The following is a 58,867-nucleotide window of genomic DNA, read 5'->3' as shown; positions in this document are numbered from 1 at the left end:
TCAAATGGAAAACCATGTGGTTTTGTTTTACAGTGTTTTATAATACTGGCTCAGGGGTTGGTGGATGGATTGTAAGCTACCATAGGTTGTCTGGGACAAACAGTATAAAAACGTTTTAAATAAAGTGGTCGGTTCGATTAGTTACTCTTTGAATGTTCTGTCCAACTTGTGAGCAGGCCTCACAATTCATATCCATTTACAGGTGCTCTATGGATATACTGATTTTATAAACTTTGTCTCGACTGTGGGTCAAGACAGAAATGCACACTTGATGGAAACAATATTTCTATACTGGATACGCACAACCTAAAGAAGTGAAACAACTGAAACTGTGTTAGTGCTTCCTGTCTACACTGGATTTTTGCATGAAGGTTTCTTCTTGTTTCTTAGCAACATAATAAAAAAATTTAAATTCAAAACAGACAAAGAGTGCCTAAACTTCCAGAGCTTCCTTTCATTTTTCAAGGAGGGGAAAAAAGATAAAGTTAGTTCCATCACAGGCTTCAAATCTCTTAGAAGTTGCTGGTACAAAGTATCTCTGCAACAAAGGACAAATTTTTCCAATTCTCCAGTGATTAGGCAACCCAACACATGTGAGCTTGGCAAAGGTACCTTGTATTTCTGAGGTAGATGGATCATAAATGAACATGAGTCTGAAATCCCTAAAACATAACATTCTGCATGAAGATTAGGGTCACGGCACATCAGAAAGATAGAATTTTAAAAAAACTAATTATGAGGGCGTAGTGGAAGAAGTTGCATTCAAGGCTAGAATTAACTTCTCGACTGCAGATGCTACAGAGCAAGGCTTAAAATTCTAGACCACACCTTGTTTTGCTTCACTGGAGCATTAAGAAATTCACATAAGCTTATGAAGTCACCTTCTACCAAGTCAGACTGCCATAAAATTACAGGGTAAAAGGTTTTCCCGAACACCTGCTGCCTGCAAGATCCTGGAGAAGCCAGCTTCCTTGAATTGAGGACTGTGTGAGAAACTGTATTGCCTTGTGCTGAGGCCACAGGTACTTCTAGTGACCTATCACATTTTTTCCTTTTGTGTTTCAGAAATGCACAGAGGCGAGGAGCAACTCAAGCAGGAATATATTTTTAATTTCCATGTATAGATGGCATCCAATATACACCAGTAAAGAGTAGTTTGTTTTAGACATGAAGCTTCTTATAGTTTTGAAGCCCCTCCCCACCCAATTTTCTTTTTACCAGTTCCAGAAAAATAGCCGGCTGCCATACAAGGCAGGTTTCAGCTCGCCTTCAACCGGCGGGTTTGGTGGTGGTTTTGGTCTGGAATGATAGGGATTCTCAGGGAGAGGCCGGTCAGTCTTCACTTTGGTGACCTGGAATGGGGAGAATCACATCGGAAATGTCTTGCTAGGCAGCTCACACCTAATACAATTCAATTACTATAAGACAGAAAAGCAAAGCAAGACATGAAGCGAAAAATAAAAGCAACAGCAAAATACTATAAACAATATAAGTAGCAGGATAAAATACAAGTGTAGAAAGCAAACTTCACCAAAACTAAAAGGAGGGCGCTCTCCAGTTGAGGCACCACCATAGAAAAGGATCCCCTTCCTTGAATGTTACCACCCACCACATCTCTGAAGGTATGAGAACATGGAACATGGTGCCCATCTTAACAATCAACATGAGCTTTTGCTCATACCCTACTATCACAAATTTTGTTAGTCATATAAGTGCTACTGTTGCTTTTTTCGACTGCTACAGACAGACTAACACAGCTACCCATCTTGATTTATAACAGTAAGTAGTCCTTCAAATATCCTGCTCCTGAATCATTCAGGAATTTAAGACAGGAAACAACGCTTTCAAGTCTGCTTGAAAACAAAGACTGATAGGATGAGTGGTTTATTGTTTACACCTTTCAATGGACTTGATGACACATTCTGAACCACAGGAATAATATAAGCACACTGGGATCTGAATGCACAAAGAGTCAGACCACTGGTTCTATGTACCCTAGAATTGCCTACTCTGTCCAGTAGCAATCTTTCAAAAGTCTCAGCCAGAAAGCCTGCCCAGCCCTGCTATCCAGTATCATGTTAACCACGATGTTGGGGACTGATTCCTGCACGCTGTATGCCATTAAAGGTACTTGATTGATTGATTGATTGATTGATTCCTGCACGCAATGCATATGTTCTACCACTGAGCCATGACATTATAAACTGTTTTTTAGAAAGATCATGTGTGCTGTGTATTGTTTTTATGTGTTTAAATTTCACAGTACTTCCGCAATGACAAAAAGCTGAAATTGGGTCCCCAGTTAACAGTGTTAAAATTGTGTAATTTGAATCCAGTATCATCTCAAACACCAGCAAGATTTCCAGGGAATAAGCCTCCAAGGGTCAATGCACTCTTCATCAGATACAAGATACATTTGTATCTCATGAAGGCAGCTTCTACTCTTGAAAGATTATGCCCACAAAATCTTGTTGGTCTTTAAGATTCTAATGGTCTTGAATCTTGCTCTTCTACTGCAAACCAACATGGCAACTCTCCTGAAACTCTTGTTAAAATTGGAAGGGATTTTGGAGGCAATCTATTTCAATCCCATGTCTAATGCAAGAATATGTAGCTACTGTATTCCTGACAGATGGCCATGTGTTTGAGATCCCCATAGCACTAAAAAAAACCCTGAAAAGGGGAAGGTATACCTGTTCCCGCTCATTACTCAAGGCATGAAGTCTGTCCTACCTGTAGACAAAACTTCATTATATAAAAAACTAGGCAAGGTATTGGAAATCCGCCCCCCCCCCACATACACACAAAAAACATCCTCAGATTATAGAGTCCACAGTGACAGCCAGGAACATATTCATGCTTTCAGATTACATAAGTGATGCTGTTTCTTCTTAGTTGTTCACCAAGCAGACAGGTACATGCACAACAGAACTGCAGATTAAACCCAAATATGAAACCACATCATAAAATTAACGTGCCATTAACACAAGGTCACACAAATACTCCTGGGCCTGGAAATACAACCAAGAAAAGGGCCGAGCAGGATTTTAACACTAAAAATGAAGTAAATAGCAAGTCATCTGGTCCACTGGTGCTTGCTATTAAAAATAACACTGCCCCTCACTGGCAGTCTTCAAGGAGTGGCTGGATGAATGCTTGTTGGAGATGCTTAGGCCATTTCTGCACTGGGCACGGGGTTGGATTAGACAGTCTGTAAGGCCTCTTCGAACTCTATGATTTTATACTATAGTTATGGTTTTGAAAACCATCCCCATCACAAAGAAAATCGGTTAGTCTATCATCTTAAGATGTCCTCTGGGTAAGTAGAACCTGAGTTCAGTTATTGATGAGCGGCAGGTTCCAGGAAACTCTTTCACACACATACCTGCAGCAGTAAGTCCAAATCCAGCCCAAGTTCTCTGCCTACATGAGTACTTCAATGGTCAATGCAAAGGCAGGCAGAAGGAAGCTGGGCATGGATGAAGGCTTGCTTCGCTTTCTCTCTGTGTATATTCTGCACTAAACAGAACGTGTACACAGCAGGTAAGAAAGATTCAAGAAGAGCCAAATTTTGAGGGGCAAAGATACTTTATGCTCTATGGCAGTGGTGACCAAGATGTATGGCAAGTATGCCATGAGCTCCAAAGAATAAGAAAGTACCACACATGTAGCTTTCCGCTCCCCTTCCCCAGGGCTTGGTATGGCTCTTCTAGTTTGCTAACTTTGTACTTTATATTGCTTCAAACCAACTGAATTTTTACCTATGGTAAGCAACACTGAATGCTACCAGGAACAAAAAGGTGGCATACACATTGTTAAAAGAAATCAATACTAACAAACAACACAGCACAAGAACTTCAACTAGCTCTGGGCCATCCTACACTTATCCAGGTATACCACGATTTCCTACTGACAGAACCATTTGTGGCACCTGTGGCACAGACTAACCATCCATGTTCTGCAGAGATCTTAGATGGAAAGAACTAGGAAGAGGTGGCTGTTGAAATGGGAATGTGAGCCTGCAGCACAGGAACATGCAGCTGCCCCAGGATACAGACACACACACACACCCCTCAGGAACCATAAGCCATTCTCCATTGCTCATCTTCACCTTAGACAAGCCATTCACATACCTCAGATGACCCGGAGGTCATCTGGGGCTTCTTGTGTGTAGGTGCAACACTTGTCAACACAATCTAATACAAACCCATCTAATATTTTCACATTTTAGAAGCTACCTGGGTATTTTTGCCATTCCATGTCTTAGCCTTCCAAAAGGGTCAGTTGGCAACAATATTGTCCTCATCTTAGAAACAAGCATACCGGGGGGCGGGGGAGCGGGAAGGGAACAGAACTACATACTTTATGATACAAAGAGGAAAAATACAAAAGAAATCAGATGACAGGCCCTGCATGTTCAAGAGAGAAATATTCACTGTGTTCAGTTACCTTGGACAGTTGCCCCAAATCAGGTCTCACCCAGCCCAAGTTCTCCAGTACACAGTCATCAAAGACTTTCTGCTGATTTCGGCAATGACGAAGCTCCAACAGGCTGCTGTAATCGATGCAGGTCCAGTATTGGGTAAAGGGTTCTGCACAGTGCAACTTGATCTTCCTGTGAAAACAGTAAGAGGCTATATCAATCTTGTTTGAAGAAGAAAGAAGCACTCTGCATAACGAAAGCATCTCTTTGCTGTTCACAGGGGTTTAAAATCCAGTCTACAGCTGTGACTACCTAACCTGCAAGACAATTTGGAGAGAATACCTGAGTTCAAATTTTTTATCATGCGCAAGACAATTGCTCTTGATGCACTATGGTGCATCAGTTTTTCTAGAGTAGTGTTCATATTTACATTGGAAAAACCAAGTTCACAGTCCATTATTTTGCCATGAGACCTGCATATTTATATTCACCAGGTTCACCACAACTGCAACGGAAGCATCTAATGGCTAAATGAGACCTAAATTTTGTCAGTTCTGAAGTTATTAAATTGTCTTAACATCACTGATTACCAACTGAACTGTTTTAGTGTCATTTGATGCTGTTATTAATGCACCTTAATTCTACTGTTGTATTTGAATTTAGATAACATGTTTATCACTTTAGCAGTTTTAACGCATTCCCATGTTTGTGCCCTTGTTTTGTTGTAAGCCACGTTGGGAATTTTTGGAAACTTCTAACTTAAAAAAAAAAAAGCAAAAAAACGTCAATCCAGGGGAAAGGCAGATGAACAGTATTAACAACTAGGAACCTCCCACTACTATGAAGCATGATTTCCCCCTCTGCTTTATGACTCAAGTGTCTATGAATAGTTCTAAGTGTTTAAGTCTTATGCTCTGATGCTTTTACATTTCTATTTGCCTTTATTGTTGCTTTTTAAATTTACAGTCTACTTTTCTCACTGAGACTCAAAATAGATTATAGATTTTTATTGCACTTTAACACTGCTGGCATTATACTGTTTTGTTTGAATTGTTTTAATTAGAATTTTATAAGCTGCCTCAAGAATATTCAATTGAGAGAGCAGAACATTAAAAAGTTAAATTTGCACCTTCATTACAGCCTCATGAAGCTATGATCTTCATGCACATTTCTGTGACAGTAGCCCCAGTGGACATATTGGACTTGGTGTCCAAGCAAACAGGCAGAGGATTGCAGTAAAAGAGATATACCTGAAAAATTCCAGGGCGCACTTGTTGACCTCTTTGCCTTCCTTCAAGCATTTCCGTGGGTCTTTCTCCTCCCAGCGGCAAAGCATGAACTCCTTGTTGGGTTTGTCACATTGAGAACCATAATGGTGAGCAGCTGCTTTCAGTACTGCTGAGCTGACTTTCACCTGAGGAGTGAGGGTGAAACAATTAATAACAAGCCAGGGAGCAAAGAAGACTCTGGCACTTGCTCTATGAGCCTGCATCATACAGCAGAGCCAGGCTACAGGCATGCATGCCCCAGACTTGGTCCCTTCCTCAAATTCCCACCTGGATAACAGGAAAAGCAGAAGCCAGACACCTGACAAAACACAATAAAGGCTACATAGCACTTTGCAAATTACAAAACATCATATGAGCAAATAAGACACAAAGTAATAATACCTAAATAAGCATATCCATATTATACAGAAGTAATTACAAACATAACTATACAGTTAATGCAAATGTCTAACAGAAAACTGAAGCTCTTATAGAGCAGATACTCCCACTCCCTCAAATCCCTCTCTATACTAATATTAAGTATGCATCTTATTCGGAAAAAAACCCCTGAATTTGTACTTTTCCATGTCCTTGGGTTGCAGTAGTAGAAAGTAAGGGGGGAGTAGAAGCTAGCAAACTCCAGGGCATATGTTGTGAGCCTGACTGTTGCCATGATAATAATTCCAAAAGAATAGCCGTGATAATCTCTTGTAACAACAGGAGTTCAGTAGTACTTTAAAGATTAACAGCATAGGCTTTCATGAGCTGATTCACAAAAGATGGAATAAATTTGATTAATCATTAAGGTGCTAGAAGATTCTCATTTAATTATGGGCACCATGAAATTCTATAGGTGACCTTAGGCCAATTACTTTCTCCATGAAGTTACCTCACAAAGCTTTTGTGAATATAAAGGGAGGGGGATGTATGCTGCCCACACTCCTAAGTTAAAGAGCAGAATGATATTATTATAGCATGTAATTACCATCTTTGCTATTACTATTGCAAACCTTCCATATGCCCTGACATGGCTAGCCCAGGTGAGCCTGATCTCATCAGATCTCGGAGGCTAAGCAGGATCAGCCTTGGTTAACATTGGATGGGAGACCTCCAACAAAGACCAAGGTTGCAGAGGTAGGCAATGGCAAAAGACCTCTCAGTCTCTTGTCAGGAAAACCCCACCAGGGGTCGCCATATGTCAGCTATGACTTCAGGGCACTCTCCACCACCACAAACCTTCCACATAATATATAATCGATTTCACATTACCACATTAGCTATTATTAGTATTTATTTACGTTATTTATAGTTCACCTTTCTTTCCGAGACTCAAGACAAGTTACACAACGTAAGCCAACGCAATAAATATAATTTCTCCACGGGAGAGGAAAACAATAAACAAGCCCGATAACCAGAATAGGGTTTTTTAGGGGGGCGGGGGAATCTAACCATAGGCATTGAGGACTTTGACCCTGGAAGAGAAGAGACTCCAGAGCAACCAAGTGTGAGAGGAAACAAGAAGGGATTGCCCCGACCTGAAGAGGCCAAGGAGGAGGGAAGGGAGAAAGGGTAGCCCTGGCAGGATGAGGCTGAGCTGGGGGGAGGTCCTTAACCCCCAAGCGCTCTTCAAGGGCGGGGGAGTACACCTGCTCTCCTTCACCTGCGGCACTTCCAGTTCCTCCAGCGAAGGCACCTCCACTGTAACCGGCATGACGACAACCCTCCCAGCCTAGCGCAGCCCCTTTCGGGTGCTCTCCCCTTCACCTCTCCTTCGCCACCCTCCCTCACGGACTAGGCCACATCCCTACTGCGCATGTTCACTCTTTCGCCGGCAGGAAATGTGCGCATGCGCCCACTAGCTACGGCAATGAGGGGGCGGGCCTGACAGCGTAGACAGGAGCGCTGTCAAGCTTCGAGGCGACGCCCCCTCCCCTTCGCGTTCCTCCAGGCAGCGCAGAGTGTGGTTGTCATAGCGACCACCGCTGGCCTGCCGAGCCCTACCTGAGGCGGTCGCACCGTCGCGGGGTCGCTATGGACCACACGGGCAGCTACTACATAGGGCAGCGCGTCCACGGCAGGTGGGGCAGGAGGGAGAGGGTGGGAAGCCGAGCCGCGACAACGTTTCCCCAGATGCCTGCTGTATAATCTGTTGTGTGAGGGAGGCTTGTGTATGCCGTAATTGGTGTTAGTCTTTTGTAGCAAAATAAACATAGTAGTGGCACCTTAAAGACTAACCACATTTATTCCTGCATGAGTCTTCGTGAGTCAGTTCACTTCTCTGGATTCTATGACAAAATCATTATGGCGTTTGGGGGATTTTTACAGGGAAAATTACAAAAGGAGGAGGAAATGGAGGAGGTACGACAGAAAGAGACTTTGTGTGAATCACGTCATAAATTGTTCATTGCGTTTAAAGGGCTGGAACGGGTTTGAATGTAACACGTAATAGATTATGATATTCCTGCGTGGTTGAGTGACCCGGCACGCTGGGGAGAGCGCACAGCAGGATCTTTAAAAGCAACGAATTTTAATAACAAAGCATGAGGTCTACGTAAGCCAAACACAGATTAATGGGAATAAATTAAAGTACAGCTAGAGATATCGCAGATTACTAAAAAGAAATCAAACAGAGCATACCTTGCTAATTCTGACTTTGAGTTTACCTCTACATTCCTCCCCTGAGAAATGGACACAAGGCAGCAGAACCCCCCAACAATGGCTTGACACTGGCTGTGGCCTTGGTTCTTTCATCACCTATTATGTGTTACATCCAGGCCCGTTCCAGTCCTTTACACACACTAAAAGATCTATGACAAGATTCAAAGCAAGTCCTTGTCTGTCTCAACTCCCTTTCCCCTCTTTTGGTAATTTTTCCTATAAAAATTCCAAAAATAATTCCCTCTGCCTTAATTATTTCCTCTTCATATCATGTGAAGAAGTGAACTGTTGTTCATGAAAACTCATGCTGAACTACATACTGCAAGTCTTTACCACTAGACTTTTGTGCATGTCTTCCACATATGTGTGTGATCATATGTGAAAATGCAGGTGAAGCCCATTTCCACAGGGTGCAAAGTCACCTCTGGAATTAGTATCATTTAATAGTAGTATTTGTTATTAAATAATAGCCATTCATTAAAATATGTCTATCCCATCTTTCCACCATTATTATTAGTGTTATTTAATAGTAATTCTTTAATGCCTTCTTCTTCTCATTGTTAAAGGTGCATCTCTCCCACCTGTCATTATTATTATTACTAAATAATAATTCACAGGAATTTGTTTATACTTCCTTTTCAGTTCTGCAGTTTTCAAAAATTACAAAAACAACAAAACTATCAGCTCATTAAAAACAGTATGAAAGTTTTTAAATAATACCTGAAAAATGAATAAATCTGAATCCTCCACAGCAGCAAATATTATAATTGTTGTTGCATTCATTGTTGCACTTAACATCATCATTATCATCATTGTCGTCATTATAGGAATAATAACAGTAATAACAATAAATCTGCAAGAAGGGAAAAGCCCAGACCAAGGATCTCATCCCCATACCAGCAAAACCGTAAGGCTAACATTGCCCCATTCAAAATGGCACCTGGCTACATCATGTGCTGGAATGCAGCATTATGTTATGGTCTGAACGGGAGGATGGGGTAGTGGCTACTCCATCCAACGTATTTTCCATTGCCCATTTTGTGGTCCCAGCTTTCAGTCACAGTATGTTAAGGTCCTACAGTATGTATTAAAATATTGCTTCTTCTCTATAAACAGCTTTCCAGGATCTCAGATACAGAAAAGTCTTTCCCATTGCTTTAGATCCTGTTAACTGGAGATGCCAGGGATTTCTTGCTTCTCTAGAGCTCGCCAGGCACAATGGACCTGTGTCAAGTTACTACCTCTTCTACAAATTCTCTTTGTGGACTTTTGCAGATTGGAGGGGAAAGGCACTTACATCCTTCCAACAGAAACTAAATACATTGGTGAGATGAAAGATGGAATGTTTCATGGCAAGGGCACTTTGAACTTCCCCAGTGGAAGCAAATATGAAGGAACTTGGGACTGTGGAAAAGCCATAGAGGTACCGTCATGAAAGTCCTACCACATGTAAAAGATGAAAACAATCATGGTGATAGTATTTTAGGAGAAGGAGTGAAGGATTCACTTACTATTGGGAAGATCCTTGTTCAAGACTAGATTTAACTCAGTGCCAAGTAGGCTAGCATAGAACCCACATTTTGTTTTCAACTACTGTTTATTTTTTCATGGAGATCAGGTTGCCTTAATGAATGCATGCATGGATCCCATACACAGTTCATTGTAATTCCTACGCACACAACCACTCAACACATTCAGTGAACAAGTGGAGAGGGAAAATTGGGCGTGATCACACTGTACCCCCTAGCAGCTTGATAGCACTGGGTCTACACGTAGAGGAGGTGTGAGCATGTAGCCAGTCCTTGTGGTTGTTAACACTGCTTTCTTAATCATGGCAGAAGTGTACATACACATACTTCCTCCACACAAAGTTACAGTGCTGGTGACCATGTGGAGGTGGGGGGGGGGACCAGCAAGTTTGTTTCCATTGTCCCTTTCTGCACATTGAATGCAGTTGTTAGTACACTCAGCTATGAGCCAGGAAATTCCCAGTTCAAATTTTCTCTCTGCCAGGCACTTAGTAGATGGCTGAGAGTCACCACTCTCCTATCTGCACTAAAATAATTTTGGCTTACTTTGCAAGGTGATTAGAAGAATTATGTGAAATACTTTGGACACTCTTGATACTGGCGTTCAGTAATACAAGTTCTAGATGTATTATTTGGCCTTAAAGAGAAACCTCAGGCACCCGTACTGTTTCCTCCATTTAACAATAGATCCAAGTAGGGCTTAAAGCACACCAAGGTGGAAATGGCAAGAAGGGGAGGGAATTAAGTCCCTTCTCCTCAGCATCACAGCTCTTATCCATATTATGCCCCCCACAGCTGCCTTTTAGGGTCTAAAACTACATCTAAAGCTTCCAACTTGGAACACAAGTGCAACTGTATTCATCCTCCAAGCTGTCTATCTCACCATGTTTTCATGAAAATAAGGAAACCTCATTATCCTCAGTGATCCCTGGGTGGGAAATGGGGTTGGTCTTCAGACTGGAACATGGTTAATGAACTCCTGACTTGCCTTTCAGGGGAAATACACTTTTGCAGATGGCTTGGAATACAAAGATGACAAGTGGCATTACTGCGATGGTTATGACAGACGGTTTTATACAGAAATATGCAATGGCCTGAAGCCTGCAGGTACTGCTTTAGTGACAGAATAACTAGACTAACCTTGTGCATTAAGAGAGACTAATTTGTGGAAGCAGAATGCATACGTGTGTGTGCGCGCGCGTGCGTGTGTTTAAGCGGATTGCTATCAACTTACAACCCTGTAATATTAGTAACAACAATCAAAGCAGCAGTATAAACACAGCCACTAAAAGCACCAAAACACAGTATGACAACTAAACAGAGTTTATAAACCAGCAACAAAACAGTGGTGTATTCACAAGCAGCTGTCAAAGGCTCCTTGAAGCAAACGTGTTTTACTTCCTGGTAGAAGGCAAAATGAGATTGGGCTGCTCATTAGCCTCAAAAAGTGACCCACATGCCTCTTGGAACCCACTAGGTTGATGGGGACATCAGTCACCTAGCCAAATAAGCCTCTGCCTCTTCCTTCCTCCTCCATCACTCAGCCCTCTATCTCTTTTTTTTTTTTTTACTTTTCTGCGATGGTAGCTACTAGCATCTGATCCACAGTTCCTTAGGATGTTATGCATGCAGCTTGCAGGCCAATGTCATGATCAAGCTAGTCCAGAGCATATGTGAAGTGCTTCTCCTTAACACTGAAATTAATGAAGAAGTCTCTGTTTGTGAGGACACTTGCTCACTGGAGCTGCTCAAAGGCCAGGGCCCCATATATGGCCTGTTCTGTGTATTCATTTTGCACTGAGACCCTGGATATTTTTAATGTGGTTTTTTCATATTTCAAGGCATTTCTCAGCTTACAAATTTGGATCCTCCTCGGACCATTCCAGATGGCTGCTATGACTGTGGCAATGGTTTCTACAATCCTGAAACCAGGGTGGTGATCGATTATAAACACCGATTTCTAAGGAATGCAGGTACAGCTTTGTCAGTTGGATCAGCAGTACAATAAGGCACACTTACTTTGAAGTTAATAACCTTCTAGTTGCAGGGCAGCTTCTTCCATTGGCTTCGCCAGGACACAGACTTTGAAATTCCAGAAGAAACAAAGTGACTATATGTTATTGTTTATATATTTAGAAGGTTTTGTGAGCCAGTTTTACAATTCACATTGAAATTTTGCACATTTTGCATTTAAGCTCAAATAGCAATGTAATTTGGAATGGAGACCATGATCAAGTTCCTTGTTAGCAGACTATTGACTAAAATCCACATTCAGAATCAATTGAAAGGTTAGAATGCTCTCTCCCTTCCACCACCACCACCACCAGCACCCCGCCCCTCCACTGCAGTGAATTATAATTTCATGGCTGGAGGGGGAGAGCATGGGAAATGGAAAAAAATTATTTGTTTGATTAAAATCACAGAAGGGTCCATTCCTGTAACTTAGAGATAGTGAGAATTTATTAATTTCTGAGAATATGAACAAAATATGTGAGGCTTCATAAATTCATTGTTGTTATGTATGGGAAACCTACAACCAGGACTGGATCACTATGAACATCAGTAGGACAAGATGGGTGATATCCCCTGGGTCAGAGGGCTACCTCAGCCTGCTGCACAATTTAATCCACTTCTTTAGGGTTTTATTCATTACATTTGCACCTCAACATTCCTGCAGGAACTTGGGGAGGCATAAATGATGTTAGATCCAGAGGAGTTAGCCATGTTAGTCTGTAGTTGCAAAACAGTAAAGAATCCAGTAGCACCTTTACGACTAACCAACTTTATTGTAGCATAAGCTTTCGAGAACCACAGTTCTCTTTATTAGATGCAGCATCTGAGGAAGAGAACTGTGATTCTCGAAAGCTTATGCTACAATAAAGTTGGTTAGTCTTAAAGGTGCTACTGGACTCTTTACTATAAATGATGTTATCTCCTTTATCTTCACAAGAAGACTATGAGGCTTGTTTGTTTTGTTTAGGAAATGTACATGGTGCCTCTTTAGAGGCCTTCTAGAAGCAGCTTATAAAGTAAAAACAACACAACAGTAAAATAATAACAAACATAAACACACAAATATTAAAACAAGCCATAAAATGCCATACTACAAAGCTAGAGTCATAGGCATAAAAATAGCATAAAACAATATTCAGCAGCTTAAAGTATTATCCACAAATCAGCTTTCCGACTTGAAGCAGTTAATAAAAACAGCCACTAAAAAGATGGATCTCTTCCATTAAATTCTAGGTAAAAAGAAATATTTTGGCTTGGTGCCTAAAAGACAGTAAAGTAGGTGTCCATTCAGTCCTCAAGGGGAGGCATTCCCAAGGTTTGAAGAGCCAGTTTGGTGTAGAGGTTAAGAACATAGGACTCTAATCTGGAGAACTGGGTTTGATTCCCCACTCCTCCACTTGAAGCCAGCTGGGTGACCTTGGGGCAGTCACAGCACTCCAGAGCTCTCTCAGTCCCACCCATCTCACAGGGTGATTGTTGTTGTGGGGATAATAATAACATACTTTGTAAACCGCTCTGAGTGGGCATTAAGTTGTCCTGAAGGACAATATATAAATCAAATGTTGTTGTTGTTGTTAAGGTGAGGTGCCGCCAATGAAAAATTGATGCTGGTTGCTACCAGCTGCACCTCTGCAGGAGGGGGTAATCAAGAACAGCTTTGGAAAGAGGATTATAACAGGTAGGCTGGACAATATGGGAGAACATAGTTCTTCAATACCTTGGCCTCAAGCCATTCATGGTCTTAAAGGTAAAAACCAGCCCTTTGAATTGTCCCTAGAAACAAATGGGCAACAAATAGACATTTTTCAATATAGGGAAGATAAAATGCCCATATCAAGCCTAATAGCCTAGCATTTAGGACCAATTAAAATTTCCAGCCAGTTTTAAATAAATTATTTATTAACAACTATAAACATATACAAAAAACACCCACAAAAAATACAGGATACAAATAAAAACACTGGTATCTACTAACCATATCACTAATCCAAGATCTCCTATCCCATCTCCACAAATACGCAAAATCACTCATCATCAGCTGATAATATCAATACCAGTTACATAAACAGGCAGTTTTAAAGGCAGTCCTCTATAAAGCACATTACAGATAATCTGACCTGGGTGTCATCTGAGTACATGACGCTATCATATACTGAATCAGACCATTGGTCTATCAAGGTCAATATTGTCTCCTCTGACTGACCATGATTTTTGTGAGTCTCAGGCAGAGGTTTTCACATCACATACTATCTGATTCTTTTGAGTGGAGATACTGGAAACTGAACCTGGGACCATCTGTGTGCAAAACAGGTGTTCTTTCATTGACCTACAGCCTCTCTCATAGCATGGATCACTATGGCCAGATGATACTTTTTTAGGAATGCCCATAGCTGGCATGTCACAGAGCAGGCCAGAGCCTCCAGCTGTAGTCCAGGATCCAGGAGAAGCCAGAAAGTACAAACTTCCTCCTTCAGTGGGGGAAGGCAACTCCCTCCAGAACAGGCTGACTTCAGTCTTTCAGCAGCTTTGTTGTTGTGTGTAACAACCTATTCTACTGGGGACCGGGCTGATGCTGCCTATGGGGTAAGCACCACTAAACCAGCAGCAGTGCTGGACTCCAGGGGCAACACACATACCAGCAGGGGCAGTTACTAGACCAGGAGCCCTGGCCCATTGAGTTGATTGCCTGGTCAGACAGGAATGGCCAGACACTGGGCAGCTTGGGCAGGGTTGGTTGGCTTAGGTTGACACTCCAATCAGGATGGCCGTATAAAGGGATGGAGCACAGATAATAAAGGGATGCATCTGCTGTGGAAGATGATGAGCTAGGTTTGAGATGTCAGTCATTGACCCAGAGAGCAAGCTAAGATTCCTGCCAACTCCTGCCCTGGGAGAATAACCCTAGTGGGACATGCCTTGAAGGAAGTGACACTTCAGGGCCTGGTATGGGATCAACCAAGAGAGCAATCCCCACCTTGAAGGAAGGGTTAGGGATAGCAAAAATAAAGGCTTGGAAGGGGCACATTGCATGTGTTCTTGGATTTGTTAAATAAACATTACCCTGCCTCTTCAGTGAAATGAATCAGTGGGGTTGTGATGTCACCTTACCCTCAGAGACTGCTACATTGACCATCTCAGACTTGTCTGGATTGAGTTTCCATTTATCAGTCCTCATTCAGCTTATCAGCTTCTCCAGACATTTGTTCAGGAACTCCACAGATTCACCCAACTCAGCTGTTAGGGAGAAAGTAGAGCTGAATGTCATCCACATATTGATGACACCTAATTCCAAATACTCCGACAATTTCTTTTTGTGGCTTCATGTAGATGTTAAATAGCATCGGTGTGTGTGTGAGAGATTTGAGTCCTATAGGACCCCACAGCATAAATGCCATGGCACCAAACAGCAATTCCCCAGCATTGCCTTCTAGAACCAGCCAAGTGGGTAGGAAACCCACAGTGTCTCCCCAGACCCAACCCAGCCAGCCTCTTCAGAAGTGTACCATAGTCAATTGTATTGAAAGGTGATAAGATGTTAAAAAAATCTGCAAGGACAGTCTCCTGACTAAGTTTGTCAGGGTAACCAAGGCCTTTCCAAACCCAAACCCAGGCTTGAATCCAAATTGAAATGGGTCGAGATAATCTATCTCCTCCAAGACTCCCTGAAGTTGCATAGTTTAAGCACATTGCCACAAAATGGGAGGGAACTATTTAGGTCATTCAAGTCCATGGACTACTTCTTCAGGAAGCATCTCAGAGCCTCATCTTCAAAGCAGTCAGAATCACATGCTCCTGCAGAGAAGCAATTGTTACCTGGCACATCCACTCAACCAACCTCACTTGGCTAGACTCTTATCAACAAAAAGGAGCAAGGCTAGATGTGATGGGCCAAGGTTCGGCTAACTGCATGAGACTAGCCCAAAGATCGCCCCCAGAGGCTGTGTAACTATGCAAGGATTTGAATCTGAGCTTCTTTCCACAGCACCACACTGGTTCTTAGTGGCTTTAGTATTGAGGAGCATGGGGAATGATAAGCATATTGTAGGCACCATCTACCAGAAAGTCCACTTCACTTCAAAATATTAAATAAAATGATCTAAATGGCTATTTGTGGCACAGACCCAGGCCGCTGGAATGCAGCAGCTTTGCTGATGAGTGTGATAAGCACACGCTTTCCAGAAACACAGGAACCCAGACAGATCAGCCCAGGCGGGAACGCCTAGGAATTCTAGTTTCTTTTTTTTAAAAAAAACTGCGCTTTGAACTCTCCTTTGTTACATTTTATTACTATAAACTTGCCACTAGTATCAGGCCAGCTTAAATTGCCCATTGTATATATCCCATTCTGCAAAACAATTGTCAGTTGAATGTGCAAGAGGGACCTTTTGCCCCCGGGTCCTTCTTTGCACAGGTTCCTTTTGAGGACATGGGTGTGAAGAAGGGATATAGCTTAGAGTCCATCCCTTCCTTTAAGGGCACTGACACAATTGAAAGAGCCGGGGCTTGCCTGACATCGGAGGAACTCCAGTAGCCCCAAGAGAAGTTGTTCAAGGCAGAAGGCCACAGAGGTGACAAAATGCATGGTAAATAGCCGAGTTGTGTGCAAAAGAAACCAAGGAAGGGAGCTGGAAGGAGAGGGAATAGATCCAGGGCTGCTTCTTTACAGGAAAGACAGGAAAGCCCACTGGGCTTCTAGCCAGCTCTTGGAAGCATCAAAAGCAGATGGCAGGAAGCATTGTGAAACCTCGGGCAAGAGCCAAGCAGGTTGGCTGAAATGATACCTTTTTCCTTAAGAGCCAAGTTTGAAGGACATTTCTGATCCTCTGTTGATACTTACTTCATTAGAAAGACATTATTTGTTTTTGTTGTATCTGTCTGTATTCCTGTTACTTTTCATTATTGCTATGAACTTAAGGAATGGGGCTTTTTCAGTTGATCTGGAAACATGTAATAAATCAGCCTCTCTCTCCCATTTTTGTTTCCCCTTGATATCAAGGAGCTTATTGCAAATTTGAGGAAGGAGGTCCTGCAACTTGCTAGATATTTGTCCAAACTTTAGCGGATTTAATTTCTTTGTGTAAATACAGATAATTCCAGATAAATTCCATGGACATCCCTAAATAAGTATATAATTTTCCAGTTTTCAAACACACATCATTGAATTCTGACTATCACATTGAGCTGACTGAGGTTTTTGGTCATTCACAACATTTGACTGGAGTTATCATTCAATTATGTGTCTTTAGCCACATTTCAGACAGTTACTGTATCATATTCACAAATAGACACTTTCATATTGCTAAAAATTGGCCTCGTCTCTGTTACCTGAGTGTCTGTAATATTGTGGAAGGTTCACAAACATTCCACCTTCTGAGTGGGAAGGTGCAGTAAAGGAATGCTAACAAACTAAAGCTCCCATGAGGGAAAGGAAAAGTCTTTTAAACTGATAAAAAGAAGCTCAAAAAGGAACTAAGGATAGAATGGGCATTGTACTGTTGGCAGAAATGGGATCAGATAGAATCTGAGATGGTGAACAGGTGGAGAGGTTGAGAGTTGGAAAGCTGAATGTAAAGAAGGCATTAAACAGAGGTGAGCTAAGTGATAGAAAAGTTTGTTGACATGGTGACTGAAGAGGGAGAGCAGTAGGCAGCCGGCTGAGAAGCCTCTGAGCAAGATGGAAGGAAAAGCAAGAGGAGAAGTTGGGTTGAGGGACTGAGGAGAGTCAGTGAGGAGATAGCGCTGTTGAAAACCTGGCATAGGGCTGAAGGTCCTACAAGCCATGCTCCCAAGGTTAAGCACCCTTCCCCTGTGACTCTTCCTTCTGTTCTGCCCCATCTGTTGAACTGAGGTATCTCAGCAGTTGCTGCAGTTGTCTGGGACAAGAACGCCATCATCCCAGTGCTGCGGCCTGTGATGCCAAGGTTGGGCTTCTCCTTTTGCCTTGCCTGGGCTGGCATGTGTTGTGGCTTCCTCCAGCAGCTTCCAAGAGCACACCTGGGCCTTTTGAAAGCAACACTGAAAGTGGCTCTTGAGAGAGACAACAATTTTGTCATTGATAAGCTAGTCGCCTTTTTCTTAGTTGTGGTTGTAAAATCAGAGAAGGGCCACTCTTGCACATTGAAACTCTTCAGGACCAAAAAAAAATGCAGTCCTTTAGATACTTCTAAAAAACAAGCATTGGGTTTTAATCAAGCAATGGAAGTCCTTGCTGCTTATTTTTTTTAAACATGCTATGCTATAACTCTTTTGCTTTTGTATATTTAATCATTGTGAATTATAAGCCGTGTGAAAGATTTTAGCTCTGGGGCATTTGCCAGATGGTTGATTCTGCTTTTTTCACCCAACAAAAGACATACTGTTTGTGGCAAGCCCCGAGAAATTGTTGGTAATCAGTGTATTCTTCCAGGAATGGGCGCCAGACCTGTTTGCAAGAATTCCAGCTTTTGCTGAAATTAATTGTGAGCACTTTAGTCTCTGCTCTTGGGCACAAAACAAGACAAATGGTGCCAATTGTTGTACTGCTTTCCATCGCATAGCGGTGTTCATGGAGAAGATGGCATATATTTTTGGAACAAGATGGAGTTTGTTGCCAATCTGCTGGTGCTTATGTGCTTTAGCTAGGCAAATAGAGGGAGGACAGGTGAAAGGAACCTTTAAAACACTTCAGCATATACAAGTCTTGTCTCAGGAAGCACAGCTCAGTAGTTTAGGCCATGGCATTCTCAGTAGCTTGCACTAGAGAGGTTGTAGGTTTGGGTACATTAAAAATGTTAGAGAGAACCTGTGTTGCTGGGCAGTGAAGTCAGTTAGTTCAAGGAGTTTTGTCACCCCAGGCAAAGTAAACCATTGTTATTTTCCATAGTGCCACCAAGTTGGGCCCAGACATGGCCAGCAGCACCACAGCATTCAGGAAGCAATGGCCTTTCGAACTGCCAATGCCCAGGAGCTAGCCAAGCCCCTTCAGTATATTAGCACCCGCCTCAATCTGCTGTCTCAGGTAGTTACTTGGGTGGCTTGGCTGGAGAACCAGTTCAGGATAAAAAGTGTGCTTAGCTGGTGCAAGTTCAGTTTCTGGCATCTCTGATTACAGGGCTGAGAAAGGGCAGTGGTATGCAGTCCTATAAAGCTACTGCCAATGACTGCAGATATAATGGGCTAGATGGGCTGCCACTGTATAATGACTTGATATGACTTACATCAGAGACTACCTGTTACCATATGAACCCACCTGTTCTATAAATCTTCAGAGGCTCTGCTGCACCTTCTCCTGCCATATGCAGTATGGTGGCTTGTTACACCGGATGGCACCTGCCCAGCAATGAAATAAAGAAGCTCCATCCCTAGGAAAGTTCACTCTCTCCCTTCTTTGTTTCTAAGGCTGCCCTTTAGATGTCAGGCAAAGGCCATTTTGTTCCAGAGAGTGTTTGGCATGTGAGATGCATTCCTGCAATAGACCTTTATTTGATTTGCTGCTAATGTTGTCTGTGTCATTGATACTCTTGATTTTCTGTTCTGTGATATTGTTAATTTTATTATCTTATGCTTGTTCTTTTGTGGGTTATGGTTGATGGTGAGAGCCATCTTGGAGGGTTTTTTTTAATCTGAAAGGCAAGATACAAACATCTGAAGTAAAAAAATAAATGTGCTTTGATGATCCAGCAGTCTAGAACTGCATGCAGAGTTTGGTGTGTGCAGAGGGCAGGTGTGGTATAGTGGTTAGAGTATTAGACTAGGATCAGGGAGACTCAGGTTCAAACCCCCACTCTGCCATGGAAGTCTCTCTGTCAGCCTAAACTACCTCACAGGATTGTTGTGAGGATAAAATGTAGAAGAGGTAAAAGATGCCCTGCACTTCGTACATATAGCTCACCTGATACATAAAGTTCCAGAGGGGTAGTCATGTTCGTCTATTGTAGTAAAACAAATCAGAAATCCAATGACATGTTAAAAACTAACAGTTTTTATTCCAGCATGAGCTTTCATGAGCCAGGGAGTCATTCTTCATTGTGTCTAAGAACAACACTTCCATTTTATTCTGAGATAAAAGGGGCAGCCTTAAGTGAGTCCGGCTGTTGTATTATCCACCCTACCAACTTGGACAGACAGCAGTACACCACGATCTCCTCAGTGGGCCCCTTCCCAGTCCCACAGTCTGTAGTCCTTTAACTGGTAGTTCCCAGGATTGATTTAAGAGAGTTGTGTTCTGTTTTCCTAAGGTCAAAGTAGTTTATGCAAGGAATGCACTATCATTAAAAATATGTATAAAATAAAATAAAAGCGCACAATTTAAAAACACACGCACCACTGTGGTTCAAAGCTGCCTTTCATTCTCATGCAGGGTAATTGATGGCCAAAGTACCTGCCTCTTGCTTGCTCTTTCCATACTGCTGTCTCCCCGCTTCAGGATGAAATGGTTCTTCAGCAGCTCTAAGGCATGGGGAGGGAGAAGCAGTGGGAATGGCCTGACATGGAGGCAACTCTCCCCATGCACTTCTGTGTTATTTTTCCTTTCCCCAGGGTTAAGATGGTGCTTCAGTAGCCCAGTGCCCCAACCTTCTGCAGGCAAAGCAAGTACTCCATTGTAGAGCTGAGGGTCCCTTTCCAAAAAGTGTGCACCGTTGCTTTGGATTAGCTGCAGAAGACAGCCACTTATCATCACATCCTAGTGCAGGGGAAGATTGACTATTTAGGATTCCTGGTGGGCTGATGTTGTGGAGGAGTAGCAGCAGCACAGAAAAAGCTGTTGGCTTGCCCATTACTTGTTGCTGCGGAGCCTGGGGCCATTCATGCTTGGCCTTGACCAGGGCCAATTCAATGTATTTTGTTGCCCCAAATGTCATCCCACCATACAGATTCCAGAACTCTTAAAGCCTAGCATCAGGAACAGGAGAGGTGTGCATCTCCCCACCTGGAGGACATGCTGGTTCCAAACTGGACTGCAGAAATGGTGTGCAGCCTGTTAATGGAGTTTGGCAACAGCAGCAGGGCCTCCAGCAGTATCTTGTGCACCACATCTTGGTGGGGGGGGGGTCACAGCCCTGTCTCCCATAGGTCTAGTTTGCAGCAGGCAAGCAAGGCAAAGTTACAGGGCTGTGCTTCAGTTGCCTTTGGTTGGATGCCTCATGCACTAAGAGCTTGAGGCTCACATTTCTGGCCGAAAGATAAAGCCTACTCAAGCCACCCTGGGACAGATTTCTCCTGCCTTACCTGGCAGTTGTGAGGGAGGGTTTGTTGGGAGCTCAGCAGCATTATCATATGGAAGCTTTGAAATTATTCGTTTCTCTTTTTTCCACAAGAAGAAGCTTTCCTTGTTTTGATTTGCAAAGCCATCCTCTTAAACAGCCTCACCCCCCACCATTTTAGCCTGAATGTGTGGCTTGTGGGGGCTGCCAAAAGGGGGGCAATGGGAAAAGAACAAACTTTTAAAAGAGAAATGAGCTCGGATGCGATTCTCACCCACAATGTGGAGAGCTGCCTAATTGCTCCAGGGTGATAATTTCCAGTTGATTAAAGAGTATTTGTATTCCCTCTTTCTCCCCCCCCCATTTTTGAGGGGAAATCACATCTGAAGGTGATGATGTGCTTTGGCGTTCATATTAATATAGCCCAACAATTGCCGTTTGCAAAAAAAAAAAAATAGTAATTACAACTTGCCGTCTGGGAGGACTAATCAAACTCTGGGCTTTAATTCCATTTTAAATATGGATAAAATGCGATTTTCTGAGCTCACCCTGGTGTTGCGGGGTTACGGAAGCTGCCGGCGACAGCACAAGGAGACCGGCGTGGTTAACAAGCAGCTGCCGCCAAGCCGAATCGGCATCTGTGATTTAAATTGTTAGCTGCACAGTCAGGTAGAGCGTAGAAAGGGTGGTCGAGAGGCTGTTAAGTCCCTGGCCGCCAATTACGAACAATCAGGGAGGAGCCTGAAGACTTATTCAGTACAATAAACCCAGTTTGTCTTGTTTCAGGGGTTACTGCTGAAGAGGCTGCAGCTGCACTGATTCAAATACCCGACAACTACAGTGATTATCAGGCAGCCTCCTCTTTTAGGGTGGCAAAAGTACAGCGAGCCCATCAGTTAACTCTTTAGCTTCTATCAGGTTTAGGCTCCTTCACACTTTGTTGTTTCCCGCAGCTATGCAGACCTGTGGCATCATGGCTCTTGAGCTATCCTCCTGACTAGGTTGCAGCCACTGGTTCTCCTTCAAAGAAATCTAGCAAAATCCACACATGCCTTGTAAAGCAGAGAAGAGTTGTCATGCAGTGGAAAATCCACCTTCTGATGTGGTCATCAATCCATTTCAGAACCTGGTATAATCATTTTTCATATCTGATATACACACATTTAGAGCGATTTCCTCATTTTTCACAGCAGGAGAAAGGCAAAGGAGCGCTCACAGTGACATAGACAAATTCAGCTACAGCTAGGCAATACAACTGAACTACTCCACTGTTCCTGGTCCCCACCTCAGGAGAGGCCATGCTGTTCCCCAAAAGGGTAGCTCAGGTGCTTGCATTTCTGTAATTCAGCTGTTCAAAATCACAGCCATCCATATGCAACTGAAACTACATAATGTAATAGGTTAACGTTATATAAAATGTGGAAGCCTTCATTGACACCCCTGTCCAACTTTAGACCAGCAGTTCTTGAAGCAAGATACACTTCTAAACTTACTCCACTTCTTAGGACCCTCTCGCAGATTAAATCCATACCACTTTCTTCCTTTCCAGTATAAAATATAAAAAGGTTCTCTCATCAGCTAACACTGAACAAGTTTAGTGTGTGTGTATATATGTATATGTGTGTGTGTGTGTGTGTGTGTAATGCTCGAGAGAGAGAGAGAGAGAGAGAGAGAGAGAGAGAGAGCATTAATGAGCAACAGGCAGTATTTCATGGCCATTTCACACAATGTGCAGGGGCAAATCCAAATTTGCCATCAAGCCTCCCAGAGTATCCTCTCCAAACTCACACTGTCTGCTTTCACAAACTTTGGATAATACATTTTCAATGCACTTTAGTGATAGTTTTGCAAGTGGATTTTCCTGTTTCACACATGAAAAACCAGTTGCAAAAGATTGCTAAAGTGCTTTGAAAATGCAATATCCAATGTGTATAAAAGCAGCGACTATTTCACGTCTTCTTTCTTGGGCTTGTGACCTACGTACAAGACCCACAGGTTGAGAACTATGGTTTAAGACTGTAGGCTGATTAGGACAGAGTGATAATCATTGTATTCTGTTGTATTCTGTAAACTGCAATCCACACTGATGGCTCTGTAAGAGTAAATCAGTCAGTTATGGGCCAAATGTACACAAAGAGTGCACACAAATGTGGAAGAAGAAACAGCAATCCAACCTGAAAATAAAGTGACGTTACAGAATAGGATTGGTGCCCCCCCCCAACCAATAAATTTAAAATGAAGTAATTTTGGTGTTAGGAATTAGTGTGGTAGAGTGGATTGAGTGATGGGCTGGATTCAGAATCTGGCTTCTGAACCCTACTCAATCATCACATTATTTATTAATTTGTACATTTATATCCTGCTTTTCCAAAAGTTCAAGCAGTTTGCAATTCATCAGTGTTAAAACAAAAATACAGTATCACCTTAACCAAAAATCTTTAAAAGTCACAACCCCACCCCCCTCAGATGTCACACTTTTAAAATCTTTAGCCTTTCATAACCAGTCCACAGATGCCCAGATAGGAATCCCAGGTCCCCCTGTGGATGGGCGGGGGATCCCCTGCTCCCACCCCCACCCCCACTCACTTGGGTGGCAAGGGGGGAAATAGGTCTCCTGGGCGTGCTCTCAAGGGTGGCATGACAACTTCACTCCCAGGAGTGACATCACACCTCCCTGGGAGTGATTCCGCATTTTGCAGCAGGCCCCAGATCAGCTCTCTGTGAAGCGCAGAAGTGCTCCTTGCTCCTGGGCAATGATGTCACTTCCCAAAAGTGACATCATTGCATAACCCTTGGAGAGTGCCAGGTTCCGCCCCCCCACCCGACGAGGGTAAAAGGACCTGTCAACTCTATTCTCAGACCTTCTGACAAACAGATAAAGGAGGTGCCCTCCATACTGCTTCAGGTAGTCCATTCTGTAGCAATAGAGCTGGGTTTGAGACCCCACTCTGCCATGGAAGCTTGCTGGGTGACCCTGGGCCAGTCACACACTCTCAGCCTAACCCAAACTACCTCACAAGGTGGTTGTGAGGATAAAATGGAGGAGAGGAAAACTATGTAAGATGCTTTGGGCTTCCCATTAGGAGAAAGGTGGTCTGTAAATGAAGTGTGGCTATTTCAGATGTGATGACTTGCCAAGGCACTGATTTTAATTAAACATGGAATAAAGTATACTGCCATTTTCAGGAGTGTATAGCTAATTTTTAAAGGGCACATCCCAGAAGGAATTTCTCTTGAGCAAGCACCACTAAAATGAAGTAGGGTATTATTGGTCCCATTCACTTCAGCGGAGCTTGGGTAGGTGAACTTCCCAATAAAAATATATATCATCTTATTTTTTAGGATTTTGATTCCAACTTAGGCTGACATGCCTGCAGATGTATTTGGAAATAAAATCCATTGAATTCAATGAAATAATTCTTGAGTAATTTAGGATCAAATAGTGAATGTTCAGCTGGAACTACACACCCCGCCAGGAATCATTATATCTAATAGTAAACTGGCCCTCGAATAGATGGTGAAAGCCTTGCAACAAGGCCAGCCACAGACAGAGCAGGGGGTCTCTCTACTGCCTTAAGAAGCTCCCCTTATAGACAGAAAAGCATGACTCTATAAAATAACGAAAGCAGTGGGAACCTAGAAAAAGGCAAGCTCCAGAGAAGATGGAACACTGAGAATAGCTAAATGTCAATTAAAGGGAGGAAAGGGGGAGGGGTCAGGCTGCTCAAGCCCCTGAGGGTTCAGAAGATTCTGGAGGGAGAGGTTGAGATTTCCAGACTGTTCCCCTTGCCACGATTCCTCATGGATACCCAGCTTTTAAGGTCTGTTTATAATTGCTGATTGAAAAATGAAGTCCTCTGTATTAAGGCGTCAGTCCTGGAGCGGTATGTCTTTAAGTATTGCCTTAAGCGAGCCTTGGACATATAGTTAACTTTAATTAGGATTGCAGCCTAATTTTACAACAACATAAAACAGTGGCAAAATGAAACAGGAAAATACTGGTACTTTAAAGACTGACAAAATGTATTCCAGTATAAGCTTTTGAGAGTCAGGGCTTACTTCATTAGTTGGAATAGTAGGATTTCAACCTTTTATTGGTAGATTAAACAACTAACATGTTCTTTGATTATTTAGCAAGGGTCAGTTTTAGTCGATGGACTTGTAAATGAAAGGCAGATTGGTTATTTTTTAGCATCTTTTAGTTCTAGGGTGTAACTGTAATGGAACTGAAAATATGAAAGAGAGTGTTCCCTCTCACAATGTGAGGTAGCTTTTGCTGATTAAATTGTACGTTGTTTCACACTGCCTTCCGCTTGCAAAAAAGCCCCTCTGTCGAGATTCTGGCAATACACAAAATTATTCAAATTAAATTAAGTAATTGATGGGTTAAAAGGGAGATGATTAATCATCTAAAAGCTTTAATCAGCCGGCAGCCTTACTAAGTAGTATTTTTATGTGCTAACCAAAATACCAGTTAGTATTTATTTGAACTAACCAGCCACTGCAGGTGTTTGATTCCTCCGAATTCTTGCGGGCTTTTTCTCCCCCTTTTCCCCCTTCCATCATTTAAATTTTTCAGGTATTTTTATATCACAAAAATCTCTGCTTATCAGATTCTTGTACGCTAAATGATTCATATACGCTGGAAACATTCCCGTGAAATGTGCAGTAACTGATTTGGCAGGAAGATGATGAGGAAGCCGCTGGCATGGGTAGTGGTGGGGGGGTGCATCTGAATACAATGAATTTTGGTATTTCCTTTGTGTATCCTCCCCTTCAGATGATGACGAACATGAGCAAATCATCCGTACTTGCCGAAAAGGTTGGGATCAGATCGTTGGCTATGTACCGAACCCATGAGCCCCTTCATGGAAGCAAAGAATCACATGCCCTGTTGGTGTCTAACTTCCTTGTTGAATGGTGCAGCCACTATAATTTCTACATTAAGGTAGTTTTTGTTACCTTTACTAAGGAAATAAAATGTAAAGCCTCACTTCATCAGCTGCGTTGAGAGGAAATTGTGTGACTAATCACCCTCAACTCAATATAATATTCCCCCAAGGTGTGTACAACAGTAGGCTTTTTGTAATCTACATTGTGAACACAAAAGAATTAACTAACAAGGCTGCCTCAAATCCACCACAGCCGTCTTTCAGCACAACATTATATCCTGTCATACATCCACCCACAAGCTGCCGGTGGATCCTTTTCCCTACACCAGGATATTAATTGGCTGTTGTAACAGTGAGCTCAGGAACTATGTTTTGAATAATTGGTGTGCTGATGGGGAAAATGAAACTGATTTGCTACAAGCACCAGCGTGCTAAAACAAGCAATAAAAGGGAAGACAAAAGATGACTGGGTGGGTTATTGTTTGATTATCAAACTGCAGAATTATTTCAGAATTATTTCAGAAATGAAAGAAAAGGGAATTGCACTGTTTTCCTTGATGTAAGTGCCAGCACTTTGACTTGCGTTGACTTTATTTATTACACAAATAAGACATTTACAAAGCACAACAGTTAAAAGTAGGTAACAAAACAGACATTGGTTTTACAAAAAAAAGTGCTTTACAGTTTAATTTCTTTTCCCTCTCTCATTTTAAATAAATATCCGTCTTGACTGCCTGCTCTCCAGAAGGGTATTTTTAGCCACTGTAGCCAAGACATGCACTATCGCAACATGCTACAAACAAAACAATCTGCTCTTTTTCAAGACAACTTGGTTAAGTGTCTACAGCTGGCCTTGCCTTGCGACGCCTGGCTGTGTAAAACTGCCACCTCTGCTCTCTTATACCAGGCTTGGAGATGTTCCATGTTCCAGAGTACAGTGCTAATCCAAGCTAAAAGGGAGAGGAGGGACAAGGCTTCCAGAACCCCATCAAGACCCTGCAACCTATATACATTATGCCAATCAAGCACATCTGCATGATTCATTCTGTTTTTGAGAGTTGTGCAGATTACTGAAGCCTTGCTCCCTAGCCAGTGGAAAGCCTTAATACCCACTGTGCCATTGGAGATCTCCCCAGATTTCACTGTTTCCTCAAGGACTAGAAACTTGGGCTTAGGAAAGAAAATACAAAACAGATTTTTTTCATTAAGTTGAGTTCGGTGTCAAGTGGCAAATTTTGCCATTGCGTGGATTACTCATACTAAGCCATTATTTGCTGGTGTGACAAGTCTAAAGGAGCAGGTTGTTAGCTAAGCCATTTGGGATTTCCTCAGTACAGTTGGGAAAGAAGAAATTCATGATGTTTTACAAATCGTATTTCAGATTATTCCATTTCTTGACCACTGGAAGATTTTGAGCTGAATTTTAGCCCAAAATCTTGGTTGTAGGAGTACAGTCTGGATTAGCATTGCTAAAATCCATTGGAGGATTTTATAAAATTATTTATAGCTGCAATGGGATTGTGATGCACACAGTAATCTGCATATGAGAAAGGGCATGCCCATGCAGTTGACAATGTGTTCAGTGATGCTGAAATGTAATGGAAAAGCCCCTTCTTGCATGGAATTCTATACATGCCCAAAGGTACTATACGCACCCCAGAACCTTGGTTTGTGGCATAATCTGCTTTTGTGCCTTACAGGCTCCTTTGGGTAATCAGTTCGCAAACAAGAAGAGTGTGAAGAGCATCTTTGTTCAAACTTAAAAGAAAAAAGATAGAAGATGACCTGAGATAAGAATTCTGTTCAGTGCCATCAGTCAGAGTGAAATACATTGAATGACAAAATTGCTGAATGAAAGAAGTTAATGAGATGTTTTGCATTCTCAGTACACTTTTGTATTTTCCACATATATCAGCCATTCAATAATGAATTATCTTCAGTTTTGCAAAGTCATTGGGGCTAAACTTGGCCAAAATTCTCAAGCCAGTCCTAGCTATTTCCTCACTAGGTATACTGCACCACATACCAGCCTGATCAGGGTCTGTAATGGAGTTTTTAAAAAAATTCCCATCACAATCTGTGTTACTGAGCGCTAATGATAAAGACATCAGGCAGTTTGCTTCTCACACTGTGGTTTAAAGATACAAGAGCTTCTCCCAAATGACATGCTACTAAGAGCAAAAGACAGACTGCCCCCTCCGTGCTTCCCTACAGCACACTAGCGTCTCTGAGGATCACAGACCTGAGTGTGTCATGGATGCCACTGCTCTGGGCAAATCCAAACAGCACCGTGGCACAGTATTGGAAAGACTAGACATTAAAGACAAGCAGGGACTTTATTACCTGGGCAACACCGCTTTCCCTGCAGCAAGCCTGTTCATGCTGGCCTCACTCCAGGTCACAAAGACCAGAGAGAGCCTATACCATGAAGATCTACTGCAGCCAAAACAATGACGAACCTCAGCGACTAAGGAAACGACTCTTCTCCCTTTGACTCAGCAAGAAACAGCCCTCAAGAAAGGAGGCTAAGAAATCACTAACCTCAACAAAAGTAGCATGAAGGTACTCAACTCATGAATTTGGTCATGGAACTGCAGCTGTGGGAATGCAATTTTTTTTTCAGGATAACCCACTCAGAAGCAAGAAGTGGATCTGAAAGTGGAGAACATAAGCATCACTCTAATATAAGCTCAGCCCACACATTGGTGAATGCAGCAGCCACCTCATGGTATTGGGGTAAGCCTGAAACCCCAGAGAGGTACTGCTAGCCTGAATAGGGACATACAGAGATCTGACTCAGCAACTCCTTATAGCAAAAGCTTTTCTTATAAGAATCAAGTACTTTTTAAAAATAAAGAGACTCATAACTGAAATTCCAGTTTTGCACCCAGGCATCTCTAGCTTCACAAATTTAACGATGACACTAAGGTATTTATTTATTTCTACACAGGAGCTTGGTGCCTTAAAATGTGATTATGACTCCTAGGAATTAAGATCTCTCTCTGTGCCATGTACTAGATGGTTGGGTTAGAGGTACATCTAGTGACTTGAGATCACCTAGAATAGATTTTCTTGATACAAATTGTCAGTGTGTGGTTGCAAAACATAGCAGAACTACCACTCCCAAGCCCTGTCTGCCTGTCTGTAGAAGATGAAGACCGACATTTCCTAGAGGGACAAAGACCGGACAGTTGGAATGCACTTGACAAAAAGAACTGAGGTTCCTGCTGTGGAAACTCTTCTAGGATGACACCCCGCCGCCACCCCAAAGGAGAAAGAATTCAGCCTCCAAGAGTGTAGATAAAGGCTGAATAGCCTTGTCAGTAGACTGAATTCTTGCACAGGTTTACATCAATGGCAATTGACATGTTAGAATGAACACATTAGCCCAGATGCTTCGGATTATTTCCTTGACATGGTTAGCTGCTTGTAGACAAACACATCCTCTGTTTAGGTTTCAATACTCCCCCTTCATTCAGTTCTAGGAGCAGTAGCATGAGTTGCTTGTTAGATTGCTTCATGTGGAGAGGGCGCTGCCCTGGAGTCTTCTCCAGCCAACAAGTCCACAAGGACCAGGTGTCCAGCAGATGGTAGCACCTGAAGCTGTCAGAGATGCCAGATTGGTTGGGACTGAGATTCCAAATCAGTAGAAGGGGCCAAGAACAGAAGGGATGGATTGCCAGAGCTTGACAGCCCATGGTTGCCGTAGATTGAAGGGCATGTGTCTGAGCAGAAGTGCCACCACAAGCATTCCCAGGAGATCAGGAAGTGCGCTTGCAGTCAGTACTGAAAGAGGATGACCTGTCAGGAAAACCATACATCATTTAGGACTCAGCATCTTAGGAAGGCAACCCCACAAGGCAACATAGTCACTGAGAAATGCATGAGGTTTTTTAACCCCAAAAGAAAGAAATAGGGGACTATTAACTATCCCCTTCTCTAGTATGCAGCTCATGGATTAACCCATTCCTGTCCATTCTGCCATCTTGCAGGACAAAAATGGGCCCCTTGTAATATAACTGTCTTTTTCAACATGACTGGAGGTCTTTCCATCCCACCCCAAGTCACTCAAGCATTATTTTTGCCTCCACCAGCCTCAGTTTAAGTTCTCTAACCTTCTAGTTAAGTATTGCCTTCAATAGCTGTCTGCATTAGCTGCCCCCACAAGATCAAGGAGCCCTCAATCTTTCTTCTAGAAGCTAAGCATTGGCTCTGCTCTCCCCCTCCAAGGACAAATACAGTCAGGGGAGAACTTCATTGGGACTGGATTTCCAGGCCAAGTGGGCCTATGTTTGAATGAAGGGCTCATGCTTAAGCAAAACCCCTCTAGTTGAACATCTGAAGCTGCTTTATATAGGGTGAGTCACGCTATTTGTCCATCTAGTCCAGTACTGCCTACTCCAGCTGGCAGCTCTCCAGGGTTCCAGACTATTAGATCTTTCCCAGCCCTGCTACCCCATATTTGGTGCCTGGATGTGCTGGGGATTGAACCTAGGACTTTTTGCCCGCAAAACTATGAGCTCTTCTCATATGGCCTCGTTGAGAGCCAGTTTGGTGTGAGAGCCAGTTTGGTGTAGTGGTTAAGAGCGTGGGACTCTAATCTGGAGAGCTGGGCTTGATTCCCCACTCCTCCACTTGAAGCCAGCTGGGTGACCTTGGGCTAGTCACAGTTCTCTGGGGCTCTCTCAGCCCCACCCACCTCACAGGGTGTTTTGTTGTGGGGATAATAATGGCATACGTTGTAAACCGCTCTGCGTGGGCATTAAGTTGTCCTGAAGGGTGGTATATAAATCAAAATATTATTATTATTAAGTGTCTTTGTCTTCTCCAAACATCATAGTCCCTGTGATTTGGTGTGGCTGCCGTCTCTCCCTAGGAAGCCGCAAGTATACATGCTGGGCTCAATGGCTGCACAAAATGGGATCATGTCCAAGGTGAGCATGTCAAGAGTTGAGCTAACCCAGTGCACTAGTTCATTGAATGGCACTGAACTGAAGACCTTCCACATAGAGTCAATATATTTTGATTCCATATGCATTTCAAATGCCAACTCTTGGAGGAAATTTTGTACATGTGGCCAGTAAACAGTTATATTACAAGGGGCCCATTTTTGTCCTGCAAGATGGCAGAATGGCCAGGAATGGGTTAATCCGTGAAAGGTTATACAGAGCTACTAGCCAATCAGAAGGCAGTGCTGGAAGTCATCCAGGGTTTGATATAACCCAGAAGGAACACAGGAAAGCCCTACACATACATGCATTTATTTATTTATTTATTTATTTATTTATTTATTTATTTATTTATTTATTTATTTATTTATTATTCCTTTGGTACCACATGGAATGGGAACAAAGATAGCCTTTACCTTCTCCCCTCTACTGGATAGTGGTCCTTCCATGTCAGCTTTGAGGTGCACAGGGGGGGCAGCGTAAGGGAGCCGGCAGTGCATTTGTCCACACTGTACCTGACCTGTGAACGACAAGGCAGCTTCGGGCCTTATTCTTTTGCACCAGAGATAAAGGCATCATTACTGCTGTACTATTTATAGACAGCTACCACCACCCCATCACGTCCTTCTGCCGCACAATGTTAATGGGGCCAGAAGTACTGAGGGTGGAGGATGAAGTGTAAGGAACACACAAGTTATATGAGTCCTCAACAAAGGGAAAGCAAGCCTTGACGAACGAGATGTCAAAGTTTAGAATCCTACATTCTGTACAGACAGCAAAGATCCATACACCAAATAGGCCTTCCATGCCTCCCTGGGCCACAGTAGCCACCCTGCGACTCTGCAGGTGGCCCTCCTTCCCTTCACTGTGCCTGCAGTGATAACAGGTGCTCCAGGCCCAACTTTCTTTAGCATAAAATGTCCCACAGAAACCTGGGCTGCTTCCACATGTTCCAAATTTTTCAGATTTTCCCTGTCTCAAAGCCGTGTCTTCCTGATCCGCTTCAAGAACATACTTTTCACATGAATCGCCCTCGTGTTTTGTGGGTGTTTGTTGCCCCCCCCCAAAAAGGTTCCAAAACATAAAACACATTCCTTATCTGTGCCTCGTCATTCCTGCCCAACTTACCTGGCTTGTTTGCTTTTTTAGCACATGCGGAATTGCACTATACCATTGTCCTGTCTTTCAGCTTCTCTAGAAACTGTGCATGCGTAGTATTCTGTTCTCTGTCATTGATTTCCCACTCACAGTTTTAAATGCAGAAGTAATATGCAAACAGTAGAGTAGTGTGATCGCGCGATTCCATATTTAAAATGAAATCAGAAATGGCATTCCATTCTCAATGTTGTTCCTAGACTGATAGTCCAATCGCTGAGTGATCCAATGTAGCAAGCACTGCAGTATGATTCCCTTTGTATACGTAGGTATCATAATAGCGCAAGGACTGTTTAAAATGTTTTAAAGGGGGGGGGGAATTATACGATTGCATGTGCAAGCCAGATGCATGTGTGATGTTTAAAGGAGGGGTAATGACGAGAGGAGGGGTTGGAGATTTGTGGGACGGCTCTTCTGAAGCACAAAAAGCCTCCGCATGCATTGAAACGGTAGCATAATTGCGCGGAAAACCTGCATCAAAAATAAACACAGACCAAAACAAGTCTCACAAAAAACGCTTAAAAACCAGGATCATCATGACCCGCTTGCACATGGGAAATGATGACATGTAATAAGTGAGATAATTTGCCAGGATTCTGTTGGCAGGCCATCCCATTAAGGATGTATGGAAGCAGCCCTGGTGACTGGAACTAGCCCCTGTTGAGGCCCTCATAACCAGATACATGAGACAAGTGAACAAGAATGGATTGAATGGACCAAGTTACCTTATACTGGATCCAACTATCTAGTCTCTAAGTGACAACAGCTCTCCATGTTTCAGGTAGAGAAAAGTCTTTCCTAGAACCTGCTATCTGAGACCCTTTTATCTGGAGATGCCAGGATTTGAACTGAGGAGGACCTTCTGCATGCAAAGCTGAACTGTATGTACTGTATGTAATCACTCCACAGTTTGGTGTAGTGGGCAAGAGCGCGGGACTCTAATCTGGAGAACCAGGTTTGATTCCTCACTCCTCGAAGCCAGCTGGGTGACCTTGGGTCAGTCACTGCTTCTATACCACCCACCTCACAGGGTGTTTTGTTGAGGGGATAATGACAACATACTTTGTAAACCGCTCTGAGTGGGTGTTAAGTCATCCCAAAGGGCGTTATATAGATCGAATGTTATTAAACTGTAGTGCTAAAACAAGATTTCAGATCCTTGGGGAGGACACGTTTGTGCTGTGAGGCACAGCTAGCAGCCGAGGGACCATTCCTGGCTTAGGCAAGATGCCCCTTTCTAACGTGCATAGAAATAACACGCCCCTTTGACAGAGCTGATCCATTTCTTTCCCTGAGTGGTCCCATTTCCCTCACCAGCCTCCATAAGATTAGTAATAATCCTTAGCACTGGTACAGTGCTTGAGTTTTTAAAACTCCTCACATCTTGTTGCAATTTTTTTGTGATGCAGGCCAGTATTATTATCTCTGAAATTGAGATAATAATAACATTTTGTTTATATACCGCCCTTCAGGACAAATTAATGCCCACTCAGAGTGGTTTACAAAGTGTGTTGTTATTATCTTCACAACAATCACCCTGTGAGGTGGGGAGAGCTGTGACTGACCCAAGGTCACCCAGCTGGCTTCAAGCAGAGGAGTGTGGAATCAAATCTCACTCTCCAGCTTAGAGTCCTACCACTCTTAACCACTACACCAAACTAAGGGGGGTGAGGTTGAAAGAAAGAGAGTGGCTTTCCTAAGCCCACTTAATTGGTGGTAGCAGTGAGATCAAAAGTAGGTACCTCCATGCATAGAGTTTGGCCTTGCAGCCCTTACACCATGCTACTCAGGGCCATGCCTGGTGAGCACACATCAACACTTACTTTCTATGTAGCTGTGGAGCGTCACCATCCTGGCCCTCTCAGGACTGCTGAAGGGGGAATAGTGGATATCGTCAGACAGCGCTGAAGGGATGCGGGACTGGGAGGCTCCAGAAGGGGGCACCGTGTGTTGCGGTGTATGCTTTTTATGCCGTGCTCTGCAGTTCTGAAACCAAACCTACAAGAGAGAAATCCGTGGTAAGGACATTTTGAGAGAAGGACCAGAATAAACACAATCTGGCATCAACGATGACGTAAGTACTGTGGCATAAACAGAGGTAACGTGGTCCTTGCATAAAGGACAAAGAATTCTAGTCTACACAGACTAGGCAGGGATGGGAATATGGTTAATCATTAAGGTGAATGTAGAACAGGGACAGACAGGATTGAATCTAAGATGAAACCAGGTCGCTCTTTTTGGATGCAGTCTCAGCATCCAACTTCAATCCCATACAGGTGCATGATAGTGAAGATGCAGTCCGTTAATACATGATTTTCTTACAAGTAAAATATTACAAAATCCTAATGTCCAGCTCTCTTGACCAACAAATGTCAATTGTCCCAAGAATCTGCTGTATCCTCAAAAAGGGTTCAGAGTTTAGGGATAGTTTGTGATACAGCCCTTCTAAAACCACCCTGTTTAAAACAGAGTTGGGAGAGAATTCATGCATTTGGAAGCTCTCTGTGTGAAAAACTATCTGCACTTAGAATGCTTGCTCATTAGGAGAAACAGGTTCCCCCTGACATGCTAAATGTCTTACATGCATGGAGTCTATTATATGAGAATTTTTAAATGTTGTATGGCCCTTTTGCATTCATAAGCCTAATCTCCCATGATAATAATACATTTCTTTAATGTTTTGATCAGCACTTCAAACTTCACCTCTAAGCCAACCTGCCAGCAATCAATAATATTAGATCATCCTTCCTTAATCTTTTGACAGTCCTTCACAACCTGATTCCCCCCCCACCTCCATTTCCCTTACAGAACCTGTGTAGTTGGTCAGCATTCTCTGACTGTTCCCTCCATAGATAAAAACGTCCATATGTATTCTATGAACAACAACTGGATAGAATTCTCCATCACAGTATGTTCCAAGTATCCCAAGACCATCTTGCTAATCATTGGCCATTTCGACATGGCTTACCTGATTCTGCCAAATCTCACAAGAAGACGCTGTTATCATGCGAGAAGATGCAATAACAGTGTCTTCTCGTGAGATTTCGCGCAAGATTTCGCTATTTTGCAGAATAAGGTAAGCCATGTGGAAACGGCCATTGTCAGAGCCCAAAAGCTAGATGGATTTTTGGTCTGATCCAGTTAGATTGGTGGTGTTTTTTTAAAAAACAAAGGAAAAGGTGGGCGGGGGGAAATAACCCAATAAAAGAAGGATAACCAAGCAGGTTGAGACTAAAAGCAGAATTAAATATTGCTCAACTCTACAGAACCAGTACAAAAATTTACAATCAAATAGAAAATAATACAAAAATGTGGTTAAAAGTAATTACAGTTTGGTTCACTGTATTACCATTGTATATGGAAATAGTTTCCAAATTTACATGTATTACAGTAAGTTTATCACCATATGTAAAGAACCAGACACGTTTTGGCCTAAGTTCTTCCTCAGTGGTATAATCTCATGCTATGCACTACATAAATATAGCCAGGGCTTTTTTTCAGCTGGAACGCAGTGGAACGGAGTTCCAGAACCTCTTGAAAATGGTCACATGGCTGGTGGCCCCGCCCCCTGACCTCCAGACAGAGGGGAGTTTAGATTGCCCTTGGTGCAGAGGGCAATCTAAACTCCCCTCTGTCTGGAGGTCAGGGGGCGGGGCCACAAGCCATGTGACCATTTTCACCGAGTGCAATTTAAAAACTCCCCCTTGTTCCAGCTGACCCAAAATGACATCATTGGTCCTGGAAGCATGCACACACTTTGCACGTGCACATGTGGTACCAGGGGCACTACCTTCCTGCCAAGAGTTGCCCCCTGTACTGGCAACCCACTGAGTTCCGCCATGTCTTTACCCAGAAAAAAGCCCTGAATATAGCTATTCAATGTAATGTCCCTGACCATGCACAAAGTGGATGTAAGAAGAAGAAAAAATATTGTGTGGTTATTATGTATATAGAATTTCATGGGGAACAAAAAACTAATTTTGAAAGTATTAGAGATATGTCAGTTCAGTTACTCACATAAAGATGTTATCTACAATTATGGAATAAATATATATTTCAATCCTTCCACAAAATGAACTTAAGTGACTAATATGGGCACTTCATAGAGATGATCATATTTTTATTCGCACATGAACCTGCAAATGTACATGAAAGATAGTGCCTAGTAAATCCAAATGTTAAAAAATCAACCCATTTGGAAAATGTAACCAATTTTTTAAAAATTGAAAGAAATTCCTCCTTAGGCCTGGTCAAGAACATAGAAATAAAACATGGAGGGCATAGCCCCAACAGAAAAGAAATAAGCACCTTGCCTGCCCTCTTCTATATATACAGTAAACGGGAGGGAGGAAGATGATGTAAAGGTAGAGAATTAACAGAGGTGATCAACATCACCCTACAGAAATGTCCCATCGCTCCATAACAGCACTACATACCAGAGACTGATGTACTATATCAAAATAGCATACAGAGCTAAAAGTACTCTATATTTGGAAACTGTCTATATCAATATACAATGGTATACGGTGAACCACACTGGAATTGCTTTTAACCACATTTTGTATTATTTTCTATTTGACTACATTTTTGTATTGGTTCTTTATTTATATGTACTATGTTTTGAGCAATATTTAATTTTGTTGACCTTTTTTTTACTCAGCAGAAACCATTTTGGCTGCCATAAGGTAACTGTGGCTCAGTGGTAAAGCACATGCATAAGGTCCCCAGTTCAATCGCTGCCGTGTTCATTTAAAGGATGTCAGGCTGTAGGCACTGGGAAATGCCATTCCGTGCCTGGGACCCCAGAGAGTTGTTGCCAGTCAGAGGAAACAGTACTGAGCTAGACAGACCCATGAGTTGACTCTGTATAAGGCAGCTGCTTCTGTTCATAAGCTATGTTCAAGGCCTCACCTGAATAACCCTCCTGCTCAAGCCTGTCATGTCTGCCAGCTTCTGAAGGGTCTGAGCATCTGGGTTGTTATCCTGAGCAAACTGTGCTTGCATGACCTAGAAGAAGAAGTATATGCAGAGTAATACAAGTGCCCTGCCAGCAGTCTCCACCTGCATCCTACTACCACACCCTCCCAGGCTCTTTACCTGCAGCTGCTCTGCTGTAAAGGATGTCCGTGCCCTCTTGGCTGGCTTTGGCTGACTGTCTTGCTCAGATGGGACTGCCCCTTCCAATGTGATGCCATTTCCTGCAAGAGAACAAACAATGAATCAGACCCACCTTAAAAGCCAGGTACATTGCTGAACAAAGTTGGGGTGCTCTTCTGCCAGGAGGAGGGGCTTTGATATGCTCCCTCAAACGAGCTTCTCTTAGGAAAAGCAAGATGCCTGGCTGGCAAATCTACATGCACTTGCATAAATGTATTCAGATCACTTCTAAAATTATTTGGGATGGTGGGTTGAATCTAGTTACATCCGTAGATGCCTCCTGTTCATTGCACCCATCATGGCGTTCTTCAGGTAACAAGATAAAATCAAGACTCCTCAGCAATTATCCCCCAGCTTCAGATTTCTACTCAATGCATTTTAGGGATTTGCTCTTCCTTCCATTTTTCTAGTCCTACGCTTGCCCTTTTAACCTCCCTCCATCTCCAGAACCTGGAAACTCCCGTACCAGAGAGGAGGCTCATAAAAATAAATAGCAAAGTAAAGACCTGGGACATTAGGCAATCCAGTTCCTTCCTCCCACTAGTCATTTTGGGCGTCACCCCCCTTTTTTCCTTCCCCAATTGGTATCTGCAGCTAAAACAAGTTTAATGGGGATAACAGACTTGGGGAAAGGCTATTATTATGTCTTGGCTGATCCTGTTCCACCCAATACCATTTTGTGAATGAAAGACAAATCCCACTCATGATCAGTCCCCTTGCCAGTTCTCAGTTCAAGAGGGAGGGTTACCAAAAGCACAACACCTTGTCTTTTCCACTTCTGAACAGACATCAGGTACATAGCTCCATACTTCTTCCAGGATCCAGAGTTCCCTATGCCTCACTGGCACGGGCCCAGGTTCCTTGCCAATGTCCCTTTCCTTTCCCACATCTTGCATCCCCTCTAGCTTCCGTAGGATGTTTTTTCCCCAATGAACTGACCTTTCTCTTCCCTGACAGAATGTATATCATTGGTCAGCATTCTGTGACTCATACCAAACAGATAGAATGTTCCTGAACATTCCACCACGGCAACAAAATAAAGCCAACAGTTCAGTCAAGGAACAAGAGGACTCATAGACAAGAGCCACTTTTAGGCTATCCCATTGTTCTTTCACCCTTCAGAAGATCATGGCAATTAACACCCAATTTTAAGCCACAGTTCCAAGCAAGGGTTCAAGGCTATCCGCAGAGGGAGACTCCAGCAACTGTGGGAATCCAGCAGCTGCTGAGCTCAGGCATTCCCTAGCCCTCTGAGATATTCAGTTTGGAGGCAAGATTTGGGGATGTGATTATCTTGGCCCAAGTTGAAGGATTTTTTTTTTAGCAGTTTGACTCATTGCTATAAGATGATTAATGGGATTCAGGCTTCGGCAACATCTGTTTATTTTTTCTTCTATAGAAAACTCTCATGTGCAGGCAAAATTGCTTTGTAATTCCCGGAGGAAACACACACTAACTGCTGCTTGACTTTACCTCCCCTCCCAGGAGCCAGCAGGAAAGGGCACGCCACCCCACCCAGCTGCCACCCGGCCTCTGCCCACTGCCTGCCCTCCAGGCTGACACTGTGCCCTTCTGGAAAAGCAGCATCCTGAGCTGCAGGAAGGGTTGCAGGGGCGTGGCACAGCCTGGCCAGGACAGAGATGCTGCTCTGATGTAAGGCATGCAATGGGGAACGAACCAAATCGGCACATTTCAAAGAGATGCAAACGCACGTATTCCCAAGAGCTTCTTTTCATCTAGGGCTGAGCCCCAGAACTTATTTGCTCAGACCGAGACAGAATTCACTCTGAACAAATGAAGCAGGTTTCGTCTGAGCAGGGCTCCATAGCATTCAGCCATGGAATCTGAGAACTGGAGCAGGAGTGGAATCAAGAGCTCAGAATTGGATGCCTCATCAACTCCTGCCTCTGCCTTGAGCAATTTCCTCTCCTCCTTTCTCTTTCAGCCCCAATCTGTACTAAAATGAGAGGAATGCAGATCTCCACCTCTAATATGCATTTACTGCAATGAAGAAATCAGAAGATTGAGACTCAGAAGAGCAGCTGTGAGGGAGCTAGAAAAGATCCTCAAAGATAAAGATGTCTCTCTGGGAACCAAGATCACGATAATCCAGACTATGATATTCCTCATTACTATGTACAGATGTGGACATTAGGCGGTGAAGAAAACTGACAGGAAGAAAATTAATTCATTTAAAATGTGGTGCTGGAAGAGATTTCTGTGGATACCATGGATGGCCAAAAAGACAAATAAGTGGGTTCTAGATCTCTAAAAGCTAAAATGACAAAGCTGAGGCTATCGTACTTTGATCACATCATGAAAAGACAAGATTCTCTAGAAAAGTAAAAAATGCTAGGAAAAGTGGAAGGCAGTAGGAAAAGAGGAAGACCCAAAATTAGATGGCTTGACCAAATAAAAGAAGCCATGCCCTCCAGTTTGCAGGATCTGAGCAAGTCTGTTAATATTGGGACATTTTGGAGGCCTCTCATTCATAGGATCACCATAGGTCGGAGGCCACTTGACAGCACATAACACACATATTTCATTATGTTATTTTTTTATTTATAACATACCCTGCAACATATTTATAGGCTCTCAAGCCTGTAAGTGGGTGGATCATCCACCCACTGACCTCTGATCCAAGCCGCAGGACATGCTTCAAGCAGCGAGAAGCAGGCAAGTATGGACAGAAAACCTGCAGCAAATGACTGCTGATGATTGGACCCAACAACACCTGGCCGCAGTGCTGCCATCAGCCAGGCCAGAGGGAAGAGAGGCTGCAGACAGGCACTCTGAACACAGACCTCAAGCACATTTATGAATTAAACTTTTACTGAGATTTATATTTTTAAATGATTGGCCAGCATAGCTGAAAAGTGGGGTAAAAACTAGCAAATGATACTATCAGGGTGTAAGAAGATGGAGTGCCCTGCAATATGCATGGGTAGAGTAGGAGATGGGCTTGGCAAAACTTCCTTCCCAATGCATCCATAGATGACCAAAAATATCTTGACCTTTGGCAAAAAAACCCCAACAACCCAAAATATTCCTCCTTCCATTGTGGTAAACAGATGACAATTTGCTGACCTTTAAGGATGCTCCCTGCCTAGCAGGAGAGAGGGCTTTGTTTGCAACATTTAGAGAAACAGGAGCCCTCTTAAGGACTGAGCATCTATGCTACTCCGTCTCCCTTTAATTTTGTCTCAAGATGCAGCTCCTGATACAGAGAAGGAGAAAGCTACTCATTCTCACAACTACCCAGTGTTTGCCTCCAGCAATGTAAAATAGAGTTAAAGGGAACTCTCCTATCTTGTGAGGTGGACCATTCACATTCTCTTTTTGCACATGGACACCCAAGGCTAAGAAAGATTCCCCACTTGCTTGAGCAAGGCCACCCAATGAGTTTGCACAGCCCAGTAAGCATCTGAGCGTAGGTCCAAGTTCAACTCTCTAACAAGCTGCTGGACCACACTGGCCGGGCGCACTGCAAACAAGCAACTCAGGCACACAGCCCCTTCTCTAGCCCACTCTGGCATCTTGTTTTGATTTTGTTTTCATCTCCTTGCTTAAACCTTGTAAACAGAAACACTGATTATTTTCATTTTGAGATTCCCCCCCCCCCCGCCATCTTCTTCTCCTCCAAAATCGTTTCCATCTGCTGTGCAGAATGGCCTGCCACATGCCCCCACTCACATTTTGCTCAGGAAAAAAAGGGGGAAATCAGACAACTTCTTAACACTCGGGAGGAGTCATTTCTCTTGGGAACTACATGCACATTAATTCCAAAAAGAAGGAATGCATCAGGACTGGACAATATCACATGGGATCTAAGCTTGAATTCTGTTTTATTCCTCCTCTCCCTTTGTCCTCTTCAGGGAAGTTAGAAAACTAGAAAAATCCAGAGTCTTGGGAAGACAACATGAGCACTCTATGATGCCAGCTATACATGTTCTAAAATAGTTATTTGATCAAGCATTCAACTAGAGATTCCAATTTCTGTCTCAAAACTTCCGACAGTAATAATTTAAGAAGTAAACACACCTTCTGTCTAAACGGTCAATGACTAAATAAATACAGGCTCAGTTTACTAATGGATCTACAAGCAGTCTTGAGCAAGCCATACATTTTCTGTCTCAGTTTTTCTCCCTTATATTGGGGCAATCAGAGCACCCATGAGTAACCCTAAGTAGCATGGGATGCAAATGTTGCTGAGCAGTAGCCACAGCACTGTCAAATTCAACATCTGTTCAAGGAGAAGGTTTCTCAGAATGTCCAACATGGTCACATTAGATTTCAAGAGAGGAAACTTCTTAAAAAAAGTTAAGGGATTCATAGGGAGGAAGTTGAAAGAGAGGGGTCAAGTCAGACCTTGGCCAGGGTACTTGGAGTTTATTTAAAACCATGATTGGCTATAATACAGATCAAGAACATTGCTAAAAAAAAAATCAAAGGGGATGCCAGTATGGTTGAGATGCAAAGTCAAAAAAAGCAATAATCTACAAGACATCTTTATTTTTAAAAAACAGGTTTTGTTTAAATGAGGCAAACAGAAAGGAGCACAAATGCTGACAAAACAAATCCAAATCAATAACGAGACAAAAAGAATTTGAGGAGTAAATTAATAAGGCTAAACATAGATGTTTCTTTCCATGCATCAGAAGCAAAATACTAACCAGTTACTTGGTTGGATCATTAGAAGGCAAAATGTGAAAGGATTACTAAAGAAAGGGAGGACAAAGAAATTAAATTGTTTGTTTTACAGGTGTCTTCACAGTGCAAGATGCTGGACAGTTACAATAGAACTGCTGTTTAGGGGGAGAGAATCTGAAGAAATGAGTCAGATAAGGCTAATTGACAAATTACAAATTAACCAGTCTCTGGATCCAGATAATATATACCCAAGAATTCTGGAAGAAATAAAAAACTGTGTCTTCTAACAAAAATATACAACATGAAAAGGACTGGAAACAGCCAACATACCACGATTTTCTACAGGGATCCAAGAAATTACAAGCCCATTGATGGAAAGTGTCGTTACAGAAATACTGATCACAGACGAACAAGCCTTTCAGAGTCAGAATCAGCACAGCTACTACAAAAGCAATTCTTGTCTCGCCAACTTTTTAGAATTTTTTGAGTACCAACAAACATAGATAGGATTGATCCAGTACACTCCCAATATGCTTTTAACAAAGACTCCAAAACAACCTCTCCAAATTGAATCCATGAACAATCAACCAGCAAATTAAATCCAGGGTGTCAAGCAAGATTAACTTAGCCAAAATGAATAAATAAATAAATATTCCAATTTCATACTTGCACTGAGGGGAGCCAAACTGACTGTACCTCTCCCCATAAAGAGATTTAAATTTATGTTGGACAGCATAACAAAAACATCGACTCAATTTACAACAGACAAATTCCATTCTAGGAATTATTAGGAAAAAGAACTAAAACAAAATGATGAGGGACATAATGCCCTTCTTTGATCTATGATGCAGCTGCATGTGGAATATAGTATACAGTTTTGCTCACCATATCTCAACAAAGGACACTGTAGAACAGGAAAAAGTTCAGAAAAGGACACCCAAAATAATCAAGGGATCAGAGCACCTTCCCTACAAACAATGGCTAAGAAGCTTGGGGCTTTTTTAATGTAGACAAAATATAATGAAGGAGGGGGCATGATAGAGGTTTATAATATGCATAGGATGGAGAAAATGGATAGAAAGAAAAATGTTCTTTGTGTTGCAAGTTAGAACTCAGGATCACCCAATAAAATTGATGGGCTGAATTTGTAGGAGAGGCAAAAGTAAGTTCTTCTTTGCAGAACGCATCGCTAACATGTGGCCATAAGATGGGATGGTGGCTACTGACTTAGATGGCTTTCATATTCAAGCATGATGGCTATCATGGCTCTGAGACTTGATAGCTGAATGGAACTTCCATGTTCAAAGACAATATTCCTCGGTTACTGGGAGGTAGGAGGCAGCAGGGGGTTGATACCTTCCTGCTTCCTGAAAGCATCTGGCTAGTCACTGTTGGAAACAGGATGCTGACCTAGATGGATCTTTGACCTGATCCAGCGGGACTCTGTTTTTCTTATGACCAAAAATACGGATCATAGTGTGTGTTGCACTTAAGAGAGCAATCCTAAGCAGGCGCGCTCAGAATCTTACTCAATTGTATTCAACAGGGCTTCCCCCAAGAAGGCGTTCTTAGGATTTCACTTAAGTGTATAAAAATGAGTAAATATGATCTTGTAAGATAAGGCTGCAGGTCTGAATCTCAATTCTGCTCCTTTGTTGAGTTTTCAGCAGAAACCTTTTAATAGGTAAAGCTGATCGTACATGTATGACATGTGTGACACTTGCTGACTCACAGCTGACCATATGAAAGGCCTCCAATCAAGAAGCACTGCAGCTGAGATGATATCATACAACATGAAACTTAGCCTATGGTGTTAGATCTGTGACAGTTCTGTTGCAATCTGAATCATCATTGGATGCAGCACCCATCAAGTGACAAAACATGTTTGTAAACTGATCCAGAAGAAGCGTTTGCTCCAAGATAAATTGCACTTTACATCTCATAACATTCTAATCATAACCGACCAATCCTCCTACCTGCAGCTGTTTCCAAAGAAATTGCCTTAATAAAATATCCAGTTTTTACCGCCACCACCTCCATCCAAGTCCTCGACTGTATCCTTATTCTTTAACCAAAATAAATATTTACCAATAAATTTGGCAGACTTAATTTCACTGTCCAAAACTCAAAATGTGAAATTTTGATCTGAAACTCAAATCTTGAAAGTGAAAGTTTACTTGTAAATTGCCCATTGCTTTGAATAACCCTATGTTCCAATGTGGTTTAGGCTTGCTGGCATCTCTTAATTATTCCCATTGGGGGAGATCCTAAAACAAAAACTACTAAGCTTTCAGGTGTCCGCTACTGTTCAAATTCTGAACGCCATGTCAAATGTCAGATATGAAATAATGAAGCAGAATATCAAAAACAGATTTGAAATGCTGAAATCAAAGTCAAATACAGAGATTGCATTTTTGGCGAACATTCTGTTGTTGACAGAACCCCTAGAGAATATTTGAAATCAAAATTCACAGAAGCGAATTTTTGGAAGAAAACTAATTCCAGCTGTAACTGTTTTTCTCCTATCGGAACTCTGTGGCGGATATTGTTTGCCAGTTCTTTATTACCCAGATGGGGTGGGGGTGGGAGACCAATTTAGCGGGAGAATCCTGCTAGTGAGCTCTTCTATTCACGTAGAAGGCAAACAAGTAACCCGGAGGGTCCACATACCATTCTCCGCTGCACGCTTCAGGTTCTCTATCATGGTATCATAGTGAATTCGGCATAAGACTTTCTCTTCTACCAGGCCAAACTCTTCTCCAGTTGACAGCTGCCTTTTGCAGGAAAAGCATGCAAAGCAGGCAAGATGATAGGCATTGCCACGAGCTCTCCTGACCCAATCGCTGGCATAGATTTGCCTCCCACAACGAGCACATTTTGTACCAAACCGACTGCAAGAAAAGAAACACAAAGAAATGATCAGTGCATACTGTGTCAACTAGTCACTCTGCTAACATGACATCTTCTAAATTGCCTTCTGTACACTATGTAATACTGCCTTTCTGCTTGAAACTTAAAGCCATTCTCCATGACAGAGAAATTAAAAGATAATAGTAGCACCATGGCCCTCAAAAACAGTCATAATGACCATCTGATTCCCCCAAATTAAACCCATTTGGCAGGTGATGCTCAGAAGATATACCCATACTACAAATGTGAATCAGTTGAACTGTCATAATTATCATCTTCAAATCCTGAGAATTGTAAGTTTTGTACCAACTGAAATACCCAACATTTCTAGGCAAAAAGAGGGTAAGTCGTGAACATTTATCTGGCTCCAGTGGTAGTAATTGGGATGATCATTGAATTGAATGGGGCTTGTGCAAAGAGACTGATAGATCATTTATATGCCACTTGCCTCAGCTGTTCAAAGCAGCTTACAATCAATACAAAGGAACGGACTACAATCATAAAAGTATATTTTTTTTAATCAAGGTAAAAGCAAACAAAATATCCCCGCCCCTAATCTCTCTAATGGGAAATCCCTTTCCAAACAGGAAAGGAAGTTTTTACAGCCTTTCTGAAATGCAAATGACATTTCTAGAGGGAGTTTGTTCTATAGCCTCAGGGTCACAATTCTAAAGGCCTGGTTCTAGCATGAAATTGACATATTACATGATAGACAGGAACTAAAGCAGGGACAATTTCAGCTAGACTGAGTCCAGTGGTTATCCCCTAGCATTAGATCTTCATCACTTGCACGAGAGACCTGTTTTCATGATGCAGAGTGTGCTCTAGGCAAAAGTCAAGGACTAAATATTCAAGTTAAGAGGGCCTAGCTCCTAGTTCCATGTGAGCCTCTCTGTGAGCCTCTATACCTCTCTGTGTAGCAGGAAATGATCAAGTTTTCTCCCTAAATTAGAGCATCTACCTCCCTGTACGTAACCATAGGGCTTTCCATCATGGCCAGCTACTTTTGATTATTTCTGCTCTCCTCTGTGACCCATTCAGAAGAGATCCACCCCCTTCCTTGCATACAGTGTTAATGCCTTAGTCAGCAACTGGTTCTCTTGAAGATTTCTCCCAGAAGAAAGTGAAGGGTAATGGGCCAACATCTTGGCTGCCATCCCTACCATTCTGTTGCCATGGACATGGTTTTCTCCACATCCGCTCAGACAAGCAACATTCAGGAGGCCACTTTTGGCCCAGAAGGCCCAGTTGCTGAAGCCTCCCTCAAAATAATTGTAACAGTTAGTGGAGAGGTCCTTTGCGGTGATCTTTGGGTGGATGGATTTTGCTCCACCTTGAGAATTTACAGAATTTATATTTGAAGGGAAGGCATTGTCTCCCAGACCAAATCCCATAAAGACGCTTGGTTCACTAGCTTGTATCACCTCAGATTCTGCTCTCCGCAAGTGGCCTGTGTGCTCCACATCTCCCCTTATGGCATATTCTGCTCTAGACAGCCTCCATTGTTCTACTGGAAGATGATCCTACCTTCAGACTGGAAGGGGTTTGAACAAGCTGTCCTTTTGGCCCATCTGGCTTTGCAAATTTCAGCCAAAGAAATGCCAGAGAATCAGGTTGTTCAAAACTTTCAGGAGGCAAACCCCTAATTCCTGTGAGGGAATGCTACCTTATTTCGGACAAAAGCAGATGGCGGGTGGGGACGTATCTAACAAATTCCCTGGAACTGATTGTAAGAATAGCCTGCTTTTGGCAAATCACCCCTCCTTTGGCAGCTCTTACTTCCTTGAGCCCAACCCGGACTTAAGTAGCAAGAGAAAGCCCTGGGCCAAAACCGTAATCGACAACAAAATGACAGAAATGTATCCCACCAAACATTCCCCAAGTTGGCACCAATACAATCCCATGTCCCTTTTGTGAAATACAAAAATTTACTGGGGCAGAATTTGAAACAAAAATGCAAGTGAACTCCTTTTTTTCTGAGCAGAACCAATGCCAATTTGAAAAAAAGAACAGAAAGCACAGAGCAGCCGTGTCTGAGTCTTTGCTAATTCCTTGCATATGGGGAATGCAGCAAGCCGACTTTGCAACGCTTGGTTTACACGAACTGCACAAACAAGAGAGCCGTGTTAATTAATTTTTCATTCCTGCAACAGATTCAGAAAGACAGAAATCCCTGGAAATAGCATTCCCCGCTTGCTCGCAGGCAAGCGTCAAGAGGAACAGCTTTGGGTTAAACCAACAGTGCTTACAGACTGGCACATGTATGGCTCTGCCATTACCTGGCACTATGGCCTTTTCAACTGAGCGGGGAGCAAGTTTAATCAATCAGCAAGGGCAAATTTATAATCAATTAGGATGAGAGTAGAGGTCATTGTTAAATAATTTCTCTTTCATTCCAAATATTCCAAAATATAAAGATGGCCTTTCCTTCCAACTATATGGTAGATTTTGTTTAGTGAATTGTTCTCATATTACATAATAATTGTATTTTTATATGGCCCTTAGCTGCCCTGTTTGGACTGAGTAGCTTATAGCCCTTTTTAAAAAAGTGAATCAGAATTGGGTCTCATCATGAGATACCAACAGAACTTAGTGGAATGTTGCAGAAGCAAAATCATTAACACTACTTTTTCTCTTTTCAAGAGAAACGAAGGGGAACTAGAACCTCTTTAAAAGGGAAATGCAAATTCCCCTCTGATTAAGATCGGTATCTGAAGATGATTTCTTCAGGCAAGGCAAGTTTTAAAAAACACAGCACAGGGAAACCGGTGCACAAGACTGCAAATCTTGTGCAGCCAACTCAAAAGCCAATTCCACCCCCATCCACCACCACCCCCTAAACACTGTAATGTTTGTCCTGGGGCTTTATCTAGACCAAATTGCTCTGCATCCAACTTCAGGTTTAAATACCATCCTCAAGTTTAGCTTCCCTGCAATCAGGACTGGGTTGATTTAAGCAATTCACATTTAAATGAGGGGGTCAAGACTCAAAACTGGTTTTTACTGCCAGAGCTTACTCTGGAACATGAAGAGAACATGGACAAGAATATAAGAGCTGCTCTGAGCACGTGCTGTGCGCTTTTTTCTCCCTAGTAAAGACTAGTCACCATCGACTCACATGCTTCTGAGGCCAGAGAGAGTATTTTTAGAGCAGAGGGTTGGACTTCCTTCCAAGCAATCTCTCTTTTTTTAAGGGGGGCTGTGAAACACGATGAATTTAATTAAAATATATATTTTAATTGTATTTTTAACCAAGTCTGACCCCTGTGAGTTGCCAGGTGGCTTCCCTTCCTCCTCTTGCTCTCCAACAACTCTCCTTGACACAAGAGGACATTCCAATGGCAAACGTGGGTGCGTTCCATGTGATTCAAACACATCTACCTCACACATCCAGCTGTGGCCATTTCACACATGATGCCTCATTTTCTGCCCCTCCCCCCATTTCCCAAATCTGTAATTAGAACGTAATGTACCTACATTGGCGGAGATGTTCCTTCCATTTTAAAATCACTCCCTACTGCTTCCTATATCTCATTAGCACAATTCACATGTGCCCAAAATAGTGCTAATTTTTTTAATTGCCCTTTGATTGCAGGCTGTTCTGCCATGCCAATTCCTCCATGTTGGTACAAAACTCAGTTTGTGTCTAAAGCTAACCAATATTTCATCTTTCAGGATGGAACTACTACATGACTTTCCTACTAGCAAAAGCACCACAGGCTGTGGAAATGGACTGGCAAATTCAGTGCCAAAGGCACCTGTGAAATTTGGTGTAGAAAGCCATTTCTGCTCTGCCATGTGGCTCTAAAAGCCCTTGAAAAAAGCAGACGGCAGTGATATTCCATCATACAGTGGCAGCTTTCATGGACACAATTGTAAGATACCTCTCAGGAGAAGTTCTCAACCTTCCTTCTCTAAATATACAGCTCTATCAAAGCAATATGAACCATTATGTAAATTTAACCAATTCAAAACCAGATGATCAGTCTAATTAAAAAAAATCTGTAATGAGCCAACAGTTTAAAGGACCCAAAAATAACCCCAAATCCAAAGAAGCCAGAATGCCATTACCCACTTCAGATTCTCTAGACAATACAGCAACAAATTGAGGGGGAGGGACTGATAAAGCATTTTGCAACACTGCATAGAATATAATCAAGCACTGGTTTAAAGATTATTATATAAAAGCTACCAAGCCCTGTAAACATAAAGAGGGTCTTCACTTTCATCTAAAGCATTTACTCAAAACAGCTATAGACACATGTATCTTCTGCTTCTCTTTGTAGAGAATTAGCTACTTTTCCCGATTGTGACCGGTAAAGAATTCTGTGTAGCTAGAGACTTGGCATACTCCTACACAATAAAGATGATAAATTTGGCCCAACATCTCTTCTGTTACCATCAGAGCATCAAAGGCCTGCACCAAACTTTAATTTTTATTAAAGTTACACATACCTGCCCCCGCCCCCATGGACCCACAGTGCTTCCCCCATCTTCTATGTATTGCTTGTTTCCATTTCTATCTCTTCTCCCTCCCTCCCCAACAAACCAGATGATATAAAAATACTTATGGAAGGGAGACAAATGAATGAATCCTCTGAAAACACCACAAAGTCTTGAGAGGCGAAACATTTGCTGGGTAGCACAAGATAAGCACTGGTCCATTTATACTCCTGCTTACTATAAAACTCAAGATGTGTTTCTTATCAGCACCATTCTGGCATCCATCGGTAGCCCTGGTGAATTTCACATGCCCTCTCACATGAGAGTCCAGAGATTCACAGGTGCAGCATCTAGCCACTGTTAATTTTAATAATTCTTGGGCAGAATGGGGAAATCTGAATGGTACAGAGACAATGAAGGGAATGCTAGGTTAGAGCAACGAGACTTTTCTTTGGGATCTCCTGTGAACAGGGAAGTAGCACATTAAACTGGATTCAAACCCCGTGTCCTGGAGGCGTAGAAAGGAACACAGTAACATATTCAAAGGAAGGTTCCTGGGAGCTGCCTCTGAAGAAACTTGTTAGTACTGAAAAGCACTGCTTGGGGGATTCTAGCCAGCACCGATGAAGCGCTATGGAGTCACAACCGACTTATAAATAAAATTGGTTAGTCTTAAAGGTGCTACTGGACTCTTTTTGAACCGACTTATGGTGACCCCTCACTGGGTTTTCAAGAAAAGAGATGAGCAAAGGAGTTTGCCATTGCCTTCCTCTGCCTACTGACTCCGTTTAGCTTCCAAACTGTAAGGATCTTGGGCTGGTCTGGGCTATTTATGCTGCTATATATCAGTTTTTTTAAATGCCAGATTAGGTTGACCCTTCTAAGGCATAGAAATTGACATGTCCCGCTAGCCTATATAGAAAGATGGACAGAGGAGGTGAGGAGCACTCAAGCCTCAATAAAGAGCTTCTCCTTCAAGGTGTCCTGGGAATCTTTACCAGTGTGTTTAAGGACAAAATGAACTGATGGACACAGAGGTGACTGTCACACACAAAAAATGAGAACTGTTTTTAAGTGTGTATATAAATGTACAGATAGTGTATAGAGTTAGAAACTTTGGGGGGGATCATGATTGGACAAAAAGCAACAACAGGACTAGACTTATGCGGACTAAAAACAAACACCACGTTAGAAAGACGTTGAATACATCTAAAGGACTTGGGCAAGAGAATGTATTCCCCCCCCCCATATCTTTTATGCCTGGGTTTGTAAAAGTGTGGAGGAGAACAGAAACCGTCCCCGCAAGATCCGAGCTCCTTTGCCCGCTCTAAGGTCTGCCCTCCCGCCTCCGTTCGAACATTGGACAAAGGCTGGGGCATTCTCCCGGTCCGTGTTCCGCTGCCTCCGAGCGGAGCCCCGCGTTCCCTGCCTCAGACCTTCCACCTGCCCAGGGACAGCCGACAGACGCGGGGGTCGAACCCCGGGAGCGCCTTTCTGCTGCTGTCCAGGGGTGAGACACTGTCGGGTCGGGAGTCCTCTCATCTCTGCTGAAACGCGGCCTCTGCCCCCCCAGCGCCTCGGGGTTTTGCCGTTCGGGCGTTTAACGAAGATTTGTCTCCCGGGCTTCCAGGCTGGCACCCGGGAGCCCCGGCCGAGAGCGCCCCTTCTCCCGGGCCCCTCGGGACGGGGCAGGAGCGTCACGCGCGCCCCACTCCCTCCCGAGCGGCACGCGCCACGTCCTCCTTTAAATCGCCGGGCAATTTCGCTGCTTACGTAGACGGGGGTGCATCGACTGATCATAAGGCGTCGCCGCAGGGTCTGCAGGGCATCCGCTGGAGAAAGGGGGCCGCGCGACGCCTTCCTGCGCTGCGCGCTGATGAGGGGGAAGCGCCGTCTCAGAGGCCGAGACATCCCCGGGGGGGCGCCGCGCATCCCACCCGAGGCGTTTGCGCGCCCCGCCGAGGGCTGAAGCAGCCGCCCGCTTCTCTCCGCAGAGCCCCGACCTGCGGCCCCGCTTGACCCGCTCTCTCTGCCCCGAGGACGCGGCCGCCAGGAGAACCAGCCGGCGGAAAGGCGGGCGGAGCGCTGCACACACGGCTCTCCGGTCCTCGGCCTGGCCAGGCTCCAGCCCGGTCAGGGCAATGGCACAATGGAGAAGGAGGCCATCCGAAGCGGAGTTCCACCCAGACTTAGAAGTGTGTGTGACTGCTTAGAATACACATCATCAGAATGGCTCTGGTGGCCACGAAGTCTTTTTAAACACATGAATTGGCCCAGCCCGGCGAAGAGAGCCTCCAGCCCCAGGCGAGCGGGGGAGGGGGGGGCAGAGGCAACCCCTGAGCCCGCCCGCCCGCCCCACTTAGAGAGCCTGGGCTTTCCTGACCTCAAGAAAACTTTGAGAATGGTGGGGTTCTCTACTCCCTCCCCTCCCGCCAATCCTCTGGTTCTCCTCGGGGCTGGAACGAGTGTTCAACCCGAAGCCCCTCGGCTGTGCGAAAGCAAACGAGAGCCGCTTCGGATTCATTCCGAGGTGAAGCCTACAGAATTTGCAAAAGGCTGGGTGACTCAGTCGGTCGAGGGTAGCGCTCTCTGCTCTCTGCCATTCTCTCGCCTGCAGGATTCTACCTTTTCCTAACGAATTTGTGGACGTTTTGCGAGCGTTTAAGAGGCATGGATTCATTCCCCGGGTGAGGCAAATGCTTAAGACCGGAGGGGTTTGGTCCAGGCGGGCACGAATCCTAGCCACAGTTCCTCGTGCGTAAATAGGAGGGAACCCGGGATCTGGAGATGGTTTGGCTTCCGAGAGCGCACACACAAAATCTTCGGAGTTGTGGCAAAAGTCCCACGAAACCGACCAGGCTCGGGCAGTGGGAGCTTCATTCCACCCACCCCAATCTCGAAAACCGAGGAACTGGACGGCGGGGGGGAGGGGGGGCTATCGCTGTTGCGTTTCTGTCGAGGAAAGGCACGGTGCTGTCCTGCCCCAGAGTGGGGGCAGAGAGCCGCCGAGGACGGTGTTGCCAACCGAGCCCCAAAGGGCAGGGCAGGAGGGAGGCCGCCCATCCCGGCCTCACCCTCCTAAACTTCCGACGGCGGAAGCCGTCACGGCAGACGGAGACCCTGGAGGCTGGAGAACTGACAGTCGTCTCAAAAGAATGACTGGCAGCCGAAAAGCGAGGGTTTTTTTTACAGGAATGGGCATTAATTGGTGGCCCCGGATTGACCCGCTGGCGCAAAAATTCCCAACAAGCACCCCCTGCCCACCTTCTCTACCAAAAGCGAGGACTCCCCCCCGCCCCCGCGGACGTTCTTAAATTTAGCTAGAAAGCCTTGCGGGGGTTGTCGGCGGTCATTTCGCCAGTCAATTTAGCGGCGGGGAATTCAGGTGCGCGCGAAATCCCGAACAAACTCCCCAAGACATTGTTGCGTCAGAACCATTCCCGGCGCTGCCCCCGAAGAGCCAGCCTGGCCCCTCTGAGTTGGAGCGTTTGATGGCGACGGCGTTTCATGTTCGACGTTTCAGCTCCAGCTCTTCCTCCGAAGCGCCGGGCCAGGGCGCCAGGGGTGCGGTTGCGCTCGATCCCGCTTCCTCACCCGGTCCAGGCCCTCGCGGGGTGCTTGAAAGTGAAACGGGTCGGAAGGGGGGTGGCTCGGAGGGCCCCGATTCGACAAAGTGCCCCGAGTAGGAGGGGTGCCGGTGTCGTTTCCAAGGTCTCTCCGTGGTCTCGGAGGGCCCCTCTGGGGTATCAAGGCTGGGCAGTCGCGCTTCCTCCTCCGTAGCCTCCAAACCCGGGTAAACGAGTTCACACGGGACGTCGGACCTGCTGCCAACATCAGCCTCTTGATAGGACCGTCCAGTCCCGGGAGACTTGCTGCGGTTGCTCCGGTGCTCCAACGAAATCCGTTTTCCGCCCGGTATAAACCCGGATCCAGGCGGGGCAAGGGGTCGGTCCCGATCCAGAGAAGCCGCCACGTTACGACGAGAGTCCTCTCAGCTAGGAACCTGCTTACCTCCTTGGCAAATAATTGCCCGAAAGACCCGGGTCAGGCCCCTTCAACGAATCCAGCCCGCTCCTGCTCGCCAGCTCCGTGGAACAACTCGGATCCCTCCCCTTCTTGCCCGGCCATCAAACCGCAGCCTCGGCGTCCCTAACCCCGCGGATCTCCGGCTCCAAAATCAGAGGTCTGGCCGGATTTGAAAGAACCCGAGCGATGAAGGCTGACAGAGTCTGCGGTTAAAAGCACCCAATTCCCGAGAGCGGGATTGCCGGGAAGGGAAGGCCCGAAATGAGAAGGCTTTTATTAAAAATGGAATTAAAATGATTTGCGTGCAATCAGTCTTTTGCCGCTCCGAAGCTTTTAATAGCCAATAATCCAAACTGGAGCGAGTCCCTCGGCAAGTCCCTGCAAAATTCCTCACAGGGAGGAGTTATGTTTAGGATCCCGGTAAAATACTTCAATCCGTTTTATTTCGGATTAAGCAGCAGCAAGTTGCTGTGGCAAAATCAAAGCGAATCAGAATCGCCTTTGCAAGCGGTTTGAAAATCGTCAACCTCTTTCCCACTTTGGAACTACCAAGTCTTGTTGTGGCAACCCCTGTCTAAGTACCAGTGAATATATAACCAGCACCTTGAGCGCATCACCTGCGACCACTACTGAAAACTGTAAGATATAGGAAAATGTTTTTAAACTCCCCGGAGGGGCCCATGGCTGCAGAATAAATCTTGCCCCGATAGCTTTAATCTATTTGGAGTCATCGCCCCGGGGTTTTCCTTGCCGGCGTGGGCAGCGGTGCTCCCAAACCCAGCGGGTCGAGATTTGGCAGAAGCCCTTCCCGGGTCGCCGGACTCCCTACCTGAAGTAGTCCATCTTGCAGAAGATCTCTTTGTTCTTCACGTAGCAGCTGTTCTGCTGGCGAAGGGAGGTTCGGCACACGGAGCATTCGAGGCAGCGGACGTGCCAGGTAAGGTTGTTCACCTGCCGGCAGAAAGAACCAGGTAAGGAGCGGCAAGCTGCTTGGGGCGGCGGGGGAAAGTTCCCTCCCGCGGCTCGGCCGAGCCCCCTTCTTGCCCATCTCCCCTTCCCAGCGCGGCTCACCTTGAGCAGATACCGGTCCAAGATCTCCAGGCCGCAGCTGGAGCAGATGTTCTTGGCCCCCGACGGGAGGGACGAGGATGCTGAAGACGGTGGGGAGCAGACAGATGGCGTGGACGGCGTGCTGGCGCCGGAGCGCGCCTCATCCTTCTCCAGGGCACCGGGCAGCGCCTCCCCGTCCGGCTGGGCCTGCCGCAGAGAAAGAGAGACTCGGGCGTCAGACCGACGGGGAGGCACTCCGGGTGGTGGTGGGGGGAGACCCGGAGCTGGCGCAGGGGAGGGCCCCCTTGGCTACCCAAACGAGGCGGGAGGGGGTCCCTGAACGGTGGCTTCCACTTTTCCAGTCCTCCCCCTTCCCCAGCCCCGTCCACCCCGTCGAAGGCTTACCATTTGCGCGGCGAGCAGAGGAGCCGGACTGCCACGGACCGGAGGCTGCAGCGCCGGCAGCAACGCGGGGTCTATCTGCGGGGCTCCAGCCCCCCCTATATAAGCCGCGTCCAAACAATAAACCCCAACTTTGTAGTGGCCATAGAAACGGCGTCGATCAAAAAAAAAAAGGACCCGCGAAGGTAGCAGCGGCGGCGGGGTGGGGGGGCACGAGGAGGAGGAGGGGGCGGCTGGGAAGCAGCTCTCCAGGCAAGCGCGCCGCTGCGCCTTCCCAGAGCCGCCGCCGCCGCCGCTTCGTCGTCCTCCTCCAACGTCGCCGCCCCGAAGCACCTGCAATTAGCCCGGCCGCCCGGCCGGAGAGGCGCCGCCTGTCAATCAGCTGCCGTCGATCGGGCCGCAGCGGCAGCAATTAGAAGCTACCAGCCTCCCCCTCCCCCGCCGCACTTTCTCCTCCTTCCTCTCCCCCCACAACCAGCTCTGAGAGGAGACCCCCCCGCGCGCACCGAGAGGAACCAGCCCCCTCCGCCAAACTTATTGGACGCGTCTCCCCTTCCCCTAATTGTTCCACCACCACCCCCTCCATTACCGCTGCACAGGCAAGAACTGAGAAGATCCCTCACGGGCAGTAAATCGTGGGAAGGGGTGATTTCAGGTTTCTCCAAGGTTTTGAAATCCATCTCCTTGCCTCCAGAGATCCACCCTCACCCCCCACCCCCAGGAATCAGAGGTACAGGATAGTTCCCCTCCCCTCGGGCAGCAACAAAATAAGGAATCTCTGGACCACCCCCCCCCCCCGAAAATGCAGGACATTTAGCAAGAAGAAAAGGAGGGGGCAATGGGCAAACTGACACTTCCATGCTGGGAACGGGGGGCACACAGGGACGCCCCCCCCGAGACCCCCAAAGTCTCCAGCCCCGCCCTCCCCCGAGCTTTGTCCCGACAGCAAGGGCCGTGCGATCTTCTCCAGCACCCGCTATGGAAGTGGGAAAGGAGCAAACGAACATTCTCCCACGTGGAGGATCGGGACCCAGGGCCTCCCCGGAGCAGCATTTTGCTCTCCCACTGCAAAAGCCCGCCCCCCCCTCCCTCCTGGACGGCCCGGCAGAACTTGCCTAGCGGGCCTCCCCGTGCCCAAAGGGGGCACCTCCGCTCGCTGCCGCCGCCTCACCTTGCTCCGCGGCGGCTGGCCCTCGGGCTGAGGGGCAGACGTCTCATTCTTCCAGAACATTGGCCGGGTTGCGGGGGGGGGGGGGCGAAGCGCGGCTCGCCTGCGCAGCGGCCGCCCAGACGGGACTCAGACGCGGCGGCTGCTCGGAGCCAGAGGGCTTCGCCTGGGACGCCCCCTCCCAGCAGCCGAGCAAGTTCCTCCTTCCTCCCTTCCTTCCTTCCCTGCAGCTAGACGGGGCGGGGGAGAGCGAAGGAGGGCCCAGAAACGCGTAACCGCGCTCCTCTGTCCCGGCGGCAGCTGCCACGGGGGTCGGCCCCAGAGCTGCTTGGCAAGGCAGGAGAAAGGCGAGCGTCTCCGAGGGCGTGCAGAGTGATTCTCCGGCAGCTCTTGGCGCCGTCCCTAACGAAGCCGAAGCCCCAGCTCGCCCCGTCTTGAAAACGAATCGCTGGGGCGCTTGGGGTTGAATGTTCCGGTGCAAATGTACAGGGGGGCAGACGCAAGCGTGTCTGCAGGGCTCTCGTTTCGTTTCCTTCAGCGTAGACACAGAAGCGCAGAGTCTCCTGTGCGCTGCAAGTGTGAAGGACACAGGACTCTTTAGCATTAGTGAATGCCAGCTTAGCAAGTGACCCCATTACTGCAACCGCAGAGGGTCCAGCCCCCTTACCTTCAGCAACTGTGTTCGGGAGGCTCTCGGGGACCAGGTGTCCTTAAGGGGCTCCTTCTCTTTCTCTCTGAGCCCAGCAGAATGCTCGCATTGAAACACACACAGAGAGGTTTTGTCTGTACTTATTTTTGCACCGTATTTATTTTTTGCACAAAATTGTGCAGACAGGTGTTTTCTATGTAGGGATGTGTGCACAAAACTGAGGTTTACCACACTGGTGTACCTCTCCTGTGAATAGTCTGTGCCTAACTGTAAGCTTCTCTATGCAGAGACCTTTCTTTTTGCACTGTAAAGCAGCTCACTTTAATGGCATTGTGGAAATAATAAACCGGGAGGGTCACAGCTCAGTGGCACAGCATCTGCTTGATCTGCAGAAGGTCTTAAGCCAGCCTGCACAGTGGCTTCCATTTCTTAAGTCCTCCCCCTTCCCCAACCACGTCCACCCTGGGTTGGGGAAGGGGGAGGACAGGAGAGCCTCTGCTAGTCTGTACAGACAATACTGGCCTTGGGTGGATCAATGGTCTGATTCAGTATAAGGTAGCTTCATGTGTTTATGGAACCAGGAAGATTCATATACCCCTTAGACACCATAACCATCTGAACATGCTGGCCACAGGAAATCCTTCAGCACTGCTTTGGAAATCTCACCAAGACACACAGTTTCAAAGGGTGTCCATGCACTCTTCAGAACTAGAAATTTGATTTTAAAAGTTGTTTTTTTAAAAAAAACCCTAGAAACTTTCCAGTCGCTACATTTTGTGCCCGATTTCAGTCACTACAGTTCCAGTCACTACATTTTTGTGCCAGCATACATGTAACCTGGTTTACTGACAGAAGGGGTACAGTCTTGTTTCAATTTCCCTCCACAGACACCAAGGTGGCTTGAGCCAGTCCTGACACTAATCAGTCTTGCAATCTACACTTACCCCAGAGTGGTCCCCCACTATGTGCTCCCTGCCTTCACAGGACACTAAGTGTCTACCCCAGACTATCTTTGCGTGGCAAGACAAGAGCAAATCCCACCCCCCCCCGCCCCGCTCTAGGTCTGGCTGCTTCCGTACAGAGTTCTTGCAACCAAACAAGGTGGTGGTGGTGTGTGGTTGGACCATCCCCACAAACTTGTTCCCCAGCAGTGCTTGACTCATCCTTTCCTCATCCTCCGGCCACTCTTTTCTAAACCTGTCTTATATCACCAGGATTTGAGTCCAGTGGCACCTTAGTGACCAACAAGATTCTCAGAGAGTAAGCTTGTTAGGATCTAAGGTGTCACTGGACTCAAAGCCTGCAGTTCTACTGCAGATCAACACAGCTACCCACCTAAAACTATCCAGCCTTACATTCTCCACTTTCTGGGAACACTGGAGTCAAAGCAGGTTTGCCATTTGTGTGGAGGGGAAGGGGAAGATTTCTGAACCTCCCTGCCAAAATTGGCACTATTTTCTCTCTTTATTTAATCCTCCTGGACTTACCACCACCAACCCTGAATTTTTTTGCCAGTTTTTAAAGAAAATTGGTAGTTGCTATGTTGCTATATCAATCTAGGTACTGCCACTTTAAAAAAAGAAAACACCAGCAAAATGACCACCAGCAGATAGGGGGAGAATGGAAGGTATGCCCGAATATGGACTCCCAATATTTGTTTAAATAGCCTGCTCCTGGACTATATTAACGATTTTAAAAAAAAATTATTATCGATTGTATGTTTTTGTGACTTTTAATGTATTTTTAGAATGTTGTTAGCAGCCGTGGGGAGGGCGGGGTATAAATCAAATAAATAAATATAAGGAAAACATGGCGCATACCCCTGGTGGATTCTCTGTTGCCCTTGCAAGTGCCTCCTCATTTGCAGTGACACTGAGTGCATAACTGGGGAATTGTCCCACGTGGAGCAGTCAGATTACTTATCAGCCAGAGGCCAGGTAGCAGCTTCTCTGCTGCATCTGTTGGGAGGAAAGTCACATGAGAAGGTGATGGCTAGCAAGGAGAATCACAGTTCCTGACTCTAACTTCCAGATGGGCAAGAAATTCCCCCTTTTGCAAAAGTGGCATGAGCTTACTGGGCTGCTGATGACAAGAAGGAAACTGAGACCTATCAACTGCCTACTCTTCCCTCAAGGACTTCTACATGAAGATACTTTCTATTCAGCCAGGCCCTTAGTCAATCTAACTCACTGAGAGAAGCTTGTCAGGCAAGTCTTCCTCAGCCTTTTAAACTAGAGCTGCTGGGGTCTGGATCTGGGATCTTTTGGCATGCAGAGCTGGTCCTCCACCCCTGACCTCTCCAGCTAAAAGCCAAAGGCTGTAAGACCTCAGAAGCCACCTTAT

The 58,867-nt window shown here is 44.7% G+C and overlaps 3 protein-coding genes across 3 annotated transcripts; 1 reads left to right on the top strand and 2 right to left on the bottom strand.

Moving 5' to 3' along the window:
• Window positions 1-1,089: 1,089 nt before the first annotated feature.
• On the bottom strand, window positions 1,090-7,509 carry NDUFA8 (NADH:ubiquinone oxidoreductase subunit A8). The gene is made up of 4 exons (XM_054997918.1): window positions 7,352-7,509; window positions 5,674-5,837; window positions 4,450-4,615; window positions 1,090-1,352 (listed from the first exon to the last, which is right to left on the bottom strand). The coding sequence occupies exons 1-4, from the start codon at window positions 7,400-7,402 to the stop codon at window positions 1,215-1,217; spliced, it is 519 nt and encodes a 172-aa protein (XP_054853893.1). The 5' UTR covers window positions 7,403-7,509; the 3' UTR covers window positions 1,090-1,214.
• Window positions 7,510-7,668: 159 nt separating this feature from the next.
• On the top strand, window positions 7,669-26,071 carry MORN5 (MORN repeat containing 5). Its single transcript, XM_054998425.1, has 5 exons — window positions 7,669-7,769; window positions 9,625-9,772; window positions 10,874-10,985; window positions 11,720-11,851; window positions 25,854-26,071. Exons 1-5 carry the CDS (start codon window positions 7,723-7,725, stop codon window positions 25,931-25,933), a joined length of 519 nt encoding a protein of 172 aa, XP_054854400.1. The 5' UTR covers window positions 7,669-7,722; the 3' UTR covers window positions 25,934-26,071.
• Window positions 26,072-26,532: 461 nt separating this feature from the next.
• LHX6 (LIM homeobox 6) lies at window positions 26,533-54,786 on the bottom strand. Its single transcript, XM_054997849.1, has 9 exons — window positions 54,711-54,786; window positions 54,327-54,512; window positions 54,085-54,206; window positions 44,547-44,767; window positions 37,167-37,267; window positions 36,981-37,076; window positions 33,893-34,067; window positions 31,331-31,434; window positions 26,533-29,766 (listed from the first exon to the last, which is right to left on the bottom strand). The coding sequence occupies exons 1-9, from the start codon at window positions 54,711-54,713 to the stop codon at window positions 29,746-29,748; spliced, it is 1,029 nt and encodes a 342-aa protein (XP_054853824.1). The 5' UTR covers window positions 54,714-54,786; the 3' UTR covers window positions 26,533-29,745.
• Window positions 54,787-58,867: the final 4,081 nt, after the last annotated feature.

The sequence above is a fragment of the Eublepharis macularius genome, chromosome 14, assembly GCF_028583425.1.
Source record: "Eublepharis macularius isolate TG4126 chromosome 14, MPM_Emac_v1.0, whole genome shotgun sequence".
Classification (NCBI taxonomy): domain Eukaryota; kingdom Metazoa; phylum Chordata; class Lepidosauria; order Squamata; family Eublepharidae; genus Eublepharis; species Eublepharis macularius.
Note: the sequence above shows the minus strand (reverse complement) of the source record. Positions and strands in the feature narration are given on the sequence as shown.

Excerpts from the sequence above, each read along its gene's own strand:
- NDUFA8 (XM_054997918.1), bottom strand. The coding sequence starts at position 7,402 with ATGCCGGTTACAGTGGAGGTGCCTTCGCTGGAGGAACTGGAAGTGCCG. Across the intron at positions 5,838-7,351 it reads AGGAACTGGAAGTGCCGCAG|GTGAAAGTCAGCTCAGCAGT; the intron begins GTGAAGGAGAGC and ends CTCACTCCTCAG. Across the intron at positions 1,353-4,449 it reads ATTTGGGGCAACTGTCCAAG|GTCACCAAAGTGAAGACTGA; the intron begins GTAACTGAACAC and ends TCCCCATTCCAG.
- MORN5 (XM_054998425.1), top strand. The coding sequence starts at position 7,723 with ATGGACCACACGGGCAGCTACTACATAGGGCAGCGCGTCCACGGCAG. Across the intron at positions 7,770-9,624 it reads GGGCAGCGCGTCCACGGCAG|ATTGGAGGGGAAAGGCACTT; the intron begins GTGGGGCAGGAG and ends GGACTTTTGCAG. Across the intron at positions 11,852-25,853 it reads CCGATTTCTAAGGAATGCAG|ATGATGACGAACATGAGCAA; the intron begins GTACAGCTTTGT and ends CCTCCCCTTCAG.
- LHX6 (XM_054997849.1), bottom strand. Across the intron at positions 37,077-37,166 it reads TTACAGCAGAGCAGCTGCAG|GTCATGCAAGCACAGTTTGC; the intron begins GTAAAGAGCCTG and ends TTCTTCTTCTAG. Across the intron at positions 29,767-31,330 it reads TATCCAGTAGAGGGGAGAAG|GTCATCCTCTTTCAGTACTG; the intron begins GTAAAGGCTATC and ends TTTTCCTGACAG.